Below are 72,089 nucleotides of genomic sequence, written 5' to 3' on the forward strand. Positions count from 1 at the left end.
ACTTATGAATCACTTTTGACTCAGGGTTGCTGATGTCTGTATTTTTCCAAACGTCTATATTCTCTGGGTCATTTTGAGTATTATTGAAGCAACATTACTTAAAAAAAGAGCTTCACTATTGTCTCTGGCAATTTCCTCCAGGCCACAAACCTATTCAGCAAGTTTTAATATTTTATTTATTTAACAGAGAGAAATCACAACTAGGCAGAGAGGCAGGCAGAGAGAGAGGAGGAAGCAGGCTCCCTGCGGAGCAGAGAGCCCGACCTGGGGCTCGATCCCAGGACCCTGAGATCATGACCTGAGCCGAAGGCAGTGGCTTAATCCACTGAGCCACCCAGGCGCCCCTATTCAGCAAGTTTTAAAGCTGAAACTTTTTTGATCTTGCCAGAAAGTGTTCAAGGAATATGTTCAGACAACAACTGGACTAATATTCCTTTGAATGGTCCTTGAATGGTTAATTAACAGAAACATCAAGGGATTGTGGATTTCCAGTCATACTACCTAGAATAACAACTAGGCTCAGGCATGCGTAGGCAGTGGCAACTATGTCATAGCTGCTGTTTGGCCAACAGTAATTGTAAAATGACATTGATTACTGATTATAAGACACATCCCATTTCAGAAATGCTAAAATGGGGATGGGGGAGAGGGAAAATGTTTGCAAATGATGATATCAGTAGAGTGGAAACTTTCTCATAATAGACAGGAAATGAATGTTTGAACCTTAAATACATAAATGAAAAATTATAGGATTTTTAGAGCTGGGAATAAAAAAATGTGTTCCCATCTCTTAGAATCTTAAAAAATGTTACTGCTGAGAGAAATCTTAGTGATGATCATATAGGCTTTTTATATATAACTCAGATGTTTGAAGAGACAGCTTTGTCTCTTAAAGTATCTGATTAAATTTGGCTCAAAATCCAGTGCTAAATTCCGAGAATTCCACAGAATTCCATACAATTTCTATTATATCTTATGGTTTATTGTGCTTCTGCTTTTTTCTGCATCCACACCCCTGAGTCCATACAAGCTGCCTTAGTTTGACTTCTTATCAGCTCTGGGACATATAAAACAGCCCAGCCGGTTCACTGGTTTCAGTATCAAATATAACATTACTAGGCATTTAAAAACTTTTACTATAGATTTGAATTAAAAATATAGAGGGAGGAGTGATCACAAGGAAAAGTCCCACTGAGGAATTTCTGCCTTTACAGGCTCCTCCATCCTATCCCACCCTTACTCTCATCCTCCTCTGGCCTGCTCCCAAGTAACAAGCAAATTCTTTTATTCTGAGAATAGTTTCTCACCATTTAGTCCCCTCAGTGGGGAGAAATTTACCTCATATCTCCCCTAAGTACCTTATTAAAAGGTATAGTCTCCTATAGTGAATATATGTGATCTCTGCATATAATTAAGAAATAGATGAGATGGGGGTGCCTGGGTGGCTCAGTGGGTTAAGCCTCTGGGATCGAGCCCCACATCGGGCTCTCTGCTCTGCAGGGAGCCTGCTTCTTCCTTTCTCTCTGCCTGCTTCTCTGCCTACTTGTGATCTCTGTCTGTCAAATAAATAAATAAAATCTTAAAAAAAAAAAGAAATAGATGAGATGACATGCCCAAAGTTGTACAGTTAATGATAGTATTAGGAGCAGAATCCTGTTTGTCTAAATTATATAAATCAGTGTTGTTTTTTTCCTCCCTTTAAATGGTACTGTGCCTTACTTTGTTGTAAGTGGTTATAATATACTAAGGGAAGCTTATGGTGGCTCAGCTTCAAGAATAAAAAGGGCAAGTCAACATTCCTTTTACAGCAGGCGAATAATTCTTATAAGCATGATGGAAAAAAGACATCCAAGAAGGGAAGCACGGCTGAGTCAATCTGCCAGCAAGTATTTCCCATCTGCCCACTGTGTATCATGGAAGGTGGTAGACACTGGGGCAGACTCGAAGAAGTCATGGCCTCTGCCCTTAAGTTGCTCACAGTGTAATGATAAGGGAATGATGTGTTCTTGAATTGGGACAGAGTGCTTCTCAGAAGATTGAAAGGAAAATCTGCTTTCTGTAAGCATCGTCCACTGAATTAAGAGTAGTTTAATTTTAAAATGGGAATGGGGTGTGTGTATATCCATGTGTGTGTGCATGTGTGCGCGGCGGCCAAGTGGTGGGAAAGACAAGGTAAAAGAAAAATGCTAAGAAAACCCACAAAATTTTATCCTACAGAGGACATCAAGTATGACATTGGAAGACAAGCAGTAGCCGAGCTGGCATCTCATAGTTCTCTGGAAAAAGTAAGTTGAAAGTGGTTGGGAAAAAAAAATGTTTATGGCCTCTACACCAATGCACAAAGTACAGGTAATATACAAATAGAACACGACATTTTATACAATGAGGAAAATAATTTCTCACAGATATAAAGAAACTTGTTAGGATGGGACTCATGACTAGAACATGGCAGTGAGAAAAGGTGAGGAGGAACATTGCTCCAAATAAAAAGAACTGGGTTCTGGGGGCGCCTGGGTGGCTCAGTGGATTGAGCCACTGCCTTCGGCTCAGGTCATGATCTCAGGGTCCTGGGATCGAGCCCCGCATCGGGCTCTCTGCTCAGCAGGGAGCCTGCTTCCTCCTCTCTCTCTGCCTGCCTCTCTGCCTACTTGTGATCTCTCTCTCTGTCAAATAAATAAAAAAAAAAAAAGAAAAAAAAGAACTGGGTTCTGATGAGCACCTGGAAAGGAAATGGCAGTCATATGATACAAACTGCATGTCTGTGGGGACAGAAATGGCTTCTTTGTTGTGATCTATGGAAAGTCAGTATTTATAAGCCCCTACTCTCAGCATTTCTAAAATTCAGAAAGGAAAGGAGGAAGAAAAAGTGTAAAGACCAAAGGAAAGAAGGAAGGAGACAAAAGACAGTAAGCAGGAGGAATAAAATAAAAACAAAAGAAAATGATAAAAGGAAAGTCAGAGTAGCACTTTACGTCATGAAGATACTCTTAGATGGGATTTTATATTTTTGAGAATGGACACAGGAAAGGAATTATTTAAGTGAAGATAAAAGGAGAGGAAAAGAAGTGACATCATAGTAAAAATGTGCTAGTCTGCCCAAACAGATAAACTGGATTACAGACCCCAGGAATAAATCATGAAATTGGCACAGCGAAGTTCCAGAAGTTGATTTAATGTAACATAATCCTTCAGAAGGAAGAAGATGGCAGAGCTAAGATGATTCTAGATCTAATTCTGATCCACAAGGATGGAATTGATTAGCGAAATGAGGGTGAAGAAGATCTTGAAAGAAAGTTAACTATGCCATTTCCGTTCTTCCCGATAGTCAAGGAGGTCAGGTGAGATGCAGTCCAGATCTACTGAATTCTGACTTCACATAACTAAAAGATATGATTTTCATAGCCTGCAGCTCTAAAGGGGGAAAAGGCTCAAGGAAGATGGTGTTCACCTAAGAATGAAATTTAGTCAGTGTAATTACTCTAGAGTCCAGTGATGAGGACTGGCTGGAATGACCACAGGGACCTTGCCATTAAACTCAGATTCAGAGATGTGAGGCAGAGAAAAGGCATAACTAAGAGAGTAGTCCCCATATTTCAGTACCTTCAAAAGTACAAACATAAGGCAAAAACTGGGGGATTTAATAACAAAACAAAGATTTATGTTCTACAAAGGGCACCATGGTCAAAGCTAAGAGGTAGATGGCAGAATGAAGAAAATAATTTGCTTTGTCTAAAACTGACAAGGATGTAATCTCCTAGGACTATATTTGGAACTCCTGCAAAAACAGGAGAAAGACAGTAACCCAATAAAAAGGTGCAAAAAAATATCAACAGGCAATTTAAAGAATAGATAAAAGCTAATATGCATATGGAAATTTGATCAAAACCATTAGTAATCAAATATGAATTGAACCAACAATAAGATATTAATTTATACCTATCAAACCAACAAAAACTAGAAATCTAGATTACAGATGTCAGCAATGTGGAAATCTGCTGCAAGACTTCTTTCTACCACTTCTAAAAGCAAGCTGGCACTACTTGACACATTAAATAGACTCATACCCTACAGCCCAGCAGTCCTTTTCTTATGTAACATAAAACAAATTCTTTACAAGTTCAGAAAGGGACTAAAATGAGGATGTTCATTGCAGAGTTATTTGTAGTGGCATGGGCAACGAGTGTGCTCATCACTGGAGGAGTGTATGAGTACAATGGGGCGAATGCACACCATGAAATACTAGGCATCAGGGTGAAGTAACATTAAATGTCAGCATCTGGCAAGATGGATAGAGATAAAAAACAGTGCTTAGCAAAAAACATAAAACACAGAAATAGACATATAACTCAGTAGTTTTGTAGTACATTTAAAAATACATGCCTACCAAATAATAACTATTTTTCTATGAACACATTTAAACACATTAGAAAATTGCCTATTGTTGGGGGTGTGGATGGGAGTGGAGATAGAATGTAACGACGGAATAAAGAAATACAGATTTATACAAGAGGGCTTTTCCTTGCAGCAACAATGATGGTGTATCATGAACTGAAGAGTATGATTAATTCAATCCTTCAAGGGACAAAAACTTCAAAATAAAACATAGAAAAACACAAATTTATCAGCACCTAGACCATGAACAGAACAACACTTAGAAAAGGAAAAGTTGAAATGAAGAAAAACTTGTAAAAATACTAACAGCAAAATGGGCTCATTATTGGAAAAAAGAAATAACAAGAACAGATATCTCTGATGCTCTGAACACATGGGATGCTATTTACACTTAAAGGAAGTAACATTTTTGGAGACACTGACTTATACATTTGAAATATTTCTTTTAATCCCCATAACCACATTGAGGTAGGTGTTACCTACCTCAATAGTAATAACTTTTTTGGTTATTAAAAAAGTATAAAAAAAGTATAAAAAAGTAATAACTTTTTTGGTTACAAGAAATATAAATCCATCTGTAGTATTTTGAGGAAGAAAAGTTTATTGAAAGGATGCAAGGTTATCTTACAAAACCCAAGAGCAAGAATGCAGCTGGTCCTCCAAAGCTGACTGAAATCAGGGCAGCAATTATCTCAGGCTCTTTTTCTAAAAATATGGTCTTCTATCTTTGCTTCTCTCTGTCCTCTGACTTCAACCTATTCTTCCCACCTGCCAACTTTCTTTGCTTCTTCACATACATGGAAGAAGACAACTGCTCCATAGCTCAAGTGTTTGCCTGTTCCAGCCCAGAAATGACCAAACCCACAGCATACCAATTCCAAATTCCCAGGAAAGAGGACTTAATCCAGCTTCACTGCACTGCTTGTGGTGATATTGTGGGGGAGGGGGTGGGGAGTGTTCCATGATACTAACTTGGTTGCCAGGGCTCACCACAGTGGGAAAAAGAGGGTTCTTGGAGAACGGGCTGTGTGCTATATAGTGCACTCTAAAATATCTACCACAACTAATAGGACTCCAGAACAGGTGCCAAATGAATATGAATAACAAGTGACATGAAACTCTGTTTTCTCTAACTTCAAAGCCCATGTTTTCTCTACTACATCATATAGCCTTCCAAATGTTTGAAATAACTGTTTTCATTGCCCCAGTAATAGAAGAGTCTATAGGTATTAGGTATCCCCAGGAAACAGATGGCATTCTCAAATCAAGACAGTTTGGAAGTTTCATAAAGGATTATTTACAACAATGTGAGCAGGGTGCAGGGAAATTGCTAAGGGGCCACAGTACCCCAAATCTGGTATTAGAAGGGCTAAGTCTGAAGAGGTAGTGGAGGTAGCAATTCCAAAACTTAGAAATAGAGAACTAGGTAGAAAAGGCTACATGAGAGGGGCTGAGATCTTAGAAAGGGACTCAGGTGAGCTAGTCACAACCCCACAGGGAGCTAGAGGATTAATCAGCCTAACCTCACATTCCTACTTCCCTCTAATCTTTGGCCTAGACTACTCATTGGCTGATCCCAATAGAAAGCTAGTGGTAACGGGATCTGGTGACATGTTTCCATGCAGGTCAGCTTCCCAGGCCCAGAGCTGTGTGGATAAAGAGAGCTCAGGAACTGATCTGAGAAGGCAAAGAAATATCTTGGTCTGTAGACTGGAAAATAAAAACAAATGTGCAATCAGATTGGAAGTTGAAAAAGATGAGATTTTAAGAGTGTTCCTAGAGGATCTGGACTTGTTTAATTTTCACGTCCTGGGTAAATCATGTTTCTATGTATTAAATTGGATATTTAGCTTAGGTCACTAAAAATGAGTGCCTCAAGAGTTTTTTGGGGGTTCAAGTCTCTGGGCACTCACTCATTCTCCACACCTAGTAGAAGAGCTTCGTCCTTTGGTTAATACATCAGCATTCTGCTTAAGATTTCATTGAGAAAATAGCGCTACAACACCTCCAGATACTGTGCTAAAATAAAACCTCACAAATGAATCACAAACTAGTGGCGACGACAGAAAAGTAAATGAGAGTACAGGATTAGGAAAATGCACAGGTTATGCAGGAACTCAAATATAAGTCCAGTGAACCTAGACAAGAGAAGGGGTCGAGGAAGACTTCCTGGAGTAACTGCAAAGGGTAGGTAAGGATGTTCCGAAGACAATGGCATTGTCCCGGAAGGAAGAGAAGCCCAACAAGTGTTCAGTTCGCTAAAAGAGGAGTTACCACCAGGAAAGAACTAGGCTACGAACCAGTGCACAAGTCTAGGAGGTACGAGGACTCGCTGTGACTGGCAAAGGTCTCCGCTCAGCCCTGCCTCCAGCCTCGTTCCGCCCTCATCCCTGCCCAACAAAAGGGGCTCCACCTATCAACAATTCTACTCAGCTGCGAGGGCATCCCAAGCCTAAAACCCGCGTCTCCAGCAGGACAGGCTGCTGCCGAGTCCCTCAAAATAGCATGTGTTTTCCCGACGTGTTGGCTTTAGCGCTGTCCCTCCCCCGAGCGACCAAGGAGAAGGCGCTCATTGGTTGCCGTAACGGTGATCCGAGAGGCTGGGGAAGGTTGATTGGTAGATTTTTTTTTTTTTTGCGCGGACCACGCCCATCTCCTCCGCTCCAGCAATCGGCTCAGGGTCCGAGGCCTCATGGGTAGTCTGGGCGTGTAGCCCGGAACTGTTTCTGGAGCAATGGGGTTGGCTTCAGCTGGGAGGGATCCCAAGGTGAAGTTACAGCCTGAGGGCGGGTTGAGGTGGGACCACAGCTAGAATTCCTGGGGTGCTTGCCGACATTTTCAGGCCCCGGGCCCGCGCCCTCCCACAAGTGGATTTGCATCTGGATACACGAGAGGGCTGTGACGGGACGCGCATTTCAGGGAGATCGTTGCACTCTGGTTGTTGCATTCACATACGTTTTCGCGGACCCTGGGAGCTTTTTATGTGCCTCTGGGATCCAGGGTCCATGGCTGAGGCTGCGGCAGGGGAGATCCGCAGGGCGGTGGCTTCTCGCGCGAGAGCGCAGCCCGCGCGGAATAGCTCCGCAGGCCCGCCAACCCCTGTCCCCATTCCCGTTCCCGGCCTCGCCCGTCCAGGGTCGGTTCGTGCCAGATGCCCGGTCCTCCCGGCCCCAGGGCCTTGGATGAGAAAGTGCTTGCCCTTGAGAAAACAGTTTTAGATCGCTCAGCTTGATTTTACAACATTCCTGGCCACACTCACCATCGGCCATAAATGTTGAAAGCATTTCAACGATGAATCAGGTAGCTCCTAGGTAGCATTCCTATTTCCTAGTCTCTATTGAAGGGCAGGGGCCCCAAATCAAAGGGCATCTTGCTCCAATTGCAAAATTACAACCTGTAAGCTTACTTTTCCTTTGAGTAAGACCAGTCACCACACAAAGGTGGCCCTACTGCAGCTCTTAGTAACTCCAGCCACTTGTTTCAGTAGAGTTGAGTTCAACTTCCTATTGCAATAATCTTTTTGAAAATATTTTATTTATTTAACAGAGAGGGAGCGCGCACAAGTAGAGGGAGCAGCAGGCAGAGAGAGAGGGAAAAGCAGGCTCTCCACTGAGCAGGGAGCCTGATGCAGGACGTTGGGATCATGACCTGAGCCCAAGGCAGCCGCCTAAGCAACTGAGCCACTCAGGCATCCTGCAATAGTCATAAAGTCTTTCTTTCGTGTTTAACTTCGTCTATTTAATTTGCCTAGTGTAACTTCTCTTTGATAATGAAAATTTTATGTTCTATATTTATTGTTTCTTCTCAATTACACAGGTGTTTCATTTCTTCCTTGCTGCTGACTGAGAAGGCCTTCTCACATGTCCTTGGATATCTAGAGATTAACCAGTTTGGATTCAAAAGATTAGAACCTTGTGGAGTGAAGCTACCACTTTAAAGCCATTACAGAAGGTAGTGTGATAAGTATGTTGTGGAAAGGGTAGTATATCTGAGGGAATCCTAAATGAGGTGCATTTATCTTATGGAAGTGGCACCAGGAAATAAAGAACAGACCTGTCCCCTTGTCTTTCTTTTTTTTCCCCCCCTAAGATTTAAAAAAAAATTATTTATTTGAGGAAGAGAGACAGAGACAGTGACAGAGATAGTGAGAAAGCATGAATGGGTAGAAGAGGGAGAAGCAGGCTCCCTTAGCAGGGAGCCTGACACAGGCTTGATCCCAGGACTCTGATAATGACCTGAGCCAAAGGCAGACGTTTAACCAACTGAGCTACCCAGTGCCCCTGACCTGTCCCCTTTTCTATTATTATGAAAGAGGCATGAGAAAAAAAATGCAATTTTCAAAGAAAGAGAATGGCTAAAAATATAATCACCTCTCAAGAGATGCTAAGTGTGGTTAAGGAGAGAAGCTAGAGCAAGTGAGAGAGGTCAGGGTTGGTAATGGAAAGGCTTCTGCAGTGGTAGAGGTAGTGTGGAGAGGTGTTCCTTAAAGTAAGGGAAATGAAATGTATCCATTTAAGATGGGAAGTTAAAGTGCTGTAGGATTGAGTTGGAATGAAATGAAAGGTGGTTGGGGGAAAAAGGCAGATAGTAGGGAGAAGGGAGTCTATCTATACCAGGAGTCTATCTATACCAGGGAGTCTATCTGTACCAGGGAAGGAGACTGACTAGTAGTCTGAGAAGCTTGCCAGAGGCTTTGACTGCTTGGATCAGAAGAGAAGTATCAAGCAATCATGTTACCTAGGAAACTAGGAAAGGTAGGAGAAGGGGTTTGACACACTAGCCTCTCTCACCTTCCTTTCCTCTACACACAAGGATAAACTTAAGTTGAATGCATTATGGTGGCAATTTAATGCCACTCTAAGTTCTCCCTCACGGGCTAGTGGAGCCTAAGATATGGAGTTGAGGCTGATGATCTTTTTCATTTTCTGTTTTTCTCTGACTTTTCTTAATGTCAACACTGCTCCCTAATCTCCTTTTCCTTAAATTTTCCCTCTACTTTTTCTTATGCAGAGATGAGGTAGCTGAAGGTGGATTCAGGACATGAGAGTGGAACATGAGAAAGAAAAGACTAAAATGACAAGTTGAAAGAGAGGAAAACTTTACTTCCAGATGTAAATGCAAAACTCAGGCTGGGAATAGCACGTGAAAGTATTGTACAAATAAAATGAAATGGAGTTAAGTACATTTATGTCCTTATAAGATCCGGTTGTAATGACGTAGAAGAAAAACATAGGAAAATCTCAAATTATCCTGAGAAAGGACCAAGAGAAAACAATACTGGAAGTAAATCAGATAGATGAGCATTAGACAGCAACATAATCTTCCAGGTCTGATGCCAGTGGGAAGAAAACTATGAATGCTCTTTCCTGGAGCTTTTCAGCATGGGAGAGTTACCCAATTGTCAGGGCTCAGGGAGGGAGCTTCTCTTCCAGGAGGCTTCCCACTAGACAGACTCTGCTTAGGCCAGGCTGGTCCTCCTAAGGGCCCTCACCATGGCCCCCTTCATTTCCTTGTTTCGAAAACTATAGATGATGGGGTTGCACATGGGAGTGATGATGGTATAGAGGAGAGAGAAAGGCTTATCTTTGTCAGGGCCATGTGTGCTGCGAGGATTCATATAAGAGAACATGGCTGAGGTGTAGAGAAGGATGACCACAGTCAGGTGGGAGGCACAAGTAGAGAAGGTCTTTCCACGACCAGAGGAGGAGGCTCTGCCAAGGATGGAGGCCAGGATGCGTGCATAGGAGATGACAATGAGCACCATGGGGCTGAGCAGCACCACGATGGCATCGGCAAAGATCATCTTCAGACTAAACTGAGGGTCTCCACAAGAGAGAGCGATCACTATGGGGGCCTCACAGAAGAAGTTTTCTATGTGGTTGTCTCTACAGAAGGGATTCCGAAATGAAAGATACTCAAGAAAGATGCCATTGATCAGCCCGAAGGACCAGGCAGTACTCACCAGCTTCACACACACCTGCCGGCTCATGATCTGGGCATAGCTGAGTGGGTGGCAGATGGCAACATAACGGTCATAGGCCATAAAAGCCAAGAGGATGCACTCGGCCACACCTGCACAAAAGACCAAGTACATCTGGGTTGAGCAAGAGACAAAGGAGACAATGTGGTTCTTGACCACCAGGTGGATCAGCATCTGTGGGATGGTGGTGGTGATGAAGCAGACATCCAGAAAGGACAGGTGGCCAAGGAAGAAGTACATAGGGCTGTTGAGCCTGGGGTCTGTCCAGGTGATGAAGATGATGAGCCCATTCATGGCCATGGCAAGGCTGTAGAGGGCTAGGAAGAGGGCAAAGAGCAATGCCCGAGTGGAAGAGGAGCTCTGCTCAAAGCCCACAAGGATAAACTCTGTCACTGTGCTGCCATTCCTTAGGTCCACTGTCTTGGATCTGCTTGAGGAGGTAGAACAGGAAAAGCGAAGGTGAGACAGTTGTAGGGAAATGTAAGGTACTCACCTGGGCCAAGAGATGCAGCTCTAGAAGAAAAACGAGTGGTGGCAGACATCTTGGAACTTTAGTAAACTATTGAATTGACAGTGTCGTGGAGCAGTGAAAACGCCAGTGTCACCATAGGCTGCATACATAGAATTGTAATATCAAAAATTGAGGAAGCAAAGGATATATTTTATTCTGGTTTGGTCAAGCCTCAAATGAAGTACTGCATCTGCTCCACGGCCATAAATATTGAAGGGTTGGCCAGTAACCAAAATGTGTTCAGAGATGCAAAACTAGGGTGGTTGGGCCGGGAACACACGCCAAACGAGGACAGGTTTAAGAAATGAGGAACTTAAGGAATGAAGTATTTGAGGGGAGGGCATGACCGTTGTTAGCTGATAGAAGGTCATATTTAGGAAGTACTTGGGAGATGTTTAAAGACATATTTTTCTAGAAGAAAAAAATGCTCAGTCTAGTGTATATATATATATATATTTTTTAAAGATTTTTATTTATTTATTTGACAGGGAGAGATCACAGGTAGATAGGCAGGCAGAGAGAGAGAGAGAGAGAGGGAAGCAGGCTCCCTGCTGAGCAGAGAGCCAGATGCGGGGCTCGATCCCAGGACCCTGGGATCATGACCCGAGCCGAAGGCAGCGGCCCAACCCACTGAACCACCCAGGCGCCCCTAGTGTATATATTTAAAATGATGAATGGTTTGAAGTTTCAGAGGAAACAGTAACATTCTAGCCTTCAGCATTGCCCCTTAAGGGCAATGATTTGCATAACTCTGGAAACGGCTATGCTTACTAGTCATCCACCCTCTTTCCAGACTCCCTCTCCCAGTAGTTTGTGCTGCTGTATCCACCACCCATGCAGTGCATGCTGGAGATGGGGCCTGGCTCTAAGCTCTCACATGCTTTCCCAATAGGATACAATTTTCCTACAGGGGTTGGAACTTAGGGATAAGCACTTTTGGGTGGAAAGGATGCATCCATTGCTGTGAGACAAGGAAACTATGAGCAGGGCATAAATTTGGCCTTTCTGGAATGAAAACTTTTATCTGTCCCTTTGTTTCCAGGATTAGTCTTGTTCTTTTCCCATCATCTGAGAGTGAACATTCAGAATTCTCATGTTCTTTTCTCATTATTGTAACTTTTAGGAAGTCATTATGTTCATGTTAAATCTCTCTTGTACTCTTCATCTTGTCTTGGAGTTAGGATATCAGATAGATCCCTTCTACTTTCAGATGCTTATAGATGGTTAGCATATTCCTTCTTAACCTTCCGTTCTGCCAACCACTCTTCTTCATTTCCTTTTCTCTCGCTCCCTTTTCTACACATTCTTACTTTACCCCCTCTAATAGTCTTTCCCCCTCCTTTCTCCACTTCCACTTCTCACTCTTTTCTTCTCTCTCTCCCTTTCTCATATTTGGTGTGGCTGTCTGCCATTCAGCTACCTCTGGTTGGACTGCCCTCTCTTCTCCATGTTTTAAACATCTCATGTTGCCTATCTTAATTTTAGAAGAGACCTACCCCATTAACTGCTACTCTTTTCCACATTAGATTCCTAATAGATGATTTCCTGATAGGTCAAGGCAGTAGGCCATTCCCATCGTCTGTACTTTGGAACATTCCCCTAGAACTGTACCTAGAACTTCTCCTCTTTGGGGCCCAGAAGGGGCAGGGAGGGTCAGAGAGCAATGTTTAACCCAAGAAGCGGCCTGGAATCATGGGCCCAATGGACATGTTGGGTTTGAGCTCAGAACCTGGGCAAGGGAAGGCAGTGAGCTATGCTCCAGATAAACCTGGGACTTGTCCAAGAAAAAACTAAAGTTCAACCGAAGAAAACACTAGGATCTATAGCAGTATATAAATGCTTATTATAGTTCACTATCCCGGAAAGAATACTTCTTTCTAGTTAACTAGAAAGTGCCCTGTTAACTACCAGGGTTAACCAGTCAAGCATTTGTATAAATAAATAGGATAATGACTTGAAAATCACATCCTACCTCATTCTGTTGCTTGGCTAGTGATGATGTTTATCACTGAATCACTGCAGCAAATAATAGAGAAAATCCCATGGTGTTTGAAGAAGAACTGGTCCAGGGAGGATGGTCTGACCAGGTGGGCCACTCTGGAAGAAAATTGTGGTGATGACCTCATTAGTTTTTCAACATCCATACCATAGATGATGAATGCTTACTTAAATAATAATACTAGGTTACATATGTACTGCACTTTAACTGTGACATATTCCACTTGTTAATAAGCTTACTTGCTCTTACTTTTTCATAGTATATGTTTTGACCTTCTCAGGACTTTTAATTTTGTCCCAGTGCTAACTGAATTTTAGCACCTTGACTTGAAAATCACATGCTCTCTTAATTGTTATTTGAAGAACACAAGCAAGAAAATAATAAAGCATTCATTCTCCTTTAGCTGTAGACAATCTCATATTACTCTGTAACATAAAACATGTCTTTGTGGTTGTTTCTGACAAAGAATTTTCTGAGACTGGACATCAGAAATTGTTGCTATGTGCTCTAAGCCTAATTGTGAACCTCTAAAATATCATTTTTATTGGTGGCCTTAATGATGGCCATTGTAATATTTAAATTGATCTCTCTCTGTTTTCAGAAAGGTGTAGATTATGAGATTTCTCTGTTAAACCGGAAGAGGATGATAGGATTTTCTCATGCCATGGGTATGGATAGAAAATAAATAACTCCCCATGACCCCTTGGACTTCTTGTTTAAAGAGTCAAGGGTCTGTAATCTCATTTAAATTAACAATAGTTTATAAAGGAGTTCACACATTCCATGACATTTTATTGTAATTTAAGGATATAATCTCATTGAAGAACCTTTGTTAAGTTATGTTGGACAATGTAGTTGAACACAGTTTAGCAAGGAGAGAGGAATAAGGTATAGGTTTTCAGCTGTGGGTCTAGACTGGCTTCAGAGCTGACTAATTAACTTACTGTTCTGATTCCTTTTAGAACCACTTATAAGCAAAATAGAACTGTTCCAAAGTTCTGAGAGCCTCACAACAGAGCAGTGATTTGTGTTAGAGGACCAGCCAACATGAAAGTGAAAGTAGGACTGTTTTAGTATCTTATACCCTATGGTTAACTGTAGACTTAATGGGATTAGAGAACAGAATGCTAGATGCTATTAGGGGTAGGGTAGGTAGGGAATAAGTTCTTCCATACTCCTGATGTTTCCTTTCACATGGATGAAATTGTGATAGCATAACACTCTTGACCTTTCTCTTCCTTATTCACACTGATTGGTGGGGAATGGAGTGGCTTACCAGACTGGTGATTTTAGGAGAAACTGAGCACGTGTTTTCTATCCCTTTCCTCTCACCTTCCTCTTGGGAGTGAGTGGCCTTCTTCAGGGCAGGCTCTACCCCTGTTTGAGGAGGCTTTGTGGCTGTATGTTCCTGCTAGTTACCAGGGACTAGGTTTTTCTGTCCAATTCTCTGCTTCTGAATTAGGAAGTCCAATGGCTTCAATGTGTGCTTTGTTATTAGTAAAGGTAATGTTTTAACCTCCACCTGCAGACTCTGTCTTATTTCTCAGATGATTCAGAACCAGGTGGGAAGAGCTGTGCTGTTTTTTGAAAAATTTTTAAATTTCTTTCCAGTGTTCCAGAATTCATTGTTTATGCACCACACCCAGTGCTTCACACAATATGTACCCTCCATAATACCCACCACCAGCCTGAAGCAACCCCTCACCCCCCTTCCCTCCAAAACCCTCAGGTCATTTCTCAGAGTCCACAGTCTCTAATGGTTCATCTCTCCCTCCAATTTCCCCCAATTCACTTCTCCTCACCATCTCCCCATGTCCTCCATGTTATTCCTTATGCTCCACAAACAAGCAAAACCATATGATAATTGACTCTCTCTGCTTGACTTATTTCACTCAGCATAATCTCCTCTAGTCCTGTCCATGTTGATACAAAAGTTGGGTATTCATCCTTTCTGATGGAGGCATAATACTCCATTGTATGTATGGACCATATCTTCTTTATCCATTCATCTGTTGAAGGGCATATTGGTTCTTTCCACAGTTTGGTGACTGTGGCCATTGCTGCTAGGAACATTGGGGTACAGATGGCCCTTCTTTTCACTACATCTTTATCTCTAGGGTAAATACCCAGCAGTGCAATTGCAGGGTCATAGGGAAACTCTATTTTTAATTTCTTAAGGAATCTCCACACTGTTCCAAAGTGGCTGCACCAACTTGCATTCCCCCAACAGTGTAAGAGGGTTCCCCTTTCTCCACATTCTCTCCAACACATGTTGTTTACTGTCTTGTTAATTTTGGCCATTTTAACTGGTGTAAGGTTGTAGCTCAATGTGGTTTTGATTTGAATCTCCCTAATGGCTAGTGATGATGAAATTTTTTCATGTGTCTGTTAGCCATTTGTATGTCTTCTTTGGAGAAGTGTCTGTCCATGTCTTCTGTCCACTTTTTGATGTGATTAACTGTTTTGTGTGTGTTGAATTTGAGAAGTTCTTTATAGATCTTGGATATCAGCCCTTTGTCTGTACTGTCATTTGCAAATACCTTCTCCCATTCTGTGGGTTGCCTCTTTGTTTTGTTGACTGTTTCCTTTGCTGTGCAGAAGCTTTTGATCTTGTTGAGTCCCAAAAGTTCATTTTCGCTTTTGTTTCCTTTGCTTTTGGAGACATGTCTTGAAAGATGTTGCTGTGGCCGATGTTGATGCTCGGCCGATGGCCGAGGTTACTGCCTATGTTCTGCTGTAGGATTCTGATGGATTCCTGCCTCATGTTGAGGTCTTTTATCCATTTCGAGTTTATTTTTGTGTATTGTGTAAGAGAATGGTCGAGTTTCATTCTTCTACACATAGCTGTCCAATTCTCCCTTCAACATAGTATTAGAAGTCCTAGCAACAGCAATCAGACAACAAAGAGAAATAAAAGGTATTCAAATTGGCAATGAAGAAGTCAAACTCTCTCTCTTCACAGATGACATGATACTTTATATGGAAAAGCTAAAAGATTCCACCCCCAAACTACAGAACTCATACAGCAGTTCAGTAATGTGGCAGGATACAAAATCAATGCACAGAAATAAGTTGCTTTTTTATACACTAACAATGAAAATACAGAAAGGGAAATTAGAGAATCGATTCCATTTACTATAGCACAAAGAACCATAAGATACCTGGTAAGAAACCTAATCAAAGATGTAAAGGATACCGAGTACAGGAACAGATAAAGTTCCTGCATTTGAGGAACTACAGAATACTCATGAAAGAAATTGAAGAAGACACAAAAAGATGGAAGACCATTCCATGTTGAGGGATTGGAAGAATAAACATTGTTAAAATGTCTATACTGCCTAGAGCAATGTATACTTTCAATGCCATTCCAATCAAAATTCCACAGGCATTTTTCAAAGAGCTGGAACAATCCTAAAACTTGTATGGAACCAGAAGAGACCCCAAATTGCTAAGGAAATGTCGAAAAAGGAAAACAAAACTGGGGGCATCACATTGCCTGATCTCAAGCTTTACTACAAAGCCGTGATCACCAAGACAGTATGGTACTGGCACAAAAACAGACACATAGACCAGTGGAACAGAGTGGAGAGTCCAGATATGGACCCTCAACTTTATGGTCAAATAATCTTTGACAAGGCAGGAAAAAATACCCAGTGGAATAAAGAGCAGTGTTATTTACTGGACCCCTTAAAATCCCTAACGATTATTAGTGATATAATCACATATATGGAAATAAAATTTAAACAAAAATGTGTTAGGGCTTTGATTACAATAACAAGAAACCATGAGTTACAGAGATGTCTGGGAAGATCCTGAGAGGGAAGAGTTCTCTGATACATGCATACTGAATGCTCAAGGTATAGTGCTGGTGAGTTCAGGGAGAGAAGTCTACATTCCTTGAACCCAGGAGGACAATGAATAAAGTGTGCTATTGTAGCCTGCATGGGTGGGAAATGTCTCATTGTAATGTTAAGGTTCTGATTCCTGTCCTACTCACTAAAGAGAAGCAGGATACTGTTGAATACATTCAATAGTTAGCCACAACATTCCTGTAGCTTTCCTAGCATGCTATGACCACAGGAAAGAAAATATCACACAGCACTGTATCATTCATTTATTCTGGAGAGTGTGTTTGTTTTAGGAATGGGAATGGTTCACTTAAGTTGTAAATGAACTTATCAGCCTTGTTTAAAATCATGTGTGTTCTTAGAAAGCTTCAGCTTCTGTAAGGGTTGGCCATCATTTTGCAGGTCTGGTGTAAATAAAATGTGGCTCTAATAATTTCATATTTAACACAGCTTGAAATCTGGTTTCTCTTCTGCCTGCTCTTCCTTTTTTTGGATTAAACACATAATTTTATGACCTGAAAGCCAAAAGCACTATTTTCCTGAGCAGAAAAACTTTAAGGTGGTTATATTTATCCTGGGGTTCATGGAGCTCTAGGGAGTCAGAAGATTCAGTGTGTCCATGCTTCTCTGAAATGTTGTATGAAAACAGTGCATGAGAGCACTTTTCTTGAGGGTAAAACGAAGAAAAACATATTTGTGGGTATGGTAGTTGTGAAGATTAAGAAGAAATTTATTCATTCAATCAAAAATTGTGTGTGTGTGTGTGTGTGTGTGTGTGTGTGTGTGTGAATTACACAGAACCATATTTGTAGTAGGGAAAGTGCTCAACAAATCTAGTTTCCTTTTCTAGATCACTGGATAAATAAAAAATATTACTTAAGACATTTACATTTTTAAATGTCAGTAATCTTCAAAATGCGTGAAACCTTTTGAAAACTGAATCTGCGAATTAAAAATGTATTTCCAAGCATTGTTACATTCTGGGGGAGCATGCAGTACAGTTGGGGGTAGGGATATGTTACGATATGTTATTTAACTGCACAGTGATAATGTTGAGAGCTCCTGCAGGGCTTCAGTAAAATGCTACAATATTGCAGAGTAATAAAATAATGACATACTCAAGGAAAAAGTATGTAAGAAGAAAAAACATCAACTCCCGAAAAAATAACTGCTAATGACTGACAGATTCAGAGGTTGTTCTCAGAAAAGTGCATTTTTGGGCACTTGGGTGGCTCGGTTGGTTAAGCAACTGCCTTTGGCTCAGGTCATGATCCTGGAGTCCCAGGATGGAGTCCGGCATTGGGCTCCCTGCTTGGCAGGGAGTCTGCTTCTCCCTCTCACCCACCCCCCTCTCATGCTCTCTCACTCTCTCTCAAATAAAAAACGTCTTACAGAAAAAAGAAAAGTGTATTTTTATAAAAGAAAAAATGGCCAATCTAAGCGGAAACAAGGATTAAGCCCAGAAAGTCTGAAACTGAACGTTGAAATTATGCCCAAACTTTGAGGAAGACTGAAGAGAGGTAGAAAGTGGTCCTAAAAATGGGTTCTTTTAGCAAATTGAATTATTAGTAGATATGTGATTATTGTGATATAAAAGAGAGGTTCAGTGATGAAAATCAGTTTCTCTTCAATATTTAGTAATGAAGATAGAAATTCCTGTCCCCAACTGGACAATGCACAGATTGATTGGAGGCCCTAAATTCCATAATGGCTGATACTCAATAATTTTGAAATCAAATGTATAAAAAATGGGGCTTCTTTGAGAACTGAGTGAAATTTCCACTGCATCTCAAGACTGAGAACTAAGAGCTGGCTGAAAACTCTGATTCAATAATATTAGATCAACAGGCAGTCTTCAGAAAGAAGGCAAAGGCATCCACCTCCTGATTCCAGCTCAGACAAGCTACAGTTCATCCTAAGATGAATAATCAATTTCTCTTTGTTAACTAGCAATGAGGATTTAGAAACCAGATTTGAAAAAGCAAAAAGGGCCATTAATCATTCAAAAACATAGACCTAAGGTTGTGGAAAGGGAGGTGGGTGGGGGATGGGGTAATTCTGTGTTGGGCAATAAGGAGGGCAGTGATGTGATGTTGTGTAGGTATTGTACACAGCAAAGGAATCCTTGAACATTATACCAAAAAGTAATGATGTACCTACCATACGTTGGCTAATTGAATTTAAATTAAAAAAAAAAAAAGGAAAGAAATATAGACCTGATGAAAACCTCTAGAAAGGAATGAGGGTGAGCCCCTCAATTAGCCTTGCTAAAAGAGAAGGACTACCTGGATCTACAGAGTTTCTTATTAGTGAGACGGCGGGTGCCTCCGAGATGGAGGGGCAGGCACCCACAACCAGAGATCAAGAAGAATACAAAAGTTGCAGAGCTGTTTGGAAGATTTTGCCACCTATCCAGAAGAAGAGAACTAGGTGGTGGTATCTAGCTGCATGATGTCTCACATCAGAAATATTAGAAAGACAATAACCTACACTGAGACCCTTCACCAGGAGCAAAAAAGTGAAATTAGAAAGATCTTGTAAGAATAGAGCCATTGTCTTCCAGGCCCTACTCTGTAGTCTACTGATTAGCCCCATGATGAGAAAGATAGCCCAGGTCCTTACCAAACAAATCCTTACATGGCCAGAAAAAAAATAATTGTTTTTCCTTCTGATTTTGTGCATTATTTAGAATGCCCTGTAATTGTGACATTTCTAAAAATGTTTTTAAAAAATATTTTATTTATTTATTTGAGACAGTGTGAGAGCAAGAGCACAAGTTGGGGTCGGTGGGGGAGAGGGACAGGGAGAGGGAGAAGCAGGTTCCCAATTCAGTGGAGAGCCCAACTTGGGGCTTGATGCCAGGACCCTGAGATCCCGGACAAAGGCAGATGCTTAAGTGACTGAGCCACCCAGATGCCCCTAAAGATTTAAAATTTGAGAAGTAACTTTGGAATCCCATGATTTTCACTAACAGAGCTGTATGAAATTTGAGAAATTTAGGAATAAAATTGGAAGGCAATGGAAAAGAAATTTTGCCATGTAGAACCTAACAAAGTTGTATAGACAAAAGCGTATGGATCCGTGGCTGGGAAGATATTTGGAAGATATCCACCTTTTAAGGAAGGATAGCTAATCATCAGTGTGAACCCCTGGAGACTTCTGCTGGCTACTCTGTTACAACTTAGCAACACTTCTCAACTTCTCTGGAACTCACTTCAGCTGTGTTTCTCTATTTCCTTTGCTGTGCAGAAGCTTTTGATCTTGATGAAGTCCCAAAAGTTCATTTTTGCTTTTGTTTCCTTTACCTTTGGAGACATATCTTGAAAGAAATTGCTGTGGCCAATGTTGAAGAGGTTACTGCCTATGTTCTCCTCTAGGATTTTGATAGATTCCGGCCTCATGTTGAAGTCTGTTATCCATTTCGAGTTTATCTTTGTGTATGGTGTAAGAGAATGGTCAAGTTCCATTCCTCTGTATATAGCTGTCCAATTTTCCCAGCACCTTTTATTGAAGAGACTGTCTTTTTTCCACTGTATATTTTTTCCTGTTTTGTCAAAGATTATTTGACCACAGAGTTGCGGGTCCATATCTGGACTCTCTACTCTGTTCCACTGATCTATGTATCTGTTTTTGTGCCAGTACCATACTGTCTTGGTGATCACAGCTTTGTAATAAAGCTTGAGATCAGGCAATGTGATGCCCCTAATTTTGTTTTCCTTTTTTGATATTTCCTTAGCAATTTGGGGTCTCTTCTGGTTCCATACAAGTTTTAGGATTGTTTGTTCCAGCACTTTGAAAAATGCCGGTGGAGTCTTAATCAGAATGGCGTTGAAAGTATAGATTGCTCTAGGCAGTACAGACTTTTAACAATGTTTATTCTTCCAATCCATCAACATGGAATGGTCTTCCATCTTTTTGTGTCTTCTTCAATTTCTTTCATGAGCGTTCTGCAGTTACCTGAGTACAGGTCCTTTACCTCTTTGGTTAGGTTTATTCCCAGGTATCTTATGGTTCTTGGTGCTATAGTAAATGGAATCGATTCTCTAATTTCCCTTTCTGTATTTTCACTGTTAATGTATAAGAAAGCAATTTATTTCTGTGCATTGATTTTGTATCCTGCCACATTATTGAACTGCTGTATGAGTTCTAGTAGTTTGGGGGTGGAGTCTTTTGGGTTTTGCATACAAAGTATCATGTCATCTGTGAAGAGAGAGAGTTTGACTTCTTTGCCAATTTGAATACATTTGACTTTTTTTGTTTTCTGATTGCTGTTTCTAGGACTTCTAGTACTATGTTGAACAAGAGTGGTGAGACTGGGCATCCTTGTTTTGTTCCTGAACTCAAAGGGAAGGCTGTCAGCTTTTCCCCATTGAGAATGATATTTATTGTGGGTTTTTATAGATTTTATGAAATTGAGGAATATTCCCTATATCACTATACTTTGAAGACTTTTAATCAGGAAGAGATCCTGTATTTTGTCGAATGCTTTTTTCTGCATCAATTGAGAGGACCATGTGGTTCTGCACAGCAAAGGAAACAGTCAACAAAACAAAGAGGCAGCCCACAGAATGGGAGAAGATATTCGCTAATGACAGTACAGACAAAGGGCTGATATCCAAGATCTATAAAGAACTCAAACTCAACACACAGAAAACAGATGATCACATTAAAAAATGGAAAGAAGACATGGACAAACACTTCACCAAAGAAGACATACAGATGGCTAACAGATACATGAAAAAATGTTCATCATCACTAGCCATTAGGGAGATTCAAATCAAAACCACATTGAACTATCACCTTACACCAGTTAGAATGGCCAAAATTAAAAAGACAGTAAACAACATGTGTTGGAGAGGATGTGGAGGAAGGGGAATCCTCAACACTGTTGGTGGGAATGCAAGTTGGTGCAGCCACTTTGGAAAACAGTGTGGAGATTCCTTAAGAACTTAAAAATAGAGCTTCTCTATGACCCTGCAATTGCACTACTGGGTATTTACCTCAAAGATACAGATGTAGTGAAAAGAAGGGCCATATGTACCCCAATGTTCCTATCAGCAATGGCCACAATCACCAAACTGTGGAAAGAACCAAGATGCCCTTCAACAGATGAATGGATAAAGAAGATATGGTCCATATATACAATGGAATATTATGCCTCCAACAGTAAGGATGAATACCCAACTTTTGTATCAACATGGACGGGATTGGAGGAAATTATGCTGAGTGAAATAAGTCAAGCAGAGAGAATCAATTATCATATGGTTTCACTTACTTGTGGAACATAAGGAATAACACAGAGGACATTGGGAGATGGAGAGGAGAAGTGAGTTAGGGGAAATTGGAGGGGGAGATGATCATGAGAGACTGTGGACTCTGAGAAATGACCTGAGGGTTTTGGAGGGGAGGGGGGTGGGGGTTGCTTGAGCCTGGTGGTGGGTATTATGGAGGGCATGTATTCCATGGACTGGGTGTGCATAAACAATGAATCTTGGAACACAGAAAAAAATAAAAGAAAAAATTTTAAAAAAGTGTTTCTGTAGACCTACCATTCCCCCTCTTTTCTATTTTAAATATATTCCCATACCCCTTTTCTTAAGTGAGATGGACACTGAGTATTCTCTTTGCTCCCCACCATGTCTTGTCAATAATTGGTTTGCAGCAGAGGTATTATCCAATTGAATCAAACTGTAGAAATGTTCTAAATTCTCTCACTGTTTCTCTCTTAGTCTACTGCTTTGCTCTCAGATCCACTTCAATCTCTCCATCTCTCTCTGAAACTGAGGTTCTCTGAAGTACCTTTAGTCCCTGACAATGACTGGCCAAGGCCAAGTAGTTATAAATGTGCCAGTGCTGGGCATGCCAGGTGCCTGTTATGGGCTAGAATCCTGTGATGTCCAAAAGGTACATGAAGCTCATACACTCTCCCAGAGGACACTTACTGATCTGCACTAATGGGAGACACCATAAATAATGGAATTACCAAAAATAACCTCAATTTCATATCATAGCTGAAGTTCTAACTCCATATTTTGCCTGCCTCCCTCTCCTAAGACTTGCTCTTGCATATCCTTATCCATTCACTATCTGAGTCCTAATGTGAACTTAAAATTCCATTAGAAGTTATAATGGGAAACCCCAAAGACTCCACCCCCAAACTACTAGAACTCATACAGCAATTCAGTAACGTGGCAGGATAAAAAGTCAATGTACAGAAATCAGTGGCTTTCGTATACACTAACAATGAAAATACAGAAAGGGAAATTAGAGAATCGATTCCATTTACTATAGCACCAAGAACCATAAGACACCTGGGAATAAACCTAACCAAAGAGGTAAAGGACCTGTACTCAAGGAACTACAGAACACTCATGAAAGAAATTGAAGAAGACACAAAAAGATGGAAGACCGTTCCATGCTCTTGGATTGGAAGAATAAACATTGTTAAAATGTCTATACTGCCTAGAGCAATCTATACTTTTAATGCCATTCCGATCAAAATTCCACCGGTATTTTTCAAAGAGCTGGAGCAAATAATCCTAAAATTTGTATGGAATCCGAAGAGACCCCGAATTGCTAAGGAAATGTTGAAAAACAAAAACAAAACTGGCGGCATCACGTTACCCGATTTCAAGCTTTACTACAAAGCTGTGATCACAAAGACAGCGTGGTACTGGCATCAAAACAGACACGTAGACCAGTGGAACAGAGTGGAGAGCCCAGATATGGACCCTCAACTCTATGGTGAAATAATCTTCGACAAAACAGGAAAAAATATTCAATGGAAAAAAAGACAGTCTCTTCAATAAATGGTGCTGGGAAAACTGGACAGCGATATGTAGAAGAATGAAACTCGACTATTCTCTTACACCATACACAAAGATAAACTCAAAATGGATAAAAGACCTCAACGTGAGACAGGAATCTATCAGAATCCTAGAGGAGAACATAGGCAGTAACCTCTTCGATATCAGCCACAGCAACTTCTTTCAAGATATGTCTCCAAAGGCCAAGGAAACAAAAGCAAAAATGAACTTTTGGGACTTCATCAAGATCAAAAGCTTCTGCACAGCAAAGGAAACAGTCAACAAAACAAAAAGGCAACCCACGGAATGGGAGAAGATATTTGCAAATGACAGTACAGACAAAAGGTTGATATCCAGGATCTATAAAGAACTTCTCAAACTCAACACTCACAAAACAGATAATCATACCAAAAAATGGGCAGAAGATATGAACAGACACTTCTCCAACGAAGACATACAAATGGCTATCAGACACATGAAAAAATGTTCATCATCACTAGCCATCAGGGAGATTCAAATTAAAACAACATTGAGATACCACCTGACACCAGTTAGAATGGCCAAAATTAGCGAGACAGGAAACAACGTGTGTTGGAGAGGATGTGGAGAAAGGGGAACCCTCTTACACTGTTGGTGGGAATGCAAGTTGGTGCAGCCACTTTGGAAAACAGTGTGGGGATTCCTTAAGAACTTAAAAATAGAGCTTCTCTATGACCCTGCAATTGCACTACTGGGTATTTACCTCAAAGATACAGATGTAGTGAAAAGAAGGGCCATATGTACCCCAATGTTCCTATCAGCAATGGCCACAATCACCAAACTGTGGAAGGAACCAAGATGCCCTTCAACGGATGAATGGATAAGGAAGATGTGGTCCATATACACAATGGAGTATTATGCCTCCATCAGAAAGGATGAATACCCAACTTTTGTAGCAACATGGACGGGACTGGAAGAGATTATGCTGAGTGAAATAAGTCAAGCAGAGAGAGTCAAGTATCATATGGTCTCACTTATTTGTGGAGCATAACAAATAACATGGAGGACATGGGGAGATGGAGAGGAGAGGGAGTTGAGGGAAACTGGAAGGGGAGATGAACCATGAGAGACTATGGACTCTGAAAAACAACCAGAGGGTTTTGAAGGGGCGGGGGGGGGGGGGGTGGTGGGAGGTTGAGAAACCAGTTGGTGGGTAATAGGGAGGGCATGTACTGCATGGAGCACTGGGTGTGATGCCAAAACAATGAACACTGTTATGCTGTAAATAAACAAATAATAATTAAAAAGAAGTTATAATGAAACCAAAGTACACATGCTGCTTTTCTCCCTTAACACAGTCACCTTCAATATGGAGACTTAATGAGTAAAACCACCAAAACACCAAGGAAAAGAGAGAGGAAATGATATGCAAAGCTATGCCTAATGATCTTCCTCTGAATATTGAGGGTCTGTGTATATGTCCAAAGAGGGATGAATAAGAAATTGAAGAGGAGAATCTAGCAATCAAGAATTATTGAACATCGGCAGACTGGATAATTTCAGCTTTTCTTTGGCATTAGTTAATCTCAGCTATTTTGCTATTTAAAATGTCTGAAAGATTCGCTTCCCCTCCCCAATCTTTCAGACATTTTAAATAGCAAAATAGCTGAGATTAACTAATGCCAAAGAAAAGCTGAAATTATCCAGTCTGCCGATGTTCAATAATTCTTGATTGCTAGATTCTCCTCTTCAGGGGTGGGAGGTTGGGGCAACCTGAGGGTTTTGAAGGGTCAGGGGTGGGAGGTTGGGGGAACAGGTGGTGGGTAATGGAGAGGGCACGTTTTGCATGGAGCACTGGGTGTTGTGCAAAAAGAATGAATACTGTTACGCTGAAAAAATAAATAAAATGAGAAAAAAAAATAAAATGTCTGAAAGAAATTTGGAATGACTCTAAATAGCTTAGAGAAGAAAGAAAAGTGAATGAGAGAGAGAGAAGAGAGGGAGAGAAATGTGTACCAATAGAATAGAAGAGAACAAAGCTAAAGCACAGAAAGATTCCTGCACTACAAAATGGATGATTTTTAAGGCAAATCATTACATATTTAGAGACTCAAAAACCATCTGGAACCTGATCTATTACCTTACAGGGAAACAACAAGGCTAACAGGGTAAAGTACAGGGACTTTGGAGGCAAGCATACCTGAAATTCAACCTTGGCATTGTCACTTATTATAATGTGGAGTTGGCTAGCTGAGACACAAAGTTTTTTCTCATATAAAACAAGGATGAACTAAAATAACACGTAATTAGAGGTTGCCACAGATTAGACAATAAATAAACATTAGTTTTTTTGTCTTTTTTTCCCCATTTTATTTATTTTTTCAGCGTAACAGTATTCATTCTTTTTGCACAACACCCAGTGCTCCATGCAAAACGTGCCCTCCCCATTACCCACCACCTGTTCCCCCAACCTCCCACCCTTGACCCTTTAAAACCCTCAGGTTGCCCCAACCTCCCACCCCTGACCCTTCAAAACCCTCAGGTTGTTTTTCAGAGCCCATAGTCTCTTATGGTTCGCCTCCCCTCCCCAATGTCCATAGCCCGCTCCCCCTCTCCCAATCCCACCTCCCCCCAGCAACCCCCAGTTTGTTTTGTGAGATTAAGAGTCATTTATGGTTTGTCTCCCTCCCAATCCCATCTTGTTTCATTTATTCTTCTCCTATCCCCCTACCCCCCCATGTTGCTTCTCCATGTCCTCATATCAGGGAATGCAGGCAGCAACCTCTTCGACCTCAGTTGCAGCAACATCTTCCTAGGAACAACGGCAAAGGCAAGGGAAGCAAGGACAAAAATGAACTATTGGGATTTCATCAAGATCAAAAGCTTTTGCACAGCAAAGGAAACAGTTAACAAAACCAAAAGACAGCTGACAGAATGGGAGAAGATATTTGCAAACGACATATCAGATAAAGGGCTAGTATCCAAAATCTATAAGGAACTTAGCAAACTCAACACCCAAAGAACAAACAATCCAATCAAGAAATGGGCAGAGGACATGAACAGACATTTCTGCAAAGAAGACATCCAGATGGCCAACAGACACATGAAAAAGTGCTCCACGTCACTCGGCATCAGGGAAATACAAATCAAAACCACAATGAGATATCACCTCACACCAGTCAGAATGGCTAAAATTAACAAGTCAGGAAATGACAGATGCTGGAGAGGATGTGGAGAAAGGGTAAACATTAGTTTTGATCTCTGTTTCCTCTCTGTCTCCCTGTGGTTTCACTTCACAAGTGGAAGGAACACTGTAAAGATCTGGCCAGCTTCCCACATGCAGAAACCCAGAGAAAGAGGAGGATCTCCTTCATCCTAATGGTTCCTGCCTCTCCCTATCAGGAGGGTCTTTCCATCTGACTCAGTACCCGCACCCCACCTCCCCCCATGTATGTGAGTCCCATTTTCTCTTAATTTGACTTCCAGAAACATTGCAACAAAAAATATCAGCCTCAAGATCTGTAGCACAATCTCTAAGAGAGGATCATCCTTGAATCACTTCTCAGCCTCTCTTTCTCCAGGGAACAAGAAAGAAAAATGCCAGATAAATAGAAAATACTGACATGCACAAACATAAAGAGGAGGAAGGTTGAAAAGAAAAAGAAACGAGATAAAGTAATCCTAGATATAGTGGAGAGATCCCAACCACACAAAATAAAAAAGAAGGAAAAATGTTAAAGCCAAAGAGAGAATTAGAGAGACTGAAGCAAAGAGAAGGAAATAGGAAAAGAGGGTGCATTTTGTGACAAGACGGGGTATATGTAGAAAAGTGATGACCAGGTGGATCTTTGGGGGAGGGACCAGAGAGAAGCACATCAAGAGAGAGAGAAGTAAGGACCCAAATTTTGGCACAGAAAAAAATGAGAAGAAAAACCAAATGTGGAAAAAGAGACTGCTGGCCAGCCAGGCTTGGCATGGCTTCCTGCTCATGAGGAATCAGAACTAAATAGCCAGGTACTACAGTTCTGCTTCCTCAAGTTCTAGAAATGAAAGATCGACCTTCTGGATTATTTCTCTCTATGCAGCAATTAGAGACAGGTCTTCATAAATCAGACTGCCCCCCCCCAGACACATGCAAGCCAGGTGCCCCCCAGCCAGAGCCATGAGGGCAGGTGGGCAGACTCTGAGAACCTGATGGAACCTCAGAGGGGTGATAGAGAGAATGGAGTAGCTGGGAGAGAACTGGAAAAGCAGAGACAGAGCTAGGTATCTAGAGAGGGAGAAGTAGACAAGGTGGGGTTTAATGGAGTCTCCTTCATGACCTCTATGTGCAGAGCCTGATGTGATCTGAATACAGGTGTCACTGAGGGAGCCAGGAGCTATTCATCTCTGATGGATGCAACTGATTCAGGGTCAGCTTTCATGCAGAAGTGAGCACATTCACTAACCTTCTCCACGGGCTTTGGTACACAAAGGTGATGACATTGGCTGTGCTGATCTCGGGCCCAGAGGAGGGATCCACAGGCATAGAGTGAGGGTGCAGTGAATTCTGCTGCAAACCAGCAGCTTGCTTATAGGACAAGGGGGCATGCACACAGGCAGGCGTGAGCTTCTAACTGGTTTCTGTTGGGAGCCAACTGTAATAAGGCCAACAATCTCTTGTGAAGTGTTACCATTCTAACTGGATCCCTGGGGAGAGTCTTATACCAGTTCATTCCAAGGCTCCCTTGTGAGGCTCTGTCCATGGCAGGCATCCTGGAAGGTCTAGAATAGTCTCAGGTTTTCCCAGGAAAGTTTACTCCATTTATCAGATAACATGATAGACAAGGTGGCCTGGCAAGTATCATTATCCCTATGTCCTCAGCTTCAAAACTGGGAGCCCTTTAACTACAATCTACTAATTTTATTTTGAGTTGATTTTCTAGTTAGGGGTTCTATGTCATAGGCAGCATTCCTTGTGTCCCCAGTTAAATACATTTTCATACCATTATCCTACATTCAACACAATACTTAACATTGGCTGAGTACCACTCTACTCTAGTCTCCTTATTAAATGCTGTCAATAGAATGATAAACACAGTGTCACAAGCTCTCCTTGGTAACATGCTCCCCTCCTAACTGCCATCCTCTACCTTTTCCTTTTCACACTTCATTTCTTGAAATCTGGACAAACCTTCTTTCTCTGATGCACCCACTGTTCTTCCAAAATCCTCCCTGCCTCATACTGAATTTGATTCTGCATAACCCAAAGAACCACAGTTGTCCTCATATATCCTCTAAAGCTCTTCCTTCTACTCCTGAAGAGCCTGGACTCCTATAAAATTGAAATTTATGATGCTTGTGTCCTGACTCTATATGTGCGGGATGGCATTTTCTCTGCATGCTACTATACACTGGGTCTTACGAAATCTAATTTAATTGGGGCATTTTTTGACCATAACTCAGTTTGGAGGAAGACACAATTTTAAAACCTAAGGCACAAAAACTAAGCTTCAGGATACTGAGCTTTGCAGTACAAGATGTCTGACATTCCTTCAGATATCCATCCAAAACCTCCTGAAAAAAAAAAAAAAAAAGGACCAACTTGTCCAGTTCTTTAAAAACAGCTATTTCTTTTTTTTAATTTTTTTTCGATTTTATTTATTTTTTTCAGCGTAACAGTATTCATTGTTTTTGCACCACACCCAGTGCTCCATGCAGTACGTGCCCTCCCTATTACCCACCACCTGGTTCCTCAACCTACCCCCCCCCCCGCCCTTTCAAAACCCTCTGGTTGTTTTTCAGGATCCATAGTCTCTCATGGTTCATCTCCCCTTCCAGTTTCCCTCAACTCCCTCTTCTCTCCATCTCCCCATGTCCTCCGTGTTCTTTGTTATGCTCCACAAAGAAGTGAGACCATATGATACTTGACTCTCTCTGCTTGACTTATTTCGCTCAGCATAATCTCTTCCAGTCCCATCCATGTTGCTACAAAAGTTGGGTATTCATCCTTTCTGATGGAGGCATAATACTCCATTGTGTATATGTACCACATCTTCCTTATCCATTCATCCCTTGAAGGGCATCTTGGTTCTTTCCACAGTTTGGCGACTGTGGCCATTGCTGCTATAAACATTGGGGTACAGATGGCCCTTCTTTTCACTACATCTGTATCTTTGGGGTAAATGCCCAGTAGTGCAATTGCAGGGCCATAGGGAAGCTCTATTTTTAATTTCTTGAGGAATCTCCACACTGTTCTCCAAAGTGGCTGCACTAACTTGCATTCCCACCAACAGTGGAAGAGGGTTCCCCTTTCTCCACATCCTCTCCAACACATTTTGTTTCCTGTCTTGCTAATTTTGGCCATTCTAACTGGTGTAAGGTGATAATCTCAATGTGGATTTAATTTGAATCTCCCTGATGGCTAGTGATGATGAACATTTTTTCATGTGTCTGATAGCCATTTGTATGTCTTCATTGGAGAAATGTCTGTTCATATCTTCTGCCCATTTTTTGATATGATTATCTGTTTTGTGTGTGTTGAGTTTGAGGAGTTCTTTATAGATCCTGGATATCAACCTTTTGTCTGTACTGTCATTTGCAAATATCTTCTCCCATTCCGTGGGTTGCCTCTTTGTTTTGTTGACTGGTTCCTTTGTTGTGCAGAAGCTTTTGATCTTGATGAAGTCCCAAAAGTTCATTTTCGCTTTTGTTTCCTTTGCCTTTGGAGACATGTCTTGAAAGAAGTTGCTGTGGCTGATATCGAAGAGGTTACTGCCTATATTCTCCTCTAGGATTCTGATGGATTCCTGTCTCACATTGAGGTCTTTTATCCATTTCGAGTTTATCTTTGTGTACGGTGTAAGAGAATAGTCGAGTTTCATTCTTCTACATATCGCTGTCCAGTTTTCCCAGCACCATTTATTGAAGAGACTGTCTTTTTTCCACTGTATATGTTTTCCTGTTTTGTCAAAGATTATTTGATCATAGAGTTGAGGGTCCATATCTGGGCTCTCTACTCTGTTCCACTAGTCTATGTGTCTGTTTTTTTTTTTTTTAAAGATTTTATTTATTTATTTGACAGAGAGAGATCACAAGTAGGCAGAGAGGCAGGCAGAGAGAGTGAGAGGGAAGCAGGCTTCCCGCCGAGCAGAGAGCCCGATGCGGGACTCGATCCCAGGACCCTGAGATCATGACCTGAGCCGAAGGCAGCGGCTTAAACCACTGAGCCACCCAGGCGCCCCTATGTGTCTGTTTTTATGCCAGTACCATGCTGTCTTGGTGATCACAGCTTTGTAGTAAAGCTTGAAATCAAGATATTACATTTTTAATACTTTGTGGGAGACAGTTTTCTTTAAGAATTTTGCAACTATGTTTGAGAGTGAGATTAGTTGATTTTGTCTTTATCAAGTTTTGGTATTGAAGTTATCACTTAAAAAGTTGAGGTGTCCTATGTCTGGTTCTTTATAGAAATATTGTAGAAAATTTTTTTCAAGTTTTTATTTCAATTCTAGTTAGTTAACATAAATGGTAAATTTGGTTTCAGGTGTGGAATTTAGTAATTCCTCACCTGCATATAACACCCAATGCTCATCACAAGAGTCCTCCTTCATATTCTTCACCCTTTTAGCCCCGCCCCACCTATCTCCCTCCATCAACCCTCTGTTCTCCCTAGCTAAGTGTCACTTATGGTCCACTTCCTCTCTTTTTTCCCCCCTTTACCTATGTTCATCTGATTTCTTTCTTAAATTCCACATATAATGGAAATCATATAATATTTGTCTTTATCTGACTGTTTCGCATAGCATAATACTCTCTCCCTCCATCCATGTCATTGCAAATGGCAAGATTTCATTCGTTTGATGGCTGAGTACTATTCCATCATAGATATATACATATATGTATATATATACACCACATCTTCTTTATCCATTCATCATTCAGTGGACCTTTGGACTCTTTTCATAGTTCAGCTACTGTTGATAATGCTGCTTTAAACATTGAAGTGCATGTGCTCCTTCAAATCAGTATTTTTATATCTTTGGGTAAATACCTAGTAGTGCAATTGGTGGGTCTTAGGGTAGTTCTATTTTTACCTTTTTGAGGAACCTCCATACTGTAACAGCAAAAATCAACTATTGGGACTTCATCAAGATACAAAGCTCAGCACAGTGAAGGAAACAGTCAACAAAGCTAAAAGACAACTTATGGAATGGGAGAAGATATTTGCAAATGATGTATCTGATAAAGGATTAGTATCCAAAATCTAGAAAATTTTTTTAAAATTTAAATTCAACTTTTGTATCAACATGGACGGGACTGGAGGAGATTATGCTGAGTGAAATAAGTCAAGCAGAGAGAGTTAATTATCATATGGTTTTCCTTACTTGTGGAGCATAAAGAATAACAGGAGGACATTAGGAAAAGGAAAGGAAAAGTGAATTGGGGAAATCGGAGGGGGAGATGAGCCATGAGAGACTGTGGACTCTGAGACACAAACTGAGAGTTTTGGAGAGGAGAGGGGTGAGGGGATGGGTGAGCCTGGTGGTAGGTATTAAGGAGTGCACATATTGAATGGAGCAGTGGGTGTGGTGCATAAACAATAAATCTTGGAACACTGAAACAATAAAATAAAATTTAAGAAAATAAAATTAAAATTTCAGTATAGCTAATTTACAGTTTTATTTTAGTTTCAGGTGTACCATATAGTGAGTCAAGTGTCCCATAGAGTGATGGTACCATTTAATACCACATGGTGACATATCACACAGTGTTCATCATAACAAGTGCACTTCTTAATCCCCATCACCTATTTTACCCATCACTCCATCCACCTCCCCTCTGGTAAGCATCAGTTTGTTCTCTATAGCTAAGAGTCTGTTTCTTGGTTTGCCTGCTTCCTTTTTTATTATTTTTTTAATCTTTGCTCTTTTTTTGTTTCTTATATTCCACCCTTAGTGAAAGCATGGCATTTGTCTTTCTCTGATGTATTTCACTTATTTCACTTAGCATTATACTCCCTAGCTCCAATGATGTTGTTGCAAGTGGGAAGATTTCATTCTTTTCTATGGCAGAATAATATTCCATTGCGTACATATAAATATATATATATATATACATATATATGTATATATGTGTGTGTGTGTCTATCTATCTATCATCTATCTATCTTCTATCTATCTATCTATCTATCTATCTATCTATCTATCTATCTATAGATATCACAACTTCTTTATCCATTCATCTCTCCATAGACACTTGTGATGTTTCCATAATTTGGCTATTGTAAATAATGCTGATAGAAACATGTATTATCCCTGCATGTATCCTCCCTATAATGCATTATCTGTATGAATTAGTGTTTTTGTATTTCTGGGGTAAATACCCAGTGGTGGGATTACTGGATTGTAGGATAGTTCTACTTTTAACTTTTTGAGGAACCTCTATACTGGTTTCCACAGTTGCTGCACCAGTTTGTATTCCCAACAGTGCAAGAAGGTTCCTTTTTCTCCACATCCTTACCACACTTGTTTGTGTTTTTGATGTTAGCCATTCTTTTTTTTTTTGCATTAAAAAAATTATTTATTTTTAAAATTTCTTTTCAGTGTTCCAGAATTCATTGTTTATGCACCACACCCAGTGCTCCATGCAATATGTGCCTTCTGTAAGCGTGGTGGTGGGTATGATATTAGCCATTCTGACAGATGTGAGGTGATATCTCATTATAGTTTTAATTTGCATTTCCCTGGTGATGTGTGATGTTGGGCCTCTTTTCATATATCTGTCGGCCATGTGAATGTCTTCTTTGGAGAAGTGTTTGTTCATGTCTTCTGTCCATTTTCTAATTGGATTATTTGTTTTTGGGGTGTTGAACTGTATCAGTTCTGTATAGATTGTGGACCTAACCTGTTATCAGATATGTCTTTTGCAAATCTCATCTCTTGTTCAGTCGTTCACCTCTTATTTTGTTTTGTCAATTGTTTTGTCAGTTGTTTCCTTCACTGTGCAGAAATTTTATTTTGATGGAAAACCAATTTTATTTTTGCTTTTATTTCCTGGCCTCAGGAGACATATCTGGAAAAACTGTTGCTATAGCTGATGTCAGAGAAATTACTGTCTGTGCTCTCTTCATTCTACTTTGAGTTTAGTTTTGCATATGGTGTAAAAAGTGGTCCAGGATCATTCTTTTGCATGTAATTGTCCAGTTTTCCCAACACCATCTGTTGAAGATACTGCCTTTTTCCTACTGGATGTTCTTTCATGCTTTGTCTAAAATTAGTTTCCCATGTAATTATGGGAAAAACATTTCTAGGTTTTCTATTCTGTTCCTTTGATCTGTGTGTCTATTTTTGTGCCGGTACCAGCACGTTTTGATTACTAGAGCTTTGTAATATAAATTTAAGTCTGAAATTGTGATACCTTCAGCTTTGCTTTTCTTTTTCAAGATTGCTTTGGCTATTTGGGGTCTTGGTGGTTACATATAATTTTTAGGATTATTTGTCCTAGTTCTGTGAAAAATGCTGTTGGTATTTTTTTTCCATTTTCTTTATTTTTTCAGCGTAACAGTATTCATTGTTTTTGCACAACACCCAGTGCTCCATGCAAAACGTGCCCTCCCCATTACCCACCACCTGTTCCCCCAACCTCCCACCCCTGGCCCTTCAAAACCCTCAGGTTGTTTTTCAGAGTCCATAGTCTCTTATGGTTCACCTCCCCTTCCAAATTTTTTTTTTTAATAAACATATAATGTATTTTTATCCCCAGGGGTACAGGTCTGTGAATTGCCAGGTTTACACACTTCACAGCACTCACGATAGCACTCCCCCTCTCCCAATCCCACCTCCCCCCATGCTGTTGGTATTTTGATAGGAATTGCACTTAATGTGTAGATTGCTTTGGGTAGTATGGACATTTTAACATGTTTTCTTCCAACCCAGGAACATGGAACATCTTTCCATTTCTTTGTGTCATCCTCAATTTTATGGGAATATTCTTAAGCTAATGATTTATCTTTATGATTACAAGTGTGTTCATATTTCCCTTCTTTTGTCATTGTGGAAAATAATATTTTTCTAGTACTTTTTTTCTATTTATCTAAGCAGATTTAATGTCATAAATTTTCCATGGTATTATGTTAGAAATTAAAAAGCTTGTATTGGACAAACATAGTGATCCAAAGGGGCACGTGTACCCGAATGTTTATAGCAGCAATGTCTACAATAGCCAAGCTATGGAAAGAACCTAGATGTCCATCAACAGATGAATGGATAAAGAAGATGTGGTATATATACACAATGGAATACTATGCAGCCATCAAAAGAAATGAAATCTTGCCATTTGTGATGACATGGATGGAACTAAAGCGTATCATGCTTAGTGAAATAAGTCAATCGGAGAAAGACAACTATCATATGATCTCCCTGATATGAGGACATGGAGAAGCAACATGGGGGGTTAGGGGGATAGGAGAAGAATAAATGAAACAAGATGGGATTGGGAGGGAGACAAACCATAAATGACTCTTAATCTCACAAAACAAACTGGGGGTTGCTGGGGGGAGGTGGGATTGGGAGAGGGGGAGGGGGCTATGGACATTGGGGAGGGTATGTGCTATCATGAGTGCTGTGAAGTGTGTAAACCTGGCGATTCACAGACCTGTACCCCTGGAGTTAAAAATACATTATATGTTTATTAAAAAAAAAATTTGGAAGGGGAGGCGAACCATAAGAGACTATGGACCCTGAAAAACAACCTGAGGGCTTTGAAGGGTCAGGGGTGGGAGGTTGGGGGAACAGGTGGTGGGTAATAGGGAGGGCACGTTTTGCATGGAGCACTGGTGTTGTGCAAAAACAATGAATACTGTTACGCTGAAAAAATAAATTAAATGGAAAAAAAATAAAGAAAGAAAAAAAAGTAAAAAAAAAAAAAAAGCTTATATTGGTAGTCTATTGCTGTATAACAAATTACCACAAATTGAGGGACTCAAAGTAATACAAACTTACTATCTTACAATTTCCTTGGGTCAGGAGTCTGGGTATGGTTAGCTGGGTATTCTGCTCAGGGTCTCACCAGGCTGAAAGCAAGGTGTCAACCACGCTGTGATTTTCATCTGAGGCTCAGAGTCCTCTTCCAAGCTCATATGGCAAGATCTATATTCTTCACAGTTGTACCAATGAGGTACTCATGTCCTTGGTGCCTGTCAGTCAGCCATTGCTGTCAGCTCCTGGAGGCTGCCTGTAACTGCTTGCCACATGGATGCCCAGGCAGTTTATAATATAGATGTATGCTCTCTTCCAGGCCAGGTGGAGCGTTATCTTTCTTTGACTTACAGCTCCTCTCTAGTCTGCTACAATGGAGTTTTACATAAGATAAATTTTATATTTTGGCTTTCATTGTTGAGAAGACAGCTGTCAATCTAATTGTGCTTCTTTTGAAGGGAATCTGTCCTTTTCTCCAGGCAGCTGTTTTTTTTTTTCCTCTGAGTCCCTCATTTTCAGATGTCCTAATGGTGTGCCTATGTGTGTATTTCTTTTTACAAGTAACATATTATGGTATACTTAGGGCCTCTGTAATCTGTGTGCTGATATCTTCTTAAGTTTTGGAAAAATCTTGGCTATTTTCTCTTCAGATAGTGTATTTGCTCTATCTATTCTTTCTTTCATCTTCTTTGTGACATTATCTCTCACTTTACTAATCCTCTTATCAGCCCTTTCTAGATCTACTTAAATGTAGACAGACTGTTCCTGGGTTTTAGCTCCGGAATTCTTCACTGCCTGTTTAATGCTTTAGTTCTTTCAAGTCGATGGTTTAAAATATTTCGTCCAACTTTTGTTGTTCTGAGTGACATAGCTGATCCAAATTACACGGTCCATCAATATCAGAAACAGAAGGCCTCTTATAATTCATTCTGTAACATCTGTAGTTATGGGCCCCTTTCAGTCTTAGTATTGTTTAAGTCGATTTACTTTTGATCAGTCATGCCACAGACCTGTGAAATTATTAATTTCTTCTATCAATTTCATCAATCTCTGGATTTGTTTGAATCAATCTATTATATGCATTTTTATTCCTATGTTCCTTGCATAATTTATTCTGGGATTGAGTTGGTAGCTTAGTTTATTACTTTGTAACACTTTTTTTTCCTAATAAAAGAAAGTATCGCTCCAGGTACATCCCACAAAATTGTAAGTAGTTTCATTACTAATTTGGGGCTTGCAAATTTTTGTAATTATTACCATAATCAATTTTTGTGTTGAAAGCCTGACATGAGGTATCAGGTAGAAGGAACTGAGGTAAATAGGCCTTCAGTGGGGGGTTTTGTGTTAGGCTTTAGGCTGTGTTTAATGTTTTCTGTAGCTTTGGTGTCAGAGGCTAAAATTTCCTCACCTGTCCTTGCTTTTGTCTCCCTTGCTGTCTTTTTTGTTTCTCGATAAACTCCATCTTAAATAGGGTCTGAGTGCTGCAGCTCTTTCAGCTGTGATCCTTGAAATTCTACAGTCTTTTTGATGTGGTGGTAAGGTAGAGGGGAGTGGAAGCATTCCACAGTTCTATGATTAGGTCTCAGTCTTACAGTGAGCCTGTGTCCTTGGGCTGTAACAACCTTCACAGGTCCCTCTCAGCATTTTTGTTTGTTTTGTTTTGTCTTTTTTTGTTGTTGTTGTTCTTTCATGGATCCTTCCCCTGATTTGTTAGATTCTCATCAAAATAGTTTTCCTTAATAGTAAACAGTGTTCTCTGGGCTTATTTCAAAATGCTAGCTTGTCCCTTCCCCCTGCTAAAGCACCAGGGGATTTTTCCCCCCTCATTGTCATCATGACCAAAGTTGGGCTGCTGGAAGTAAAACTCACGAAACTATGAGGGCTCCTCTGAGGGCAAGCCCTGAGTTTTTATCCTGAAGTTAGTCCATTCTCAGTCTCTAATAACTGGTCAATTTCCCTTTAAGTAATCTGACCAGGTTCCAGTTGCATATTCTACTCCCAGAGAGCTATGATTTTCTGTGTTCACCTGTCTCCCAGTTTTGGGGGTGGTGGTTTCCCCTGTGACTTCAATTCTCTGATAGATCTAAGAAGTGTTGCTGATTTCCCCTTTGTTTACCCTTATTCATTGGTGAGGATGGGAGTGCGAGCCTTTTACTTCCAAGCTCTTTACTCTTTCCATGTTGAAGTCGTCTTATATTCATTCCTTGGAGGTATATTAATTACAATAATGTTTCTTAATTTCCAACCATAAGAGTTTCCTTCTAGTTATTGTTTTGATACTGCTTTCTCGTTTAACCTCATTATGGTCAGAGAACTTGGTCTGTGTGACTTCATATCTTTGAAATGTTTTGAGATTTACTTTATGGACTAGTATATGGTCTATTTTGAGACATTTTCAATTTGTGTTTGGTAATATATACCTTGTACCTATTATTAGGTCAGTCAGTGTGCTGGAAGGAAACAGTTGGCACACCAAATAGGACTAATGAGGGTGCTTACCAAGATGTGGAAGGATTAAGGGAAATCAAAAAGGGATGGTGAATCATCCTGGGCTCCCAAGAGCAGGGAGCAGGTACCATCTTATGGGGGCAGGGAAGGGAGCTGTAGAAGGCCACTCTGGGATATCAGAAACGGAGCAGGAGAATAAATATCCTTACTCCTCCTTCTCTTGCCTTCCTCTATCCTACTAGGTAATTCTTACTAGCTAAACCCGACCAGTATGTAGAGGCAACAAAACCCACTGAGGCAGCCACCAAAGTCTATTTACCAGGACAGAGACCAGAGGGAAAATGTGTGTATTTCATTCTAAAGGGGCAAAAGAAAGTATCTAGCACACATAGTAAGTAGAGTGGACCTTTCAAACAAATGGAACACATGGGTGGGGAAATAAAAGCACTGGAGAAAGGAGATTGATAAAGTCAATGAGAAAAATGTTGACATTGTAGGAAGTATTCCCATAATTATTCCCACATGGTTTTCATGGGTTGCACTAAATGGCATGTGCAGGAGTCCTACTGCAAATGAGCAAAGGTGATGAATGTTAGGATTTAGCTGGGAAGGAATGTGAGACTGATGGGCACAAGGGAAAGATGACTGCTGGGTGAGTGAAGTTTGGGTTGAAGTAAGAGAGGAAAGGGGCAGAACTTAAGTAGGTGCCCATGCTTGTGGGCAGGCAGGAGGGCAAGATTGGGTATAACTTGGGAAAACCAGAGTAGAAGTAGGTTCAGATAGAGACAAACACCCAGGTTTTAGAGCAGGTTTTATCACAAGTACTTACATAGATTGTTGCCATGGCAGTGCCAGCAGACAGCTTGCTCACAGTAAACCAGAAATGTCTTTGTAGATAGAATTCTGAATTCTAAATTCTTGGTTTCCCTACTGCCTCTTCTTTTCCCATATCAATACCTCTCATCATCTGCCTCATTCTTATCTTTTAATACTTCATATCCTGACCAGTGTTACTCAAGCTCAGCACTAATGATTCCCTCAGCTGCATAATTCTTTACTGTGGGTGCTGTTCTGTGAGTTGTAGGATGTTTGCAGCACCCCTAGCCTCTACCTATTAGGTGTCAGTAGCACATACCCTCCTTCTTTTGTGACAACTAGAAAATGTCTTCAGATATTGCCAAATATCTCATGGAGGAGAGAATCGTCCCTGCTGAGAACCCCTGAGCTAAGACATTAGGTAACTGACTGGGGTAGGGGAGAAAGAAGGATGTGGACAGCATCTCAGGAAATGTAGTGTATTATAAATAAAACAAGACATAGAGAGGAATCTTCATGAAGAAAGGGAAACATTTAAATTGTACAGCATGCATCCAGGCGAGTGACAAAATCTTCCAGTGGAAGCGGACAAACGCACAAATAAGTTAAAGTGCTCTTTTTATATTCTTATAAAATGCAGGTGTCATGGGAAGCTTCCCTGACTCCAGCAGATTTTGTTCTATAGCTACCACTCCCAGTTCACAGTCTGAGGAAGTGGGTGCTCTCCTCAGACTTCCTGCTCTTGCTTCTGCCCTCCCACTTCCCCATTAATAATTCACATGCATTTGGGATATACCTCCTCCTCTTGCTTCCTTTGAGGAATAATACAGTCCTCTTCAGCCATTTTTATTTTTTCTGGGAACTTCTTGGATGATTTTGATGTCACCATATAGGGATAATATCAAACACCTCTTAGCATATTTCTCCCACCTACTGCTTTTCCCCCAACTTCTATACATCCCTTTGTTTCCCTTATGACTTTCAGTATGCTCTTTTCCTTAAGATGGAGCTCCTGCTATTTGCCTTTACCCTGGAAAGAAATGCTCCAAAGAATGGACTGGTCATCCTATTACTTCCTTCTCTTGAGGAGCCTACTACCTATCCCCCAATTTTGGAATAAACTTTTCAACTTCATTATGCTTGTCCCTCCAATCATGAACATGTATCAGTAAGAGGAATTTGGAAGGATCAATTTACACTGGGTGTAAATCAGACAGATGAGCTTTAGACATCATCAGGATCTTCTGGGTCTGGTGCCTATAGGAAGAAATCTATGAATGTTTTTTCCTAGAGCCTTTCAGCATGGGAGAGTTACCCAGTTGTTAGGGCTTGGGGAGGGAGCTTCTCTCCTAGGAGGCTTCCCACTAGACAGACTCTGCCTGGGCCAGGCTGGTCCTCCCAAGGGCCCTCACCATGGCCCCCTTCATTTCCTTGTTTCGAAAACTATAGATGATGGGGTTGCACATCGGGGTGATGATGGTATAGAGGAGGGAGAAAGGCTTATCTTTGTCAGGGCCATGTGTGCTGCGAGGATTCATATAAGAGAACATGGCTGAGGTGTAGAAAAAGATGACCACAGTCAGGTGGGAGGCACAAGTAGAGAAGGTCTTTCCACGACCAGAGGAGGAGGCTCTGCCAAGGATGGAGGCCAGGATGCGTGCATAGGAGATGACAATGAGCACCATGGGGCTGAGCAGCACCACGATGGCATCGGCAAAGATCATCTTCAGACTAAACTGAGGGTCTCCACAAGAGAGAGCGATCACTATGGGGGCCTCACAGAAGAAGTTTTCTATGTGGTTGTCTCTACAGAATGGACCACGAAATGTCATATAATCAAGCAGAATGCCATTGATCAGCCCGAAGGACCAGGCAGTACTCACCAGCTTCACACACACCTGCCGGCTCATGATCTGGGCATAGCTGAGTGGGTGGCAGATGGCAACATAACGGTCATAGGCCATAAAAGCTAAAAGGATGCACTCAGCCACACCTACACCAAAAACCAGATACATCTGAGTCAAGCAGGAGGCAAAGGAGACAATGTGGTTCTTGACCACCAGGTGGATCAGCATCTGTGGGATGGTGGTGGTGATGAAGCAGACATCCAGAAAGGACAGGTGGCCAAGGAAGAAGTACATGGGGCTGTTGAGCCTGGGGTCTGTCCAGGTGATGAAGATGATGAGCCCATTCATGGCCATGGCAAGGCTGTAGAGGGCTAGGAAGAGGGCAAAGAGCAATGCCCGAGTGGAAGAGGAGCTCTGCTCAAAGCCCACGAGGATAAACTCTGCCACTGTGGTCCCGTTTCTTAGGTCCACCATCTGTGGTCTGCTTGAAGAGGGAGGACAGGAAAAGTACATAAGAGATCATTGTGTATAGACACTACCTAATTGTATAAAAACAGTTTGAGGACAAAGGAATGAAAAAGAAAGGAATTTTAGTACATTCCATGTGAGTCTCAGAAGAGTCATGGGCACTGAAAATGCCAGTGGTGAAAGATCTGGGAACCAGGTAACAACATTTAGAGGGAAACTTTAAAGAAGACTCGGTGATGGGTATTAAGGACAGCACGTATGAAGCACTGGGTGTTAAACACAAACAATGAACCATAGAACACTACATCAAAAACAAATGTACTGTATGGTGACTAACATAATGTAATAAAAGAAAGACTCAATGAGAATCTAAGAGGTCCTTTTAAATATTAAGAAAGCACTTGTGATAAGCACTACATGTTATATGTAGGTGTTGAATCATTAAATTCTACTTCTGATACCAATATTACCCTATATTTTAACTAACTAGAATTTAAATTAAAAACTTGAAACACAAATAAATAAATAAAAAGTAAGTTTAAAAATAAATCTTAATGGGTTCTGCATCTAGAAGAGTGAATTTTCTTTTTCTATGTAATCTCAGTGAATAGAACTTAAACTAGAGAGCAGAAGTGTCAGAGAAAAAAGTGACTGATATTTCTAACTGTACATTTTCCCCTCTCTTTACTATAAAAGTAATGCCTGTTCATTATAGAACATCTAGAAAATACTAAAAGACAAAAGCAAAATTAAGTAAATTAAAAGAATCATCAAAACAATATGGTACTGGCACAAAAAACAGACACAAAGATCAATGGAACAGAACAGAAAAATCCAGAAATGGACCCTCAACTCTATAGTCAACTAATCTTCAAAAAGGCAGGAAAAGAACATCCAGTGGAAAAAGGACAGCTTCTTCAATAAATGGTGTTGGGAAAATTGGATAGCTACATGCAGAAGAGTAAGACTGGACCATTCCCTTACACCATACACAAAAATAGACTAAAAAATGGATGAAAGCCCTAATGTGAGACAGGAATCCATCAAAATCCTAGAGGAGAACACAGGCATCACCCTCTTCAATATCTGCTGCAGTAACTTCTTTCTAGACACGTCTACAAAGGCAAGGGAAATAAAGGCAAAAGAAGAACTTTTGGAACTTCATCAACATAAAAAGCTTTTGCACAGCAAAGGAAACAGTCAACAAAACCAAAAAGCAACTGACAGAATGGGAAAAAATATCTGCAAATGACATATCAAATACAGGGTTGGTATCCAAGATCTATAAAGAACTTACCAAACTCAACACCCAGAGAATAATCCAATCAAGAAATGAGCAGAAGACATGAACAGACATTTCTCCAAAGAAGACATGCAAATGTCCAAAAGACACATGTACAAATGCTCAGTATCAGTTAGCCTCAGGGAAATACAAATCAAAACCACAATGAGATACCACCTCACACCAGTCAGAATGACTAAAATTAACCAGTCAGGAAACAACAAGTGTTGGTGAGGATGCAGAGAAAGGGAAACCCTCTTACACTGTTGGTGAGAATGCAGTCTTGCACAGCCACTCTGGAAAACAGTATGGAGATTCCTCAAAAAGCTAAAAGTAACAGTACCCTATAATCCAGCAACTGTACTTCTATGTATTTATCCAACGGTTAGAAACACTGTGATCAAAAGTGGCACCTGCATCCCAATGTTTATAGCAGCAATGACCACATTAGCCAAACTATGGGAAGAGCCCAGATGTCCATTGACAGATGAATGGATAAAGATACTGTACATATATATACAGTGAAATATTGCTCAGCCATCAAAAAGGATGAAATCTCACCATGCGCAACAATGTGGATGGAACTGAAGGGTATTATGCTAAGTGAAACAAGTCAATCAGAGAAAGATGATTATCCTGGTTTCACTCATATGTGGAATTTAAGAAACAAAACAAAAGATCATAGGGGAATGGAGGGGAAAATAAAATAAGATGAAGTCAGAGAGGGAGACAAACCCAAGGAGACTCTTAATTATAGGAAACAAACAGGGTTGTTAGAGGGGAGGTGGGTGGGAGAATGGAGTAATGGGTAGGTGATGAGCATTAAGGAAGGCACATGATGTAATGAGCACTGGGTGTAATGTGTAAGGGATGAATAAATGAACTCTACAGTTGAAACTAATGATATATTAGATGTTAATTAATTGAATTTAAATTAAATAATAATACTAATAAAAAAGAATCACTCAGAGTGAAATGTCAATATTTTAGTTCATGTCTTTCCTATTATTTTGTTTTCTATGTTTATATTTTAAAAGCTTTTAAGATCAACATAAGGCCTGAGTAGAACCTGCCTTCAAAACTGAAGTGCTGGGGAGAAGTGTATCTTCAGGATGAAACACAGCATTGACTCCTGATTGGAAGATCTGTTGTAAGTTCAATAGGGAAAAAGTATATAAAAGATAAAAATTCACTTTTTGTTTGAATGGGCAACTGGGAACAATTGTATTCCATTCCATTTTATAGCCAAAAATTTTACTCATTTAATAAGTGAGTGCCTACTGTGTTCCATATATTGTGCAAGGTGCCAGGGATATAGAATCATGCATGAGAACATTCTCTCTGACTTCATGGGAATTATACTATATATCAAGTCATTAGATCAAGGCACTAAGTAGGAATATAGATAATCCATATAATAGATGGGTAATACTGACAAAAAAGCATACATTTATAAGCAAATATATTTCAAACTCTATGCTTCCATATAGAGAATGTACTCTTTTGAAGGGCCATGGAACACTTGTAAAATACTGTTGATCTATTAGGGTATAAAGAAACCTTAAATAAATTCCAAAGAGCCAGAACAGTTCAGACTATATTCACTATGCTAACACACTGGAGCTGTTAAGCCTGAGGTCTGTCCATGTGATGAAGATGATAAATCATGTTCAGCAATGAAAAATTTCTGTATAAAGGAGATTTCTAAAAATTGTGTTTATTTTCTTCCCTTGAGGGAGAAAAAGAGCACAGGTGCTGGTCAGCTTATATATAGGATTCTGCTATCAATACTGTCTATCATCATTGTGCACTTTAAATATCTTATGATTTTGTCAGTTATACCTCATAAAAACCTATACTAAAAAACAAAACAAAACTGAAAAACGTCTGTCAAATCCAAATGAATAAAAGAGAATATTGTGTGTTGGTTTTCTTTTTGTTTTTGTTTTACTTCAGAAACTTCAGAAGTTTTATTTACTTCAGAAATATTCAAAGAAAAGTAAATTCTTATTGAATATTTTAAATTTAGAATGTGTTGTTTGGGTTTTTTTTTTGGATAAATAAATTGTAGATGACATTCTTCTGATTGGCAGGGTCACCAGGAGTGTTGTGTCGTTGTGTAAGGCACTCTTCCTGAAGGGAAGAGTGAATGCTAAAAATCAGGTTGTGGAATCTAGCCTGTGCTCAATTTATCAAGCTGTGCATCGTGGTGAGGTGTGAGTTCAAAGGAAGTGCAGTGCCTTTTTTTCTAATTCTTCCCTGAGACAGAGTGACTCTTTGTAATTAGCCAAAAGTACCATAAGTGCTAGGGAAGCAGTGCTGATGTAGAAGATCCGGCCATGAGAATATTTAAATTTCAGCACTTAATTTTTTGTCTTATGAGATTGGTGAAATTTTTGAATGAATAAAATGTGTTCCTCTGAGTGGATTTTAGGAATAAAAACACAACAGCCATTTCTTATAATGCAGTGGTACTCAAAGCGTGGCCCACAGGTCACCACCACCAGCAGCATTACCAGAGAACTTGATAAAAATGCAAATTGTTGGGCTTCACCCCAAATGCTGCATCATAAAATTTGGGGATGGAGCTCAGAAACCAGTGTTTTAACAAGCTCTCCATGTGATTCTGATGCACATTAAACATTGAAAAGCACTGGTTTAATACAAGGGTAGACAAATTATGGCCCCTGAGCCAAATACAGTCCACTGCCTATTTTTATAAAGTTTAATTGGCACACAGCCTCACCCATTTACTTATGTAATTCTGTAATTGTTTTCCCACTAGAATGGCAGAGCTTAGTAGTCGCCACAGACACCATAGAGTCTATAAATTAGGTTGTCAGACTTAGCAACTAAAAATAAGAATGCTTCATTAATTGTGTTTTTCAGATAAACAATGGATTTTTAAAATTCTGAATACATTCCATGTAATATTAGTAACCCAACACACAAAGTCTAAAATACTTACTATCTGCCCCTTTATGGAGGACATTTGCCGACTCCTGTTTAATGTACTGACTTTAGAGTGGACTTGCTTCTGATAAACAAGGGTGTGTAAGGGAAGCAATGAAAAAATCTTAATTCTGAGTACACACCTGGGATTCTGGTGCATCCAGTCTCAAGTACTTCCTTCCCAAGGAGAAGAAAAAAACTAGGAAGCCAATTTGCCTGGATGGAAGGGCAGCTGGTGCCACTTCTTTTTCTGTTTATTAAACTCACTTATATCAGTTGCTTTCCCTTTTTTAAGTGCCTGGTGCTACAAATTTCAATTATGATAAAGCAGAGGTACTTTGATAATATAATTTCTTGAAAATATCACGCAGCTATTTTAGAAACATTGTCCAAGTAACTCATAAGAAGTTCTGTGACAACAATAAAACTAGACATGATTATGAAAATAACCTCACTTACTTGAAAATTGGGAGAAAATAGCCCTCTGAAAACAATACTTAGGTAAAACAGGCAGTCAAAACAGTAATTACAGACTATCTAAAAAATGACTGATAATAAAAGTAGCATATATCAATAAATACTATACATAGATATTTGTTAGAATAAAAGTTAATAGCCTGAAATAATTTTATCACTTAACAAAAAGGATTAATGATAAATAAAATAAAATAAAATTGCTGAAGGGGTCAGAAGCAGATAAACAAAGTGAACCTAAGGAAAACCAGAGAAAATATGTACCAGAGGAAGAGAGATGTTTCTAGGTAAATATAAATCACTAAATAGTGTTCTTTAAATTCATTAAAGAAATTCATTATAGGGACAAGAGAAATCAAGATAAGCTACTATTCTGAGTGAAAGGAATTAAATGGTTGTTCTAAACCTCAGCTTCACATTATAGTCATTCGAAGAGTTTTAAATGTCCCCTTGGCAGAAGATATGAACAGACATTTTTCCAAAGAACATATCCAGATGGGCAACAGACACATGAAAAGATGCTCAACATCACTCATCATCAGGGAAATGCAAATGAAAATCACACTGAGGTATCACCTCACATGTTTCAGAATGGCTAAAACAAAAAACACAAGAAACAACAAGTGTTGGCAAGGGCATGGAGAAAAAGAAACCCCCTTGCACCATAGGTGGGAATGCAAACTGGTTTCTCAAAAATTAAAAATAGAATTACTATATTATCCATTATGTAGTGGAACATAGTAATTCCACTTACTGGGGATTTACACAAAGAATACAAAAACACTAGTCTGAAAAGTTATAGGCACCCTATGTTTATTGAAGCATTATTTACAATAGCTAAACTATGGAAGCATACGAAGTGGCCATCAATAGAGGAATGGATAAAGAACATGTGGTCTATATACACAATGGAATATTATTCTGCCATAAAAAGGAATGAAATTTTGTCATTTGTAATGACATGGATGGAACTAGAGGGTATAATGCTAAATGAAATAAGTCAGTCAGAGAAAGACAAATACTATATAATTTCACTTATAAGTGGAATTTGAAGAAACAAAACAAAGAAAAAAGAGATAAACCAAAAAACAGACTCTTAATTATAGAGAACAAACTGCTGGGTATCAGAGGGGAGGTAGATGGGTGAATGGGGAAAAACGTGAGGGGGATTAAGAGTACACTTAACATGATGAGCACTGACTAATGTGTAGAATTGTTGAATCATAATATTGTACACCTGAAACTAATATAACACTGTGCATTAATGATGATGGAATTAAAATTAATAAAATAAAATATTCCCATGCCCAGGCTGCACATCAGACAAATTAAAGCAGAATGTATTGAAAGGGCTTAGTCATCGATATTTTTAAAGTTCCCCAGGTAAGTCCAATGTGCAGCCAAATTTGATAATTATTAAAATAGAGAAAATTGACAAAGAGTTATGACCAAATAGTGCCGGGTTGTGATAGTTCCTTAGGTAAGTTTTTTTTAATGTTATAGGGATGAGACATTTTTGAAGTCTACCAAAAATAAAAGTTTCCTGATTATTTTTACAAAGTCATCAAACCACCAGTAACAAAACCAAAAAAAAGTACACAAAAGAAAATTGTGACCAAGATAATTTATTAATAATGAAATAGGCAAAACAAATTATTAGCAAATCAGTGCATTCAAAGAATAGTACACTATGAACAAGTAAAATTTATTCCAGGGATTTAAGATTTTCCTTGTATGAGGAATTCTACTAATATAACTCATGGTATTAATATGTCAGAGATGAAAAACTTCTAATCAAGAGATGTTAAGACGTTTGATAAAATTCAACAGTGATACCTGATTTTTAAAAATCTGTACTAAAGGGGCGCCTGGGTGGCTCAGTGGGTTAAAGCCTCTACCTTCGGCTCAGGTCAGGATCTCAGGGTCCTGGGATCGAGCCCCGCATCAGGCTCTCTGCTTGGCAGGGAGCCTGCTTCCCTCTCTCTCTGTCTCTGCCTGCCTCTCTGCCTACTTATGACCTCCGTCTGTCAAATAAATAAATAAATAATCCTTAAAAAAATTTAAAAAAAATCTGTACTAAAATAGGACTAAAAAGAAGCTTTCATGTTATGATTTCAAAATTTATCTAAATTATAATAATTATAATGCATACCATGTATTAGGTATTGTTTGTTTTACATGTGCTTTAAGTAATAAGTGTTCTAAACTACAAAATAATACATGGGGTAGATAATCTTTCTTTTACTCTCACAGAAAGAGTCAGTAATTTGCCCAATATCACACAGTAAATAAAGTGAAGCTTGAATCCCGATCTAGGGAGGCTGATTCCAGAAGCTTCATTGTTAACTACACACACACCTTCAGGGTTTTGAATACCTTACAAGTACTAGCCAAAGCATATGACAAATGAATTAAAGGAGTAGTGTATTGGTAACTGTTTCACAGACGGCTCTGGGAAGGGCTCTGATTTGTAGCATTTGCCAGTTTCCACAGAGTAAATACTTCCAGCATGATCTATGTCAAGCTAGAAATGTGATATTACTAAATATGTTTTAGGAAAGGATGCTCATTAGATTCCTATTATATGGTTTTTACAACCATACAGATATAATAGATGTAAATAACCTTGAGAGCAGAGATAATAGTAAAATGTAGTAAAAAAAAAACTTAGGAAATGATGAATTTTTAGCATTACCTTTGTTTTTAAATATAATTTATTTAGTAGTAAGTTTATATAATTTGTTTATAACAGATGTGTTTGACAACCAGTTCTTATAACTCCTGAAAATTTAACAATTGGCTCTTGAGAGCTGGTACCAACTGGCTCCAGTACATCACTGGAATGAAAAGGAAAGGGCAGAATTATCATTATTTGCAGAAGATATTTCTGGGAGTGGGGTGAATTTCTTCTCTTTTTATGTTTCTGCCTCAACCCACAGGGAGGCCAGAATTTCTACATAAATTTCTCCCTGTAGTAGGTAATAATGTTACAGGAAGCACTCTGACCCCACTCTTCATCTTCATTCTAGAAATAAATATCCTGCAGTTGGGCCCTGGTTACAAATATTATGGTACATACACTAAATGGGACAGTCTTTGGAAACTGTCTTACCTCATTCTGTTTCTATGGCTCTAAATGGACTTTCTGTCACCAAATCACTGCAACAGGTAAGAAAGACAGTCTCATGGAGCCTGAGGATGGGCCAGCTCAGGGACAGCATCTGATGGTGGGGTCCTCTCTGGAAAAGATGGTGCCCTTGTAAGTTTATATAATCCCTCACATATAACCTCTTAAATCATTCCAAATGAATGTCTACTCAGATATGGGTAAATTTATAGCAATTTATAGTATACAAAGCATATTCACATATACTATGCCATTTAACTCTTTTAAAAAATCCTGTGAGGTAGATACTACCTCCATTTTACAGATCTGGAAACTGAGGCTCAGAGAGCTGAAGTAACTTGCTTAAGATCCTATAGCTATTAAATGAGAGCAATGAAACTCAGACCAGGCCTTTAAAGTTCTTAGAATACATTTTCCACAATACCAAGGTGCCTAGGGCAGAGATGTTACTACCTCTTGCAGGTTATACCATTAATTAACATCCCATTTAGTTAGGAATACACATGCACACACACATATATTATAACCTGGTACATTTCCTTATGGTTATATTTTTCACTCTTTGAATTTAATCATGGTAGAGAACAATTTATTGTACATGTAGAGGAGAAAGCCCTTTGAAATTTGAATACATTTATTAGCCATTTTAGTCTTTTCATTCAAGCTGAATATTCATGAGACTTTTTACCATGCCTTGCTATCCTTATTTCTTCATTACCTTTAAAGTTTCCAGAAATAAGAAAAGTAACAACTAAAGAAGAAATTGATTGGAGACATGAAGGAAAGTGTGATAAGAACTAAATACGCACATTTTGCATTTTAAAAAAAATTGAATGTGTATATACCCTTGGCTGACAGGCTGATCAGATCCTTCCTGAAACAAAAGAGTTATATACTAAGGAGGCAGTTGAATCAGAACACTGAAAAGAGAGATTTAAAAGGTTAAGAAAGAACAATCTGAAAATACCCTTATTCAAACACAGCAACCAGCTATTCTCCAACTCCTACAAGCTGACTGATAGGAATGGAGGTAAGTGAAGCAAGAGTAGTAAAATTAAGACAAGGGATACCTTATTGATTTTTAAATTATTTTTTTAAATATATAATGTATTATTTGCTCCAGGGGTACAGGTCTGTATCGTCAGGCTTACACACTTCACAGCACTCACCATAGTACATACCCTCCCCAATGTCCATAACCCAACCACCCTCTCCATACCCTTTCTCCCCCCAGCAACCCTCAGTTTGTTTTGTGAGATTAAGAGTCTCTTATGGTGGGTGCCTGGGTGGCTCAGTTGGTTAAGCAACTGCTTTCAGCTCAGGTCATGATCCTGGAGTCCCAAGATCAAGTCCCGCATTGGGTTCCCTGCTCAGCAGGGGTCTGCTTCTCTCTCTGACCCTCTCCCCTCTTGTGCTCTCTCTCTCTCAAGCAAATTAAAAAAATCTTTTTTTTTTTTTAAAAAAAGAGTCTCTTATGGTTTGTCTCCCTCCCAATCCCATCTTGTTTCATTTTTTCCTTCCTTACACCCCAACCCCTGCACTCTGCCTCTCAAATTCCTCATATCAGGGAACTCATATGATAATTGTCTTTCTCTGATTGACTTTATTGATTTTTAATGAGGGATTTGCAAGCATCAAAGTGACTGACGAAGGAGTAATGAAAAACCTTTTCTGTGATCTTTGGAATTAGGACAGATATCAGGTCTTGTTTCAGCTCAAATGGTCCAAAAGCAAAAAGTGGACTGGAGTCTACATGTCCTTCTGTTTGCTTTCTTGATTAATAGCATCAAGGCACATCCACTCACTTAGGTAGGAGACTGGGTGACCTCTTCTGCTTCTTACTTACTCACCTCCATATCCAATTAGCCTTTCATTCTCTCATTTCAACCTCCTCCACCATCTTTATGCACCCTATTCTGCAGTTACTATTTACTGTACACAAACCCATCCACCTGTTCATTGTTATTAGTTGGTGCCTCCTATACACACAATCCACTCTTTCTTGCCTCCATGCTTTCACACACACTGGTTGTTTTCTATGTAATGCCCTTCACCCTTATTGGCATCTGGTAAATTCTTTCTTATTTTCTGTGATGCTGATCATATGCCACCTCCTCAACAAAGCTTTCCCCAATAACCTATCACTCCTCCCCCAATTTCTTTTACTGAGAGTAGCTTAATTTTTTAAAAAAGATTTTATTTATTTATTTGAGCGATTGAGCAAGCAGGCACAAGCAGGGGGAGTGCGAGAGGGAGAAGCAGGCTCCCCGCTGAGCAGAGAGCCTGACAATGTGGGGCTCTCTCCCAAGACTCTGGGATCATGACCTGAGCCAAAGGCAGATGTAACATACTGAGCCACCCAAGTGCCGTGAAAATAGCTTATTTTTTTTAGAGGTAACCTCTTTTATTCTATTATTTGTTCTCTTTTTCTTTTTTGACATATGATGTTACATTAGTTTCAGGTATACAACATAATGATTAAACACTTCTCCATGTTATGCTATGTTCATCACAGGTGTACCTCCCATCTGTCACCATCCAACACTATCTTCTCTTTGAGCCACAAGTGCTGTGTACAGTTTATACAAGGCCCTCAAAATAATTAGAAGAATTAAATTGGCTTTATAACAGTTCTTAGGAATAGACCAATACTGAGATATTTAACAATTTTATAAAGGATTAGCTAAGAAATAAATACCAAATAAAACTGACGGAAATAATCAATATAAAAATAAAACTGAAAATAGGCAAAACTGGATGTAGTAAGATGTAGATCTATAAATTTTGACCTGGGAGAATGGGACTGGATAAAAATAGTTCCCACAAAAGGAAACCCCTAGTAGCAGAAGCTATTATGTAAAATTTGATTTGGGCAGAACTGTTTGATAAGTTAAACATAAATGAATTAGTCTGGATGAAAATAATTTAGTCTTTTTTATAGTTTTTATTTTTATTTATTTTTATTTTATTTAAAATCAGTTAATTAACATATAGCATATTATTAGTTTCAGAGATAGAATTCAGTGATTCATCAGTTGCATACAACACCCAATGCACATTATATCAAGTGCCCTCCTTAATGCCCATCACCCAGTTACCCCATCCCCCAACCTTCCCTCATAACAAAATTGGAGATATCTTAAGTACTATATTAGAAAATTGATTAAGGGATTAATTCAAGTTAATGGAATTAATTATTAACTATAATTTCATATCAATAGTTATATGAATTTGGTGCTGGTATAATTCTGATTTTAATTTTTGTATTCATTAACATAGAATCAATCTCAAGATCAAAATAGTGAGGGAAAAATAACTATAGGGACTTCAAATGTGGGACAAAAATATCTACTCGTTCTCTAACACAGAGTAAACTTTTGATTAATGATTTTTTTTTAATTTATTTATTTGACAGAGAGAGATCATAAGTAGGCAGAGAGGCAGACAGAGAGAGTGAGAGGGAAGCAGGCTCCCTGCGGAGCAGAGAGCCCGATGTGGGACTCGATCCCAGGACCCTGAGATCACGACCTGAGCTGAAGGCAGCAGCTTAAACCACTGAGCCACCCAGGCGCCCCCCTTGATTAATGATTTTTGAACAAGGAAATGAATATTTAAGCTGTAATTTTTGTGATCATTTTCTAATTATGTAATCCACAAACTGAAATCTGCTTGAAATTCATATTTTTTCCAATTTGCAATATTTAATATATGGTTAGATTATTTTAATCCTCTGAAAATTTTGCATTACTTTGTGTGCTTGTCCCCTTCAAATTGTTTTCTTTGGAGCATTTCAAGGAGTTTTAAATTCTAATTTATATACAGACCCTTCTGCCTTAATTTCTTAATTAGGATATTATATTGTATTAATCAGGAAATGAGAACATTTGATATAAGTCCATCATATAGGAAAAAAGTGACAATTATTCTTTTATAATTAGAGACAACACCATCATAACATTTAATATTTCATTATTTCATTGGTCCTTCTTCTTTCCAAAAATGAAAGAGGAACTTGAGGAAAAGAGAAAAGAAATATAAATTAATCTCTTTCCTTTAGTTTAAGAAAGCAACTAGATGCTTCACACCACAACCTCATTATAGTTCCATAAGAATTTTGAATATATTTCAAAAACTCACAGAAAAACTGGAAGAAAATAGAATTGAATATTGAATGAAGAGGAACTTCTGAACCAAATGTGATAAATCATCAGCCCTTTGGCCCACGCAGATGTTTTTTATTAAGCCTACATTCTTCTTTGAAAGATATCTCACATAGAAATCTAGATTTTAGCTTCTCCAGGAAAAACAATCAGAAGGTCTTGCTGCACTGTGCCTAATCTCATCAACAACTAATTGGAGTTTAGTGCAGGTTTCTGTTTGCACAAGCCTTAAGTCCCTCCATTTCCCAAGACTCCCCACTGCCATGCCATTGCACTCTCTGACCACTAAAGGAATTTGAACTTGAAGACTAAGTCATAAAAGAAATCATGAAGAGGAAGATAGATCTTAGATTTTTACATCAAATGGGAACCTCTGGTACAACAAAAATAAGCTACCATATTTATTTTTAACAAATAACTGCTTCAAAAAACATGCAATTACAAGAGGCAACAACGTATTAAACTTATTATGTAAAAAGCTCATCAAAAAACCCAGAATGTTAAGAGATAAAAGGATTAAAACACCATGATGAATCTAAAGAAAGATGAAAAAGAGAGAGAAATAAAAGGATATGAACTCTCAGCTCATAGAAGTGGAAACTCATTAGTAATCAAACAATGGTTTCAGAACAATCAGATACCATTCCTGATCCATTAAATAAAAAAAAATGAAATTATAACATCAGTGCTGGTGAAATGGTATTCCATTTTTGGTTGGAAAGAAGTTTGGCAGTTTAAGAACGTTAATTCCCTTTAATGTAAAGTCCCTTTAAAAATACAAACCTTGGAGTCTAATCATCTGGATTTAAATCACAGGTTTGCCACTTAGCAACTGTGTAAACTGAGTTGGCTTAAATTAACATGCCTCAGTTTCTTCTTTTCTAAGATGAGAATAATAGTGATAGTACTTTATTGGACTATGAGGATTAATTGAATCAATACTTGTGAAGTTTTTGGAATAGTGCCTAGGCACATAGTGCTATATAAGTTTGCTAAATGAGAATAGATTAAACTATTTAAAAATTTTACTCCAAGAAATTAACTACCAATAGAGAAAAAGCTTTGTAAACAAAATTAGAAATTATAATAGCAAAAAATAAGCTATAGTATGGGAATGGTTATATTATTGAAAATTTAATGAAATAATATGTAGTCATTTTAAAATTATGTTTATGAACTCTGTGTAATAATGTTGAAATACTTATAATTTTATGTGAAACAAAAAGCAAAATACAAGCCAGTATATTTGGTACTCTCACTACATTAATAAAAAAGAAATTTCCTTTGCATTGGGAAAACATTAGAAGGAAGTTCATGAAAATGTTGAATGTCTGTTTATAGATGATAGCAATATAAAATATTTATTTTTAATGCTTTTCTCTACTTTCCATTTATTTAAAACTCAGAATACTTTACTTTTACATATTTCTTTATATACATTTTCAAGGTAGAAAGTGATATTATGTGTAATATTATTATTCTATGATTTAAGCTGTCATAAAGTGCATCAAAGAACACACTTCTCATTTACCCATTACACCTTCTTACTCTTAGAGTATAGATACTCCTCTTAAACTGAACACTGTGTAGTACTAGTTTGTTTAATTAATATATAGTAACATATGTATGTAATTAAAATATATTGATAATATTAAAATGGGATAAACCAACTTAATAAATATCTAACTTATTCATTCACTCAACAAATACTTATTAAGACCCCGTTATAGGCCAGGCCCTGTTTTAGACACTTGGGAAATAGCAAGAGATCAAAACTTTTGCCCTCATGATGCTTCCATTCTACGGAATTGAGAAAAGAAATTGGAAATAGCTTTGGCTAAAAGAATCTTGAGATGTCTGAAAATATCTTTCAAATAATTAAAAAGAATTTAGAAGGGTGAGACTTATGGTATAATTAACCAAAGTTCAACAAATTTAAAAATTCTTAGACATACCAACTTCAGATAACCATACTCTGAGATGATTTTCTTAAATGTTAATATTTAAAAAAATAAAGACAGACCCATAAACAAACGCAAAAATAGAAAATGTCTGGTCATTTAATTACATATAAGATGTTACAAATTTAATAAATGTCAACTTATCATTGTGGAAATTAACCATTAGGTTCATAGGATAATAGATCTTAGGATACTTAGTTTGCTGTCTTTGGGCCATGGTAGAATTAATAACTAAATAGCTTTTGGAACTTTTTATGGGAATTAAAAGAAATACTGATATTAAATGTCTGGCTAGATCTAACCTACATCTATTTTGGAACAATATACATTGTTCTTGCCTTAGCAAAAATTGAAATTTATGTTCAATCTTTTCTTCACCATGTGAAAGAAAAACAACAAATTTATTAAATTAGAATAATATTTTCTATTATGTTATCTAGACATTTTTCAAGGTAAATATGGTTTCTTTCCCTTTTCTCTATTATAGATTCTGCCCTGTTATAGCTGGATCCACTGCAAAGTCTCCATCTTTCTACAATTGAGAGATCCTGAACTACACTTCTTATCTAATGATGGTCTGACTGACAGTGTGGGGGCCCTTTCTTGGCATGACAGATCTTTACTACTATGGACAAAACAAAAGCACAAGCTCTATTTACAAAGAAGTTTCTCTGGCATCCATAGGAGTGAGAGGCAGCACAGATAATCTTATTTTAGATCTTTATTTCAATCTATTTTCTTAATTCTAGATGGATGTCATACCCACTTATCCTTTCTGCTAAAATACTTAGTAGTTGTTCACAGTTTCCCCTCCAGAGTAACAATTAAAGTTATAAATGAAGCAAAAATTAAAAAAAAAAGCCAAGAATACATTCCTCCTTCTGACAATGGTTACTCTCAGAAGGAGATTTAAGCAATTTCTGAAAAAAGTTCCTAAATAAACCCTCAAAACTGCCTCATGACCCTAAATTCCCAAAATGTAGAAGGAAAACAAGATGAAATGGTGACCAATTGAGCCACACATAGAATGATTAATCCTTAAATATTAAAAGTTTGGCTATTTGTAGGAAATTATACAGACTTTGTGAATCATGAGGGCAACATTGAGCATTAAACTGGCTCTTTTCAAGAAGTAGTAGCAGCCATGGTTAATGTAAACCACATGTTATTTATGTTGTCTTGAAAAATTCTACTGATAGTAAAAATAATCAGGAACACAAAGATAGGGATATGAGATAGTCACAAATGAAAGTCCTGAACTGGAGAGTTAGTTGGTGAATGATATAGATAGCATTAAGAAGAGAAACAGGGGTGCTTGGGCGGTTCAGCAGGTTAAGCTGAACTCTTGATTTCATCTCTGGTCATCTCAGGATCTTGATATAGCCCTGTGTTTGGGGCTCCACATTCAGTGGAGAGTCTGTTTGAGATTCTCTCTCTCCCTCTCCCCATCCCCTGCTCTCTTTCTCTCTCTTTCTCTCTCTCAAAAATAAATAAATATTTAGGGAAAAAAAAAAGAAGTGAAATTGTCACTTTTTGAGATCCAACATCCACATCTGAAACTCGCATATATATGGTAGATGTATAGAAAAAGCTTAGAGTTTGGAATTAAGATAAACCAATACTTACATCTCAGTTTTACCACTTACTAATAGTATTTGGGATATCCTCTCTGACTTGTTGAATGGTATAAAGATAAAATGATAATGGAAATAATACACTTAAAGTGACTTAAAGACAGTAATTGCTTAGTACATGTTTATTACCTTCTCTTCTACTTCTTTTCTCCCATCTTTTCTTCTTTGTACTTCATATGTTGGAAGAGATCTTTTAAGGTCTTGAACCAATATTCCATTGCCATGGAAAATTCCTAGGTAGAAACTATGGCTTTAAAAAAATAACTTTTCTAGATCAGGAAATTCTTATGTTATCTAGACATTTTTCAGGAAATTCTTTTGTATAACTGATTAAACTCCAGTCCCATCTCTGACTCCTTGACCTACTTCCTTTTAATTTTATTTATTCTTCAGATCTTAGAGGAAATGAGAAAAACTGAATCTTCATGTTATTTACCTTATTTTGTAATATATTTATAAACCTCTTTGAGAACATTAACCAATCTTTTCTCAAAGGAGCAGGAAAGAAAAATGCACAGATACACAGGAAAACTATTTATGCAGGCAAATGGATTGAGAGAAAAGCACAAATGGGGAAGGAGAAAGAAAAAAAAAATCGCGAGGCAGATAAAAGAAAAAGCAGATGAGAAGAAAATGGAGGATAAAGTCAAATAGGGAAAGTGAAAGTTAGAAATAAGAGGAGACAAGAATATATTGAGAGAGACATAATTATAACAATCCCTTCCATTTCTGTGACTCTCATATGCTCCTTACAACAACTGGAGAGGAACTTTGTGTCTAAAAATGTGTTACTAACAGGACTTTGAGATGGGGAAATGGAGGGGCACCTGGGTGGCTCAGCTGGTTAAGCATCTGCTTTTGGCTCAGGTCATGATCCTGGGGTCCTGGGATGGAGCCCGGCATCAAGCCCAGCATCGAGCCTGCATGAGGCTCCCAGCAGAGAGCCTGCTTCTCCCTCTCCCTCTGCCGCTCTCTCTCTCTCTCAAATAAATAAATAAAATCTTAAAAAAGAAACAGATGGGGAAATGGATTCTCAGGAAAGAATAATCAAGCTGACTTCTCAAGTATCTAGCTAGACAGGAATAGAGGCAAGACTCTAATTATGGTCTTTTAGTGTCCTTAAACCTCTGTGGATCTAGGCCACTTAAACATAAAGTATTAAAACCAAAAGGAATTTTCTAGCTCCTGGCACAGTGCTCTTTCTCCTACTCATGCTAAAAGAGAATGGAAAAATGATGAAAGGAGGGAGAGAGGGAGCTGAAGGACATGGTGAAGGCAGAAAGTAAGCTAGAAAAAGAGACAGAAAAAGTCCTCAGAAAGATGAAAAGCCAAATAAGAAACAGATTGAGAGGACATAAGCATAATGGCACATGTCTTTGGATGAAATGGAACCCATTCCCCACTCTAGGGGTTTAGAACCTTCTCTCTTCAACCAGGTGACTCTGAGAATAACTGGTCTGGTTTCTGGGTTCTTTCTGCCTTGTAGACAGGTCACCTCAAAATCAGACCAGCCTTCTTGTCCAAGTCAACTGCCCCTCAGCCAGAGCCAGAAGGGCTGGTAGGCGGAAATACAGAGGGGAGACAAAAGAAAGAAGCAACAAACTGAAGAGAGTTAGTTAGGCAAGCAGAGACACAGCTTGACATCTAGAGAAAAGAAAGACTATAAAGCAGAGTAAATTGAGTCAATATCTGACATCTTATCAATGGCCACTATGTGCAGATCCCTGGTGCGATTGGAACACATGTGATTGCTGAGGGAGGCAGTGAGCGTTCATCTCTGAGAGATGCCAAATTTCAGCACAGAAGAAGTGAACCTATTCACTGACCTTCTCCATGGGCTTCAGCTTCGGCAGTTGAGGACACTGGTTATGTTGATATCAGGCCCACAGTGAGGATGCAGTAAGTTCTGCTGTGAAGTAGCTGCTCATTTATAGTGTGACCTGCTGATTCTTGGCTCCCTCTGAGTCTATTGTATGCTCCATGCTATCTCTCTCACTGCACCACACCACACACCACAAACACACACACACACACACACACACGAATGTAATAGGACATCCAGGAGACTCTCAACATCAGGGAAGTAGAGGCTACTTCTCACCAGTCGCTGACAGGAGACTAACTATAAGAGATGAACAATCTATTCTTTCAGTCTGCCTTAGTCTGACCAGGTCTCAGGAGTTTAAGCAGATCAGACCAGTCCTGGAATCCTCAGGGAGACCTGTCCATTGCCAAAGGGCCCTGGAATTTCTGAGTTAGTTTCTGATTTCCTAAGCAGAGTCTTTACCCCAACCCAAGATTGCTGTTTGGAAGAACTAAGGGCCAGGTGTTGTCATGTTTCCTGCTCCCTAATGTCAAAGAACCCTCATCCCCCAAGGTAGAACCTTTCTAGAACAGACCATCCTGACCCTCAGTGCAAGGGGATTCAGGGAGAACTAATCCAACATGGGACCCCAGGAAATGCAATGGATAGTAAGTTTTCTTTGGAAAGATGTTTATTCAGAACAATTCCTGAACTGAATTAGCTATCCAGTCATGTTCAAAATTTCCTCCTTGCCTCATCAGCTTTTCTTTTTCTTATAGCTGGTTTCTTAGAATGAGAATCCAAACAAGATCCAGAACTTAAAAGCAGCATAGGAAGAGTGGGCCCATGTCAACAAGACTAATTCTGCATATCTCTGCTGGCAGAGGAGAGGTTATAATTTCCTCCCCTGCCTTGTTCAGATGGGCTTAGCAATTGCACAGGCTGTAAGAAGAGCCTTTAATGCTCTGCTGTGAGCTTGGCCAGAGACTACAGGGCTAATAATGAATGAGTAAGTGTAAAATTCTATTGGGCTTGAAATACTCCCTTCCTGGAGTTCAGATACTGAAGCTAAGAGGTTCAGTGTGACACCATCTTCCAGAAAGCAGGCATTAAGGAATTGCAAGGAAAGTGGAGTCAACTCCCAACTACATTTCCTAGAATTCCAGAACTCCTTTTCAGTCTTTTCTAACATTGGGTAGACTCTTTTTGTGGAAGTGATTTTAGATAAATCTAGGCACTTCACCCATTCCCCTCTTCTTTCTTCCATACTTTTTTCCTGAATGGCCCTTACTCTCCAAAGCTTGCCAAGGGAGCGTGATCTGTATGGATTTGGTGTCTATTTTTCTACTTAAAGAGGTTTGAAGTTTGTAGCACCCTCTGTCTTCTAATAATGCTGAGGAATGTGTTTTGTGAGTTTTATTTCTTCTTTTTGGCATAACTGCTTCTGAAGTATTTGTGGAGAGATTTGGTTTTAGGTAGCTATCATTATCCTTGACGAGCCAGAATCCAGCCATTTTGGTTTCTATTTTTGCTACTAAAAATCCATCTTTTGGTTTACTATCTCTTCTTTGTCAATGTCTTTTCTCCCTGGCTATTCTTAAGACCTTTTCTTTGTATTAGGTATTTTGAAATTTTACTACCTTTTTAATTTTTGTTTCTCCTGTTGGAGACTTGGTGTCCCTCTTAAATTTAAGAATAAAACTTTTTCATTAAATTGGGAAAAATCACTCAGCCATTATCTTTTTTAATATGACTCCTTTATTCTTTCTGATATATTAGTTTTTATTTCTTTTTAAAAAAGATTTGTTTATTTGGGGAGGGAAAGAGAGAGAGGGAGAGTCCCAAGAAGACTCCACACTGAGGGTGGAGTCTGACCTGGGGCTTGATCCCATGACCTAAGACCACAACCTGAGCCGAAACCAAGAGCTGGTCCTTAACTGACTGAGCCACCCAGGCCCCCTATTAGTTTTTTTTCATTCTGCCACATATTTTTTAAAAAATTTGTATTTATTTTTTAAAATTTCTTTTCAGTGTTCCAGAATTCATTGTTTATACACCACACCCAGTGCTCCATGCAGTATGTGCCCTCCATAATACCCACCACGAGGCTCACCCAACCTCCCACCCCCCACCCCTCCAAAACATTCAGATTGTTTTTCAGAGTCCATAGTCTCACATGGTTCATCTCCCCTTCCAATTTCCCTCAACTCCCTCTCCTCTCCATCTCCCCATGTCCTCCATGTCCTCCATGGTATCTCACAAATAAGTGAGACCATATGATACTTGACTCTCTCTGCTTGACTTATTTCGCTCAGCATAATCTCTTCCAGTCCTGTCCATGTTGATATAAAAGTTAGGTATTCATCTTTTCTGATGGAGGCTTAATACTCCATAGTATATACGGACCACATCTTCTTTATCCATTTGTCCATTGAAGGGTATCTTGATTCTTTCCACAGTTTGGCGACCGTGGCCATTGCTGCTATGAACATTGGGGTACAGATGGCCCTTCTTTTCACTACATTTGCATCTTTGGCGTAAATACCCAGTGGTGCAATTGCAGGGTCATAGGGAAGTTCTATTTTTAATTTCTTAAGGAATCTCCACACTGTTTGAAAGTGGCTGCACCAACTTGCATTCCCACCAACAGTGGAAGACGGTTCCCCTCTCTCCACATCCTCTCCAACACTTGTTGTTTACTGTCTTGTTAATTTTGGCCATTATAACTGGTATAAGGTGGTATCTCTATGTGGATTGGATTTGAATCTCCCTGATGGCTAGTAATGATGCTTCTGTACAGCAAAGGAAACAGTCAACAAAACAAAGAGGCAACCCACAGAATGGGAGAAGATATTCACAAATGACAGTACAGACAAAGGGCTGATATATAGGATCTATAAAGAACTCCTCAAACTCAACACACACAAAACAGATAACCATGTCAAAAAATGGGCAGAAGACATGAACAGACACTTCTCCAATGAAGACATACAAATGGCTAATAGACACATGAAAAAATGTTCTGCCACATCTCTTATCTTTTTTATTTTGAGCTGTGTTCTGGGTAATTCTTTAGCTCCACATCTCATTAGTTTTATAATTGTTCCTTCTGTGATATGTAAAGTGCTGTTGAAACATCTAAGTTTTTTATTTTAAAAAATATTTTATAGTTATATATCTTATTTGTTTCTGCCAATTTATCTGCCTTCACTGATAGTATCTTGTTCCTTTCTCATGTTTTCAACTCAAGATTTTATTTCTTTGAACTTCTTAAACATATTTGCATTGTATTATTAAGCCAAAAATTCTATTATCGAAAATACTGAGGTGTCTAATGTGATATTTCTTGTTTCTTGTTTCTGCTGTTGCTCAAAGTGGTTGCTTTGTAATTTTGGATTACCATATCATGTTCAGCTGGACCTCACATATGGAAATCATGTGCAGTCTATTTTATGAGAGGCTTTATGTTTGATTCTATCAAGTGCTCCAGAAAGGTACCAACCTAGAACCATCATATAATTATTTGGTTTAGAATTATTATTCTGAAACCATGTACAAAGTATAAATTCATGAGTGAAGGTTTGTGGTCATAAATTTTCAAGGGAGATTTTTTTCCCCATAACTCAACTAACATAAAGAGAGATCCATGTTGTTTTCCTCTGCCAGTGGGAAGATTATTTTACTGTCCTTTATTTTACTGAGTGTGTGGGCCTTTGAGGGTACAAGCTTCAGTCATGATTTCATTTCCAGCTTCCTACATTGTATACATCAAGGGTTTGCTTCCTGTTCTATCATAGTCTTCTGAAGTCTCTTATTTACTGAGATCTGCAAACACTCTCTGAAAAACACAGTGTTAGTAATGGATTGTCATCTTGTTTTTCAGGTTTTTCTGGTTTTTTTTTCTCCACTGAGTGTTTTCTTGAAAGCTCAGCAAGCATTTGATAGAATTTAAAACATATTTTATATAGCATTGTTAGGCTTTATAGTTGTGGACATGGGGAGGGATGGAAAGGTGGTTCAGAAATGGAAATCCTTCCCCAAATCTTTTTATATATTGGGATATAGTTTATATTCAGTGGAATTTACTCTTTCTAGTGCAGTTCTCTTTGACAAATATATACAGTCATGTAATCATCACTGCACTCAAGACACATATCCCCAAATTCCATCATCTGTCATCTCAAAAACTCCCTCATGGCTCTATGTAGTTTATTTAGTCAACTCTTCCATCTACCCCCAAACCATGGCAGTCACTGAACTGTTTTCTGTACCAATACTTATGCCATCTCAAGAATGTCATGTAAATAGAACTATATAACACATAGCCTTTTGAGTCTGCCTTCTTTTATTCAGCATAATGTATTTGAGATTCACCCATGTTGTGTGTATTAATAGTTTTTTCCTTTTTGTTTCTGAGTAGTATTTCACTGTATGGATGTACCACAGTTTGTTTATCCATTCATCATTTGGAGGTATTCACTACTATTCAAAATGTCAGTTTTGGGTGATTATGAATAAAGCTGCCATAAATATCTGCATACAAATTTTTGTGTGAGTATTAAGTTTTCAATGCCCCTGAGTGGAAACCTAGGAGTAAGATTTCTAGGTGGTATGTTAAGTGCTGAAATTTATGAGACACTGACAAATTATTTTACAAGAAGTTGTACCTTTTACATTCTCACTAGCAGTATATAAGAAACATGAGAGTTCCACTTGTATTGTTTCTTTCTCATCACTAGGTATTTTAGATTTTTACTTTTTCTATAATTCTAATAAATAAATGGTATGTTCAAATTGTTATTTTTTTTGCATTTCCATAATGACTAATGATGACAAACTTTTTTTTGTACTTATTTGCCACCTATATATTTTCTTTGGAAAAATATCTATCAACTATTTTGCACATTTAAAAAATTCATTTGTTTTCTTCTTATTTAGTTTTGAGCATCATTGATATATTTTGGATACAAGTCATTTCTCACATATATGCTTTGCAAATGTTTTCTCCCAGTCTGTGTTTTTTTTCATTCTCTTACTAGTGGCTTTCAAAGAGCAAAATTTTAAATTTTAATGAAGTTCACTTTATTAATTTTTTTCCTTTATAGATTATGCTTTTAGTGTCATAGTTAGGAAAACTTTGCCAAAACCAAGCTCAAAAGAATTTTTGCCTATGTTTTCTTCTGGAAGTTTGATCATTTTACATGATACATTTAGGTCTATGACTCATTTTGAGTTAATTTTTTTATAGGGTACATGATGACGCTTCAAGTTTGTTTTGCATATATTTGTTCGATTTTCTGTGTCATTTCTTGAAAAGATCTTTTCCTTATTGAATTAACTTTGCACCTTGTTGAATATAAACTGGGCATATATATGAGGATCTATTTAAAAATCTATTCCATTCCACAGATTTATAGGTCTTTTTGTCAATACCACATAATCTTTGTTACTGTAGTTCTATAGTGGATCTTGAAATCAGGTAACGTGAGTCCTCCAATTTTGTTGTTGTTCTTTTTAATTAACTGACTCTATATTTAAGAGCAGTTTTAGGTTTACAGAAAAATGAACATAAAATACAAATAATTCCCACATATCCTCTAACTCTTAACCTCACCTACCCAGCTTCCTCTATTATGAACATTTTGCATTGGTGTGGTGCATTTGTTCTAACTGATAAGCCAATATCAATATATTAACTAAAATCTATTGTTTACATTAGGATTTGCTCTGTGTGTGCACATCCTATAGGTTTTGAAAAACGTATAATGGTATATATCTACCTTCAAGCATCATACAGCATAGCTTCCCTGTCCTGTAAAACACCTGTGTCCCACCTGCTCTTGCCTCCCTCTCTCCCCCTGAACTCCTGGCAACAACTGATTTTTTAAAAAATTGTCTCCAAATTAATACATACCTACCATACAATTGGAATCATATAATATATACCCTTTCCAGATTGGCTTATTTCACTTACTAATATGAATGTAAGAACCTCCATGACTTTTTGTGGCTTGGTAGCTCATTTCTTTAATTTATTTATTTTTTTCAGGGTAACAGTATTCATTGTTTTTGCACAACACCCAGTGCTCCATGCAATACATGCCCTCCCTATTACCCACAACCTGTTCCCCCAACCTCCCACCCCCGACCCTTCAAAACCCTCAGGTTGTTTTTCAGAGTCCATAATCTCTTATGATTCACCTCCCCTTCCAAATTTTTTTTTTATAAACATATAATGTATTTTTATCCCTAGGGGTACAGGTCTGTGAATCGCCAGGTTTACACACTTCACAGCACTCACGATAGCACATACCCTCCCCAATGTCCATAGCCCCCTCCCCCTCTCCCAACCCCACCTCCCCCCAGCAACCCCCAGTTTGTTCTGTGAGATTAAGAGTCATTTATGGTTTGTCTCCCTCCCAATCCCATCTTGTTTCATTTATTCTTCTCCTATCCCCCTAACCCCCCACATTGCATCTCCATGTCCTCATATCAGGGAGATCATATGATAGTTGTCTTTCTCCGATTGACTTATTTCACTAAGCATGATACCCTCTAGTTCCATCTATGTCATCGCAAATGGCAAGATTTCATTTCTTTTTATGGCTGCATAGTATTCCATTGTGCATATATACCACATCTTCTTTATCCATTCATCTGTTGATGGACATCTAGGTTCTTTCCATAGTTTGGCTATTGTGGACATTGCTGCTGTAAACATTCGGGTACACGTGCCCCTTCGGATCACTGCGTTTGTATCTTTAGGGCAAATACCCAGTAGTGCAATTGCTGGGTCTTAGGGTAGTTCTATTTTCAACATTTTGAGGAACCTCCACGCTGTTTTCCAGAGTGGTTGCACCAGCTTGCATTCCCACCAATAGTGTAGGAGGGTTCCCCTTTCTCCACATCCTCGCCATGGTAGCTCATTTCTTTTTATCACTGAGTAATATTATTGTATGGATATACCACAGTTTTTTTTTAATCCATTCACCCACTGAAGGACTCAGCAATTATGAATAAAGCTGCTATAAACATTTGTCTATAGTTCATATCTCATTTGGGTAAATACCAAGGAGTATAATTGCCAGATCATAAGGAAAGAGTATGTTTAGTTTTGTGAGAAATTGCTAAACTGTCTTTCATACTGGCTGTATCATTTTGCATTCCCACCAGTAGTGAATTAGAGTTCCTTTTGTTCCATATGCTCACTAATATTTGGTGTTGTCAGTGTTTTGGATTTTAGCCATTTTAGTGGATGTGTAGTGATATCTCATTGTTGTCTTAATTTATAGTGCCCTAATGACATATGATATTGAGCATCTTTCGTATGCTTACTTGCCATCTGTATATCTTCTTTGATAAGGTTTCTGTTCAGATCTTTTGCCTATTTTTAAAATCAGGTTGTTTGTTTTAATATTGTTGAATTTTAAGAGTCCTTTGTATAATTTAGATACCAGCCTTTATCAGATATATGTTTTTCAAACATTTTCTCCTAGTTTTTGGCTTGTTTCATTCTTTGGCCATTGCATTTTGCATAGCAAAAATTTTTAATTTTAATGAAATCAATTTATCAATTTTTTATTTTATGCACTGTTGGAACACACCTCAGATCCTCACCAATGTGACTGGGATCCTGTGGAATCCTGTGAGAAACTCCAGGAGATGGAGGGCAAGAGTCTTCCTGGGCCAGCCCCGGGAATAAACATGGAAGGCTCCCTGGAGTGTTTTCCTGTCCTCCTTTAGATAGATCTGATATGTGTGGAGAATCCTTAACTTGCTCTTGTCATTTAAAGCTAAGAGATATTGTCATTTAAAGCTAAGAGACAATCGTTGTTCACTTGTTTCACTTGATTTCCTGCAGGTAAATCACATCTCACCCATAGCCCACGCCCCGCCTGAAAATCTATATCCTGTTTGTAATTGGATCTTGTGGAAGATATAAAAGAAGTGATTGTAATAAAGACATCTACTGATCATCCATGGGTAGTCTCCCCATCATTTTGGCTCCAATCACCAGGATCCCCACCTCATGAACATGAAAAGGCATAATGATTTTGACATTGTATCTAAAAAGTCATTGCCAAACCCAAGTTTGCATAGATTTTCTCCAATATCATTTTCTAGGAGTTTTATAGTTTCATGTTTTACATTCAGCTCTATGATCTATTTTTGAATTAATTTTTGTGAAAGATGGGGCATCTGGGTGACTCAGTTGTTAAGCATCTGCTTTTGGCTAGGTCATGACCCTAGGATCATGGATGGAGCCTGCATCAGGCTCCCTGCTTAGAGCAAGCCTGCTTCTCCCTCTCCTTCTGCTCCCCCTACTGTGCTCTGTCAAATAAATTCTTTAAAAAATTTTTTTTGTGAAAGGTATAAGATATGTTTATTATTTTTTTGCATGTGTATGTCCAGTTTTTAAAACACCATTTGTTGAAAAGACAATACTTTCTCCATTGAGTTGCTTTTGCCCCTTTGACTATTACTTGACTACATTTCTCTGGGTCTAAATCTGGGTTTTGTCTTATGTTCCATTGATCAATTTGTCTGTTTTTTTTTTTTTTGTTTCATTTTATTTTGTTTTTGTTTTTTTTTTCTTCTGGCCAATGTTATACTGTTTGGATTAATGCAGATTTATTTTAAGTCTTAAAGTTGAGTATTGTCAGTCCTCCAACTTTGTTTTTCTCCTCCAACATTGTGTTGGCTGTTCTGTGCCTTTTATTTTTCTATGCAATTTAAATAACTTGCTGGGTTCTTTTCAAATTTGTTTTAGATACTTTAGTTCCTTTGCATTCCCATGTATATTTTAGTATCAGATTTATGATTCCTACAAAAATCCTTCTAGTTTTTGAGATTCTATTGAATCTATATGATAAGGGAACAGAAGGCTGGCTGAGGACAAAGCAAAAGCTGACACCGTACAATCTTCCCCCAGCCCCACTCCTGGGTGGGACATATGTGACATTCTTTAGGGATCTTAAAACTATCTTAATGTTAATACGTTGCTAGGGAAAAAAACCTTGACAATGACAAGGCATCCGGTATCTTGTAAGTCCTCTTTAGCGTATGAAAGTTTTTTTTTTAATTAACATTTTTTAAAGATTATTTATTTATTTATTTGACAGACCGAGATCACAAGTAGGCAGAGAGGCAGGCAGAGAGAGAGAGAGAGAGAGAGAGGAGGAAGCAGGCTCCCCACTAAGCAGAGAGCCCAATGCGGGGCTTGATCCCAGGACCCTGAGATCATGACCTGAGCTGAAGGCAGAGGCTTTAACCCACTGAGCCACCCAGGTGCCCCAGCATATGAAAGTTCTATTGAAACCTCCCTTTTCCTTACCTCCCCCAACACCATCCTACATAAATTACTACCCCTCACAACCCCCAGGCAGCAGCTCTTTTTGCCCATGGGTCCTGTCCCCATGCTTTAATAAACCACCATTTTGCACCAAAGATATCTCAAGAATTCTTTTTTGGTCATTGGCTCTGGACTCCACCCCACTGAACCTCGCCTATATTCTAAAACATCATTTGGTGCCCAACGTGGGGCTTTGAATATTTACATTTGGACTCTGAGCTTCAGTGCAAAATTGGTGAGTACTTTCTCTCCTCTTCCTTTAGTCTCATTTCAGGGGTTTTTCAGGGAGTATGGTATTATTGGAACACTTTCACATCGATTGCTCAGGCTGCAATCCTCTAGCCCATGGCTACTCTTTGGGAAGGAGAAAGTCTGCCTTTTGGATGGAAGTTAGTACCCTGGCCAGAATGGTAATAAGACCCAGAAACATTATGCCCTCTCTCTATTCTTGTTCTTATATAAAGTTGTCTGTCTTGGGCACGGGACAGCCACCTAATTGACCAGGACAGCTGCCAATCCTAAGACTCCTGTTTGATCTAATGTGATTCCCTCCACATCCCTGGTCTAGCCACTTCTGGCTGTGCAACCTCCACTGGGAGCTGGCTGAAACCAATACCCGATTGAATTAAAAACCCAACCGGGGACGGTTTCCTAGGGAAGTTGGCTGTAAGGACCATGTGTGTGGGAATGTAGCTTAGACCATGACAGATTTCAGTCTTTACTGTTTCCTGTCAGTGTCCTCTACTAGAGCTATTAGAGCTACAAAATTGGGTAATTTCCCCTTGCCAACCTTTTCTAGTATTTTCCATTGGTTAAAATGGCAAAACAGTACACAACCTTCAGGACAGATGATGGCATGGCATGGCATGGTATTTTAGTCCATTCATCAGGCGCCCATCAGCAGCTTAGGATGCGATGGGGTAAGGAAGGGGCACCGGCACCCCTCCAGGGCCTTTTATGGCAGGAATGCCTTCCCAGGGAAGGCAGGATCATGATCAATAGAGATGTCTTGTTTGAGGGATGCCTCCGGTCACCTTTGACACATGGGAACCTCTGACGTATCCTGCGTGGGATGACACCCAGGAGTCAGGGGGGATTTGGTAATGGACCTTCTTTACTTTTCTGGGAGCATGGCCTCAGTAGGCTTCTTCGGTTCCCAAGGACTCTATCTCAGAGTGCTTTTTAACCCACTGGAAATAACTTGGATTGCAAAACTTAGGAAAGGGCAGAACTCCTGTAACACTGCATGGCCTCAGTAGGATCTATCAGATCTCCTCTGCAGGAAACAGGGCAAATGGACCAAGACACTCATCTATCATACCTAGGCCTTCATTGTTCTACACAAGGACCCTGGCCTAAGGGCCTTTTGCACAATGTGTTTGCCCAAGTATGTTTGGCTAGTAAACTCCATCCTGACATATTGGATGATAATTATTTAAGTAAGCCTCCTCCTAGTAAACCCAGGTTGCTGGAGGACACACAGGCCATCCCTAGCAAAGGGGACTCTGACTTTATCTCTCTCTGTTCCTCCTAACAGATATGGGGGGTTCTCCCTTACTCATTTCCCATGTTAATGGCTATAACTGGAGCCAACTGGGTTTAGTCTAACTTGAGACAGAGACTTTAAGGAATATTTCCAAGCAGCTGCCCAAACTCCCTTTGTTTCAGGGAAATTCCCTGTCTTCTCTGGCCCAACATGGACTGCCTAGCCCCTCCCCCCTTATTAGTGGGAAAACATGGTATCTGCTCCTGTTGGGTCTGAAGAGCTCTAAAACTGGGAATCCTTTCTCTACCTTCTGGCAGCACTTTGTTTCTTCTGTCTCCCCCTTCTCCTGTTTCTGCACCAATTTGGGTGTATCCTGTGTAACTGGCCTCTAGACTATCCTTGGTGCCTCCTGCACCATGGCTCCTTCCCTCTTTACTGTCAAGGAGCAAGAAGAGCACCCCCTAGACCTAACACGCCCCACTCCAGATTTCCCCACCGTGTCTCAGGTAAACATTGAAAATGGGGTGGGCCCAGGTGGAACATAAATCAGTATTTAAACTAAGTTAAGTTTGCTGGTTTAATTAAGATAGACATGCCTTTGAAGTTATATCAGTAAATGTGAAACTTTTATTCCATCTAGGTTTACTGAAGGTCAAATAAGCTCAGGTTATCTCTGTTGAAACTTGCTAGCAAAGTGATGACTAAACTTATGGCTCATTGTTTGTCTCAAAGTTTTCATGGGTAATTGTTGAGATAGCTTTCAAAGTCTTTGGTAACCTGATAGTTTAAAGTTTTGCTTGTATGAATGAAATTAAATTCGTTCGACATCTAGGTCTTTCAAATAGGATAAAATGCTAAGTCATTAATTACTGGACATAGGGTTGTGTTTTTGACTTACTGCAAAGAAACTAAGAATATTTTTTTTTTTAAATTTTTTTTTTAAGATTTTATTTATTTATTTGACAGAGAGAGAGAGAGAGAGATATCACAAGTAGGCAGAGAGGCAGGCAGAGAGAGAGGAGGAAGCAGGCTCCCCGCGGAGCAGAGAGCCCGATGCGGGGCTCGATCCCAGGACCCTGAGATCATGACCTGAGCCGAAGGCAGCGGCTTAATCCACTGAGCCACCCAGGCGCCCCGAAACTAAGAATATTTAAATCTGTGGGTAAACATGTTTTGTGCTTAACTGGTTCATAAATTTGTCATCTAAAGAATTCTGTTGTAACATTCACAATTGGTTAATAACTGACTAGAGACTAAGCTGTTTCTAAAAGTACAAAATTCTGCTAACTGTAACTAAGACTGATGGAAATAAGGTTAACAACTCTGTATGTGGAAAAGTAGGAGATATGTAAGAAAGATAAGGAATGAGAATGCATATTGTTGAAGATAAGAGATAATTTTGTTCTAAATGAGATGGTTGTTTACAAAGAAATGGCTTGGGACAAAACCTAAATGCAAAGAAGTTGTAGAAGGTTTATGATGGAAAAACTTGGGAAAGGAATTTTAGGCATGGTCAAGATAGACTAAGATTAAAACAAACAGGTTTTAACCCACTGAGCCACCCAGGCGCCCCAAAACAAACAGGTTTTAAAATGCACTGGTATAAGACTGAAATTCTCTCTGTTCAAAAAGGCAAAGTTTTCTTAAATTAATTGGTCTGCTGTTAAGAAGAAAATGTTAACAGTTGTTTCCTCTTTCCCTGTCCAGAAAAACCATTTCCCACATTTTGCCTATATCAGGTCTTTAACACCCCTAATTATATTTAGGCATGTGCTTTAAAGTTTTATAAGATTTTGGCAAATGTTGACAAGATTTAAATTGTAAATGAAATCTCTTTAACTCATTAGGCTTTTCCTTGGTATGCTAAGTTACTCAGGAAGTACTGTTAAACAAATGATAAACCTTGGGTTACTTTTGGGTTATTGTTATAACTATTCTAGAGGTTCTATGCATTTCCTAAGGTTTTAATGTTTTGATAAGGTCATCACTCGATATTTTAATTATTGAATTGTTATGTGTCAATGGGTCACAGGTTAACTGAGTTTCCTTGTCTACAGTATCATAGTGAACTCTCGAATCAGATCATTAACAATGTCCATTTCTGAGTTTTTTGTTGTTGTTCTAATTCTCTTGTAAAATGAGTTTTATCTTCAAGGAGATTCATAAAAAGGACTTTCAGGACAACTCAGGTACTCAATATCTTTAAGATCAGAACTAAAATGAGTAAGAATTTCCAGAACTAACTAAAGCTGCATTCAAACTAAATCAGAATTAGTAACATGGGACTAAATGAACTAAAAGATTATAGTGTTGTATCTCTTAGTGTTGTGTCTCATTTTAAACATTGCTGGTTCTCTAATGTTTACTCTTCTACACAAAGGAAAATTTTACTTAGTATCTGTGACTTACAGAAATGTAAAAATATTCATTTGTAAACAAATCAAAGCATTCAACTTTTCTATCTAAACCCTCTGAAACTCAAAGCGTCTCAGTAAGTATTCCTTCTTCCATGGCAATCAGTCATTTGCATAAGTTCAATCAGAATCTGTTCTCCCTACAACAGGACACTTTTGGAAACATTGGTTGTTTTACCAAGGCTTTGACTGGAATGTCATATTTGAGAAAGACATGCATAGACTCAGATATGACCAGATAGCTTTAAGGAACTAAGGCTGACTTTATGAAACCTAGAGCCATAAAGCCCCTTGGAACTGTTGGCCTGATACCTTGCTTACAGAGTTCCCAGCAGCCTCACCAGGTGAGTCAAAATGTCACTTCCTGGCAGGTGCAGGAACCTCAGGATACT

The 72,089-nt window shown here is 39.0% G+C and overlaps 2 protein-coding genes across 2 annotated transcripts; both read right to left on the minus strand.

The window, feature by feature from the left end:
- Positions 1–9,850: 9,850 nt before the first annotated feature.
- Positions 9,851–39,625, minus strand: LOC123946389 (olfactory receptor 10AD1-like). Its single transcript, XM_046011817.1, has 3 exons — positions 39,533–39,625; positions 27,964–28,085; positions 9,851–10,799 (listed from the first exon to the last, which is right to left on the minus strand). Exons 1-3 carry the CDS (start codon positions 39,623–39,625, stop codon positions 9,851–9,853), a joined length of 1,164 nt encoding a protein of 387 aa, XP_045867773.1.
- Positions 39,626–40,100: 475 nt separating this feature from the next.
- Positions 40,101–41,057, minus strand: LOC123946390 (olfactory receptor 10AD1-like). The gene has a single exon (XM_046011818.1). It carries the CDS (start codon positions 41,055–41,057, stop codon positions 40,101–40,103), a length of 957 nt encoding a protein of 318 aa, XP_045867774.1.
- Positions 41,058–72,089: the final 31,032 nt, after the last annotated feature.

This window comes from Meles meles, chromosome 7, assembly GCF_922984935.1.
Source record: "Meles meles chromosome 7, mMelMel3.1 paternal haplotype, whole genome shotgun sequence".
Classification (NCBI taxonomy): domain Eukaryota; kingdom Metazoa; phylum Chordata; class Mammalia; order Carnivora; family Mustelidae; genus Meles; species Meles meles.

What these genes read in the sequence shown, in the direction of transcription:
- LOC123946390 (XM_046011818.1), bottom strand. Translation starts at nt 41,057, where the DNA reads ATGGTGGACCTAAGAAACGGGACCACAGTGGCAGAGTTTATCCTCGTG.
- LOC123946389 (XM_046011817.1), bottom strand. Translation starts at nt 39,625, where the DNA reads ATGGTGACATCAAAATCATCCAAGAAGTTCCCAGAAAAAATAAAAATG. An exon ending in AAAGGAAGCAAGAGGAGGAG is followed by an intron (nt 28,086 to 39,532) that starts GTATATCCCAAA and finishes TTGTCCTATAAG; the next exon opens with CAAGCTGCTGGTTTGCAGCA. An exon ending in TACCAAAGCCCGTGGAGAAG is followed by an intron (nt 10,800 to 27,963) that starts GTTAGTGAATGT and finishes CTCCTCAAGCAG; the next exon opens with ATCCAAGACAGTGGACCTAA.